General features: G+C 47.1%; 3 protein-coding genes across 3 annotated transcripts; all 3 read right to left on the reverse strand.

Moving 5' to 3' along the window:
* Window positions 1-23,404: 23,404 nt before the first annotated feature.
* SSBP1 (single stranded DNA binding protein 1) lies at window positions 23,405-30,678 on the reverse strand. Its single transcript, XM_075343892.1, has 7 exons — window positions 30,590-30,678; window positions 29,070-29,137; window positions 28,851-28,905; window positions 28,452-28,592; window positions 28,097-28,187; window positions 27,932-28,020; window positions 23,405-23,544 (listed from the first exon to the last, which is right to left on the reverse strand). Exons 2-7 carry the CDS (start codon window positions 29,091-29,093, stop codon window positions 23,504-23,506), a joined length of 441 nt encoding a protein of 146 aa, XP_075200007.1. The 5' UTR covers window positions 29,094-29,137; window positions 30,590-30,678; the 3' UTR covers window positions 23,405-23,503.
* A 3,691-nt stretch (window positions 30,679-34,369) lies between these two features.
* WEE2 (WEE2 oocyte meiosis inhibiting kinase) lies at window positions 34,370-40,826 on the reverse strand. The gene is made up of 11 exons (XM_075343893.1): window positions 40,497-40,826; window positions 40,167-40,360; window positions 39,773-39,830; window positions 38,797-38,969; window positions 38,493-38,614; window positions 37,906-38,052; window positions 37,541-37,636; window positions 37,365-37,450; window positions 36,302-36,472; window positions 35,644-35,786; window positions 34,370-34,739 (listed from the first exon to the last, which is right to left on the reverse strand). Exons 1-11 carry the CDS (start codon window positions 40,824-40,826, stop codon window positions 34,583-34,585), a joined length of 1,677 nt encoding a protein of 558 aa, XP_075200008.1. The 3' UTR covers window positions 34,370-34,582.
* Window positions 40,827-49,223: 8,397 nt separating this feature from the next.
* On the reverse strand, window positions 49,224-51,985 carry LOC142302781 (E3 ubiquitin/ISG15 ligase TRIM25-like). The gene has a single exon (XM_075343890.1). The coding sequence runs from the start codon at window positions 51,971-51,973 to the stop codon at window positions 50,390-50,392; it is 1,584 nt and encodes a 527-aa protein (XP_075200005.1). The 5' UTR covers window positions 51,974-51,985; the 3' UTR covers window positions 49,224-50,389.
* Window positions 51,986-72,089: the final 20,104 nt, after the last annotated feature.

Genomic DNA, 72,089 nt, shown 5'->3' on the forward strand with positions numbered 1-72,089 from the left:
GGCAGCGCTGTGCCTCACGGCACGGAGGTACTCACTCAGCCAGTAACCAGGACACAGTTCTCGGTAAACAAACGGCTGGTTGGACGGATCCCTCGGACGGTTCACGGTGCTGCGGTTCCCTGCAGTTGGCGGTGACGGTCTCTTCCCTGCACCTATGTTAAGTCTTTTGGTAGCGATGGGTCCCCACCGGTTACCCACTCCTCGGCTTCAAGCTGGGCCGAAGGAGCTCTACTCTTGCCCGCAGGCGCTGGCCCTGGGAAACTGGTGCCCTGGCGGTGGCGGTGTCTCCCCTTCACGGTCGGACTGTTGCCTTCAATCGGGACTTGGTTGTTAGGAGACAGAGGTCCCCGTCACTGACGGATTTGGCAAATTATGGCGACTCCTAGCCTTGCCGGGATCCGAAAGGCCCCTGCCCTGGTGCTGACTGTTCTTCGTATACTGCTCCAGACCGCCGGGTCACCACCCGTCCGCGGTCCTTCCAGCAACCTCCGAGCAGTCCCCCTGCAGACTATCACCGCCGTCTGCTGACCTTGCTGTCTCAGTCCGGGGCACACACCCGGACCAAATTCAGGCTTTCTTAACTGTTCCTTCTCTGTCACCACTCTTACTGTCCTCCTTTACCACTTCACTTCCTTCTACTTCACTTCCCTAACTTCACTGCCTGGTTCTCCCGCCTCCAGGGCTGTGAACCCCTCGGTGGGCGGAGCCAACCGCCTGGCCCACCCCCTGGTGTGGACATCAGCCCCTGGAGGAAGGCAACAAAAATTTTGGGTTAGCTGGTGTACCTGCAGGGAATGTGGGGGTGCATGTGGTGTTGTGACCTGTGACCCCTGGCTTGCCCATGGCGTCACATTCCCCCTTAGCAAAACGCAGACCGTCCTCGGGCTGCCCGTCCAACACCGGTTTTATTTTCCTTTTTGTTTTCTGTAAAATAGAAAAAACGGTAACATAACAACTTATGACATCATACCACATCGGGAGGTTCAGTGCTTAAACGTTACGGTTTTAAACGGTTAACGATTACGGTCTCCGCTCTCTCCCACCCAAGAAACCTGGCCCTGATGCTGCCCCTAAAACCCAGGCAGCACCCCTTGACCCACAGTCCAGCACAAGTTACCCGAGCGGGATCTGTCCTTCCCCTCCAGAGGGTAGCCACCGGTTCCTGTGGTGGCTGGGCCCCAGCCTGCTCTGCTGCGGGCCCTCCCTCCAACCTGCCTCTCCGGAGGCGGCAATTGCGGAAACGGTACCGGTAACATAACCTATTTACAAGCCACTAGCGTCTGTGGTTGCCCTGCAAGTTCACGGGCTTGTCCATGAGTAGTTCCTCATGCAAACTTTTTCAAACGGTCCCCTCGGGGACAACGGTGCCGGCATGGCCGGTTGCAAATCACGGTAAATCAGGTGACTGTTCGGTTCCATTTACTTCTCATCACTTTTAAACTTTCAAACTTTTCAAACAAACACACACAGTCTGGTGGTCCCAACGGGGACGGTGCAACGGTGCTCCGCTGCCATTACTCATACTCTTCTGCTGAGGCGGACCCATCCTCTGCCACCAGCATATCAAACATGCACTGACATGCCTGCTGTGACAGGGGCACCCGGTACCCATTTCCACCGGTACGCGGGGTATGGAAAACCACGGGGTCTCCCACATAGCGGGAACACTCACTTGCCTCCTCAAACTCAGCAGCGGACCCGGGGCTGGGGCCAGGGCCATCACTTCTTGTTCCTGTGTCCGCAGCCTCCTGGCCTCCAGCATCCAGCACATCAGATCCCTCTGTAGCAGCACGGGGCAGCAGGTCAGGCGAGTTTACACTGAGGCGCCTCAGAAGTAACGGCAGGGATGATGCATAGGTCGAGACTAGGCCGGGCCCCTCAGCCGCAGCGGCCGGTCCTGGTAGGACATAGGGACGTGGGTCACCAGTCGGTTCTGCTACATCTGTTCCCCCTCCGTACACCGGGGCAGTTGCAATCAGCATCTCCACCTCGTTGGTCCACTGCTCCATCATCCGGAAGATCTGATCCTGCTGACGTTGGTGGAATTGAATCACTCGAGCTTTCAGCCATGCCACGGTCCCGGGCTCGGGGTCTGGCACAATCACCGCCGGGGCTTCCGGCACATTTTCATCAAGGGGCCTTGGCTCCAGTGGCCCCTGGGGAAACAGTTCAGGGCCACCCCGGTCGTCTGCAGCCAGTCGGTCCGCTGGGGCAGACGGGCAGGGTACCGCTACCGGTTGGGCAGGTAGCGGGCCTAGTGGCGGGGCGGCCGCAACTAACGCGGGTAGCGGGGGAGGCAGCAGGGTGAGCGGGTATAGGCCGGGCCCCTCAGCCGCGATGGCCGATCCTTCCGGAATACAGGGACGTGGGTCTCTTACCCGTTCCTCCAGATCTTCCTCCACCTCGCACCTCCACATAGCAGCCATCACGTCCGCCATGTCGGCCTCCCACTCCTCCAGGAGGAGTTGCATCCGGGCCTGCAGACGATGACTCAGCGGGGTAGTCCGGTTCTCTATCCACGCCGCTGTGCCGGGCGCGGCGGTCTCGCTGTTGTTGGCTGGAGCGGACATCTTAGTGGTCGTGCTTCCAGGAACTGGCAACAAGATGGCCACAGGGTCCTGGCGTCCCTGCTTTTATAGCTGTGTTCACATGTAGCCAGCCGCCATCGCGTCCCCCTTAGCTTCTTTCCGGCCCCTCCTCTATCGGGGCGGAGTTTTGGCCTTCGCGCCTCTGCTACTCGAGAAGACGCTCGAGCGGGAACTTTTCGCGCCAAAGATGGCGGCTTCTGAAATTTTCCGGCCGGATACCTCCGGCGGTCACAAGGCGCACCTCTACCCGACGGCAGAGCGGTAAGATCCTGTTCGTGACGCCAAGTTGTCGCGGGCGGAGGAGGGGACGCCGCGCTCTCCCACTGCTCGGGTCCGGCTGCCGCTGCGGCTGCTGCGGCCTGCTGCTGCCGCTGCTCGGTGACTCGAGCAATGGGCCGGATCCCGGGGACTCGAGCGGCGCTCCTCGCCCGTGAGTGAAAAGGGGATGGGTGTTTTGGGATAGTTTATTGTCCGTGACGCCACCCACGGTTGTGGTGATTGTGTGGACACCACCGCTGCTCTGTCTGGGGAGCCCGGGAGGGATGGTATGGAGCAGCCAGTTGTTGATTTGCCCCTCCGTGGGTAGGGGGTTTGGTGCTCCCGGGGCCCAGTGATGGGGTTGGGATGGTGGACAGGCGGGTATGGGGCCTGTGGAGGTGCAGGGGCGCAGGGGCAGCGCTGTGCCTCACGGCACGGAGGTACTCACTCAGCCAGTAACCAGGACACAGTTCTCGGTAAACAAACGGCTGGTTGGACGGGTCCCTCGGACGGTTCACGGTGCTGCGGTTCCCTGCAGTTGGCGGTGACGGTCTCTTCCCTGCACCTATGTTAAGTCTTTTGGTAGCGATGGGTCCCCACCGGTTACCCACTCCTCGGCTTCAAGCTGGGCCGAAGGAGCTCTACTCTTGCCCGCAGGCGCTGGCCCTGGGAAACTGGTGCCCTGGCGGTGGCGGTGTCTCCCCTTCACGGTCGGACTGTTGCCTTCAATCGGGACTTGGTTGTTAGGAGACATAGGTCCCCGTCACTGACGGATTTGGCAAATTATGGCGACTCCTAGCCTTGCTGGGATCCGAAAGGCCCCTGCCCTGGTGCTGACTGTTCTTCGTATACTGCTCCAGACCGCCGGGTCACCACCCGTCCGCGGTCCTTCCAGCAACCTCCGAGCAGTCCCCCTGCAGACTATCACCGCCGTCTGCTGACCTTGCTGTCTCAGTCCGGGGCACACACCCGAACCAACTTCAGGCTTTCTTAACTGTTCCTTTTCTGTCACCACTCTTACTGTCCTCCTTTACCACTTCACTTCCTTCTACTTCACTTCCCTAACTTCACTGCCTGGTTCTCCCGCCTCCAGGGCTGTGAACCCCTCGGTGGGCGGAGCCAACCGCCTGGCCCACCCCCTGGTGTGGACATCAGCCCCTGCAGGAAGGCAACAAGGATTTTGGGTTAGCTGGTGTACCTGCAGGGAATGTGGGGGTGCATGTGGTGTTGTGACTAGTGTTGAGCGAGTATGCTTGTTACTACTCGGTACTCGCACGAGTATCACTGTACTCGGGCTACTCGGCGGGGACCGAGTAATCTCGCAATACTCGTGCTGTACTCGTGGTCTTCATGTTGGCGCTCTTTTTAGGGCCAGCCCTTATGCAGGGATTGGCTGGCAGACCACTGCAATGCCACAGCCCTGTTGTGGAATTGCAGTGATTGGCCGGCCCTCACAGCATGACCTGCCTTTAGCCCGACACTTCCCCGCTCGGCTACGGCCCCTCCTGCACTCCACTCCGCGTGTATATATATATGCACGCTTACACACACACGCACGTTTTTTTTTTAATTTACAGTTTTATGGTTTCTACATGCTGCCGGTGGTCATTTCAGAATAATACTCGGGTCCCCCATAGGATAACATTGGGCTCGTTGCTCGGGCCGAGTACACGAGTATCTTGGGATGCTCGGCCCGAGCCTCGAGCACCCGAGCTTTTTAGTACTCGCTCATCACTAGTTGTGACCTGTGACCCCTGGCTTGCCCAGGGCGTCACAGATGACTATGGGAGGTGCATTATATTATATGGAGGACTATGGGGAGTGTATTATAATATATGGAGGACTATAGGGAGTGTATTATAATATGTGGAGGACTATGGGGAGTGTATTATAATATGTGGAGGACTATGGGGAGTGTATTATAATATATGAAGGACTATGGGGGTGCATTATAAGACATGGAGGACTATGGGGAGTATATTATAATATATGGAGGACTATGGGGGCTGCATTATATTATATGAAGGACTATGGGGGATGCATTATAAGACATGGAGGACTATGGGGAGTGTATTATAATATATGGAGGACTATGGGGAATGTATTATATGATATGAAGGACTATGGAGGATGCATTATAATATATGGATAACTATGGGGGGACATTATAATATATGAAGGACTATGGGGGTGCATTATAATATATGGAGGACTATGAGATCCATTATAATATTATTATTATTAATATTTATTTATAGCGCACCATTGACTCCATGGTACTGTACATGAGAGGGGGTTACATACAGAAAACATTTACATGTTACAATAGACAGACTGGAACAGAGGGAAGAGGACCCTGCCGTTTCGGGCTTACATTCTATAGGATATTGGGGAGGAGACAGTAAGTGAGGTGTTGGTCGGGCGGCAGTTCTGGCACAGTGGTGAGGCAGTAGCTCGGGTGGTGGTGAGGCCGCAGCTCGGGTGGTGGTGAGGCAGCAGCTCGGGTGGTGGTGAGGCAGCAGTTCGGGTGGTGGTGAGGCAGCAGCTCGGGTGGTGATGAGGCAGCAGCTCGGGTGGTGGTGAGGCAGCAGTTCGGGTGGTGGTGAGGCAGCAGTTCGGGTGGTGGTGAGGCAGCAGTTCGGGTGGTGGTGAGGCAGCAGCTCGGGTGGTGATGAGGCAGCAGCTCGGGTGGTGGTGAGGCAGCAGTTCGGGTGGTGGTGAGGCAGCAGCTCGGGTGGTGGTGAGGCAGCAGCTCGGGTGGTGGTGAGGCAGCAGTTCGGGTGGTGGTGAGGCAGCAGTTCGGGGGGTGGTGAGGCAGCAGCTCGGGTGGTGGTGAGGCAGCAGCTCGGGTGGTGGTGAGGCAGCAGCTCAGATATTGGGTTATAGGAGTATGGGAAACTTGGGGTGCTGAGGGAAAGAGTCAAATGTCAGTGTAATTATCCTGTACGCCGAGGGGGACGGGGAAGGGGGGCTAGGTCCGAATTGTGCACCGGGGCCCATCGAACTCCATTGAGCGTCATAATTGGGTGACTACAAGACATCTCTGGATCATCTCACCCTCCGTAATCAGTTTATGACCAGCTCTGTACACAACAACCAATGGCTGCTCCAGTTTTCACCTTGTCTGACAGAAGTCAGATCTTATCTCTGGAGCTGATACAATAGTCCTGAGGTTGTGTATTACGTAGCACCCACGTGCTAGACTGAAGGGCGGCTCCCTGACCTCTGAATATTTATTTTTGGGGGTGAGGAGCCATCTTTGTGTGGTGATTTTACTTTTACCATGTCAGATAAGTGGTGCTACAGTGTTTGGTGACCGCTTATCTCCTATTTACAGATTAGATATTCTGATATCCCTATTGCTGATTCTCATTTTTGTTTTTGTTTTTCTCCCCCTCATTGTATGTTAATTGAAGAAACCTCTTCCTATATCACCATTTGTTGTCCTCTCAGAATCCAGTCGCCGACTATCATTTTATTATCATGTTTCATAAATATCAAAATGACACTTTAAGGCTGCAGCCAATCAGCTTACACTTTCTGTTGTCCCTTTCACCAAAATGGCCGCCACAACAAAGAAGAAAACACCAATATCTCTGTATGTAAGAGAGGCAGAGCGATCAAACTCCGGCCTCTTCTATAACTCCCGGTTTACCCTGCGATGGCTAATTTTTGAGTGTTTGTGTGGAAAATCCCCTTTAAGAAAAATTTCAATGATGCTGTTCCTTAAAGATATTTTGTATTATCTTGATTTGTTCATTATTTGCAACCACAAATGGGTAAATGTAGTAAAGCCGTCGTTATGACAGGGCCTCCTTGTCAGCGGCCCGGCTGGTATTATTTCATGGATGTGGTGGGAGCACAGCCCCCTGTGTAGGCCGAGCGCCGGGTATAAATAGACCCCTGTGCTGCGAAGCCTTCGTACATAATTGTGAATACCTCTGACAACTAAGGCCCTCTGTACAGCCGCCCTCCCCGCCACTCTTCCTGTTAACACCCCACCTCAGACCGTCTTCAGGTGAAGGAGACCTCAGTGACCCCGTTCCTTGAGCACACAAGGCACGGAAACACTGACCTCCTATTCTGCTCCGGGGCCTAGCACAATGGCTCCTGTGTTGTCCCCTACCTGCCGTCTGCCATTCCCCCCTCTTAGTACGAGCAATGTGAAATTCTCTCATTTTCATTATTTTATGAAACTTTTCTTAAAGGGACTACATGCCTTAAAGGAATTCTCAACTCTGTTCTTCCCCTTTAAGAACAATGGCTGATTCACTTTGTGACTGACTGGTTGCTAAGGACACAGCCATAACTACGGCAGCCTTTTTTATTGGAGGGGGGGGATGTCAGACAGAGAGGTTTTGAATCCTTCACACCAATATACCCTATAAAACAGAGAAAAAATATTATGGCGGAGACGTAACAGAGCCAGAACCAAGGAAAAGTGGAGCAGTTACCCATAGCAACCAATCATATCACAGTGTGTGTCAGATATGGGTGCACCCAGAATACCGGCAACCACGTGGGAGAAGGTCCACACCGGCCTCTAGGTGATAAGTGTGCGATCAAGGGGGTCTGACCAATAAGATCCCCACAGATCTCACATACAGTAGTGCGCATGCGTGACACCTTTGTTTACTCCTATGTGAAGAGCAATGCGCATGCGCAACACCTTTAAATTTCCTCCTATGGGAGCGGTTTATTCGCACACATGACACCTCTACATTTACTTCTATGGGAGCAATAGTGCGCATGAGCGACACCTCTACATTTACTTCTATGGGAGCAATAGTGCGCATGAGCGACACCTCCACATTTACTTCTATGGGAGCAATAGTGCGCATGAGCGACACCTCCACATTTACTTCTATGGGAGCAATAGTGCGCATGAGCGATACCTCTACATTTACTTCTATGGGAGCAATAGTGCGCATGAGCGACACCTCTACATTTACTTCTATGAGAGCAATAGTGCGCATGAGTGACACCTCTACATTTACTTCTATGGGAGCAATAGTGCACATGAGCGACACCTCCACATTTACTTCTATGGGAGCAATAGTGCGCATGAGCGACACCTCCACATTTACTTCTATGGGAGCAATAGTGCGCATGAGCGATACCTCTACATTTACTTCTATGGGAGCAATAGTGCGCATGAGTGACACCTCTACATTTACTTCTATGGGAGCAATAGTGCGCATGAGTGACACCTCTACATTTACTTCTATGGGAGCAATAGTGCGCATGAGTGACACCTCTACATTTACTTCTATGGGAGCAATAGTGCGCATGAGTGACCCCTCTACATTTACTTCTATGGGAGCAATAGTGCGCATGAGTGACACCTCTACATTTACTTCTATGGGAGCAATAGTGCGCATGAGTGACACCTCTACATTTACTTCTATGGGAGCAATAGTGTGCATGAGTGACACCTCTACATTTACTTCTATGGGAGCAATAGTGCGCATGAGCGACACCTCTACATTTACTTCTATGGGAGCAATAGTGCGCATGAGCGACACCTCTACATTTACTTCTATGGGAGCAATAGTGCGCATGAGCGACACCTCTACATTTACTTCTATGAGAGCGGTAATGCTCATGTGTGACGTCTTTCCATTTAATTGCATGGGTACGGTAATCCGCACGCGTGACAACTCTCCCTTTCCTTCTATGGGAGCGGTGATACCTCTACGTTTACTTCTATGGATGTGGTAATGCACATGGGTGACATCTATCCACTTACTTTGATGGGAGCAATGATGCTCGTGCATGACACTTCTTTACTTCTATGAGAGCAGTAATGCACATGTGTAACATCTCTTCATACACTTCTATGGGAACAGTAATGCGCATGCTTTGGACATTATTTTTCTAGGAGTTTCAATGCGCATGGCTGACATCTCTTTAATTCTGTGGGAACAGTAATGCGCATGTGTGACATTTCTCCATTTACTTCCATGGGAGAGGTAATGCGTGACATTTCTCCATTTACTTCTATGGGAGAGGTAATGCGTGACATTTCTCCATTTACCTCTATGGGAGAGGTAATGTGTGACATTTCTCCATTTACCTCTATGGGAGAGGTAATGCGTGACATTTCTCCATTTACCTCTATGGGAGAGGTAATGCGTGACATTTCTCCATTTACCTCTATGGGAGAGGTAATGCGTGACATCTCTCCATTTACTTCGATGGGAGAGGTAATGCGTGACATTTCTCCATTTACCTCTATGGGAGAGGTAATGCGTGACATCTCTCCATTTACTTCTATGGGAGAGGTAATGCGTGCCATTTCTCCATTTACCTCTATGGGAGAGGTAATGCGTGACATCTCTCCATTTACTTCGATGGGAGAGGTAATGCGCATGTGTGACATTTCTCCATTTACTTCTATGGGAGAGGTAATGCGTGACATTTCTCCATTTACTTCTATGGGAGAGGTAATGCGTGACATTTCTCCATTTACCTCTATGGGAGAGGTAATGTGTGACATTTCTCCATTTACCTCTATGGGAGAGGTAATGCGTGACATTTCTCCATTTACCTCTATGGGAGAGGTAATGCGTGACATTTCTCCATTTACCTCTATGGGAGAGGTAATGCGTGACATCTCTCCATTTACTTCGATGGGAGAGGTAATGCGTGACATTTCTCCATTTACCTCTATGGGAGAGGTAATGCGTGACATCTCTCCATTTACTTCTATGGGAGAGGTAATGCGTGCCATTTCTCCATTTACCTCTATGGGAGAGGTAATGCGTGACATCTCTCCATTTACTTCGATGGGAGAGGTAATGCGCATGCGTGACATCTCTGCCATCCCTGCTGTAGACAGTAAATGGAATGACGGTCCCGTAAGTGCACGTCCGCTCCATTCACACAGGGGACACTCATTTTCAGGAACGCTCAATGATGCCTTTAAGAAGATCATGGTTCCCTGGAGAAGATGCAACTGTAGCAAACTCTCAGCTGTGAGCAGCACTAGGCCTATACCGGTTACTACAAGTCATAATTACTTCCTTCATCCACAGTTTCCGTTAGTAGTAAGGGGGCCATATGTCTCGTCAAATCTGACAGGTGCCCCGCCCCTATCAAACCCTATCAAAGTGTATTAAACACACCCCCTCCCCTCTCCTGACAGGCCCTATATTTTATAGGCTTTTGATTAGGCTTTTGATTAGGGATTTGATAGTGCAACTACACAGGTCCTATATTTTATAGGCTTTTGATTAGGCTTTTGATTAGGGATTTGATAGTGCAATCCTGATAGTGTAAATGCTTAGGATCCCACTATTTTATTTTGATTAGGCTTTTGATTAGGGATTTGATAGTGCAATCCTGATAGTGTAAATGCTTAGGATCCCACTATTTTATTTTGATTAGGCTTTTGATTAGGGATTTGATAGTGCAATCCTGATAGTGTAAATGCTTAGGATCCCACTATTTTATTCACTGATTATGAGAAATCTGATTTAGTGTAATTGTTTGGAATCATACCATTTTATTCAGTGTGGTTTTGTTGCAGAATTCATTCTGCTAGTGTAATTTGATTGGGCATATTATGTATATGGCCAAATTTATTTTATAGGCGTATGATACAGAATTCATTCTGATAGTGTAATATGGTTGGGCATATTATGTATATGGACAATTATACTATTACGCGTCTTATGCTGTAAAGCACTTCTTATAGCACCCATGTAGAAAGTTTGTGTTTTATACTTCAGGGTTGTTTTTACCATGGCTGCCCTGTATGTTATAATGAAAATGACACAAATAAGGTCACAAACACATCCTATGGCCAGTTATATTATGCCTTTCTAGCTAAAAAGCGTTACTTGCAGTACTGGGGCTACACAGTGAGATTGATTTGGGAGCATGAGTGGAATGAAATGATTGAAAAAGATTCCAACCTTCAATCATTTCTTCTTGAAATGGATTTCCCCAAACCTTTAGAGCCCCGTGATGCACTTTATGGGGGTCGTACTAACGCCATTAAACTCTATCACAGTCTGGAAGATGGGGAAACATTACATTACTATGATTTCACAAGCCTGTACCCCTTTGTAAACAAAACTAAAACCTACCCTGTAGGCCATCCGCACATTATCTATGAGAATTTTGGTTTCATTAAAAAATACTTTGGTATTGCCAAAGTCAAGGTCTACCCCCCAAGAGATTTATTTTTTCCTGTTCTGCCAGTAAAACTCAACAAAAAATTAATGTTCCCTCTTTGCTACACATGCGCTGAAAATTCACAGACAGAGGTTTGCGGTCATACTGACGAAGAAAGGTCTCTGACAGGTACATGGTGCACTATAGAGATTGAGCTGGCTGTAGAAAAAGGCTACAGGATAGCGCACATCTATGAAATCTGGCATTTTCCTGAAACCAGTGATGATCTGTTTGCCCCATACATTAAATTACATCTTAGGGATAAGCAGGAAGCTTCCGGCTATCCCAGCTGGTGCACTGATGACGCCAAGAAACAGCAATACATTGACTGTTTTCTAGAGAGAGAAGGTGTGCAATTGCACCATGAAAACATAGGCGTGAATCCGGCTAAGAGGCAAATATCTAAGCTGTTTTTAAATTCTTTATGGGGTAAGTTTGCACAGCGATCTAATTTACCTTGTACCAGCATTGTTAGTGACCCCGATGAGCTTTTTCAGCATGTGTTTCTACCGTACTATGACGTTTCAATGCTTCATTTTATTGATGATGAAACAGCGACCATTAATTGGAAATATGCAAAAGGACACCACACCGTCAACAAAAACACAAACATTTTTATTGCCTGTTTTACAACGGCGTATGCCAGACTAGAGCTTTATTCTCTGCTGGACCGGTTGCAGGAAAGGTGTCTTTATCACGACACAGATTCAGTTATTTTTGTGCAGAGAGATGGTGAGTGGAACCCGACTTTAGGTGATTACCTGGGGGAATTGACCAGTGAGATACCCGAGGACACTTACATCACCGAATTTGTATCTGCGGGCCCAAAAACCTACGGATACAAACTCAATAATGGCAAAACTGTTTTAAAAGTGAAGGGTATAACACTCAATGTTGCTAACACACAATCTATTAATTTCAACAGTCTAAAAGATTTAGTACTGGACTATCCGCGTAATTGTGCCGCAGAAACCCAGAGACGTATTATCATTGAACAATCGGGTATTGTGAGAAATAAAAAGTACTGGGATATCAAAACAAGGCCATTACGCAAAACACAAAAGTGTGTTTACACAAAGCGCCGGCTGTTAGACGATTTTACCACCCTTCCATTCGGCTATTAGTTGCGGATCATGATGGACCCGAGACTGCAGCACCCATTCTCCTGTATTCTAGCAGGGCCATCTAATTCTGGAAAAAGTTATTTCGTAAAACAGTTATTACATAATATTGAAACCCATTTTTCGCACAAACCCGATAATATTGTTTGGTTTTATTCATGCTGGCAAAAACTGTATGATGAAGTTTCTCTCTCTTTTCCCAACATCAGATTTGTGGAGGGTCTGCCGCATACATTCGTAGATGATGACTTATTCCCGCCTGACAAGGTAAATTTGACTATTGTTGATGACCTAATGGAGAGTGCTAGTGATAACTGCGAGATAGAAAAAGCATTTACCAAGTATGTACACCACAGAAACCTCAGCATTTTCTACCTGGTACAAAACATATTTTGTCAGGGTAAGAAAAGTCGCACGATAAATTTGAACACAAAGTACATGGTACTTTTTAATAATCCTCGAGATAAATTACAAATTGTTACGTTAGCACGCCAAATGTACCCCGGAAAAACGCGCTTCTTCTTAGAAGCTTTTGAGGATGCCACACGGGAGCCTTATGGGTATTTGCTGGTAGACTTGAGAGCCAATACCCCTGAGGATCTTCGTTTAAGGACGGGGTTGTTTCCACCAGCTATGCCAGCTGTATATATCCAAAAGAAAATTACTTCTAAAAACTGAATTTTACACTAAATCAGACATTCTATGCTGTGCACGCAGTGTTGTAAAGATGTCTGAGAGAATCCGGCGTAACTGGGCTCTCTTAAAAACGCTGGTGAAGGCAACTCCTGCTGTCAGAAAAACTATTTTATGCAATGCGAGCCGTGATTTAATTACAGCCATTGCAGAGATTGCATTAAACATCTTGAAAGGGCGAATTCCTCTGAAAAAGCGGCAAAAAAATATACTAAAGAAGTGGCGTAAAGCTATAAGAACCCTGAGTGATAAATCACAGCCCATAAAGAAAAAGAAACGTCTACTAAAGCAGACCGGCGGGTTTATAGGTCCTCTTTTAGGCTTTGCAATCCCGATAATAACAAGTCTACTCACGGGCAAATAATGCAACATACAGAGAAAATGTATCTAGTCCCCAAACAAGAACTAATCAAACTAAACCCTCCAGTTAGCGGCAACATACGACAGAATGTTATTCGCCGCCTTGATGATGAAATTAGCGAAATTTTACAGCGTCGTGACATACCAGACGATGTGAAAATTAAAAAATATAGCGATGTACTACAGAGATACTTGGTTCATGCTAAACACGATGCGATGGAATTATCAGCTTTAAAGATCATTAACACTCCCGAGTCTGATCATCAGCAATTGTCAAATTCAGACCCTAATGAAAACAAAACAGCCATTGAAATTGTAAGTCATGTAAACCAGCGATATAAAAAGAATGCAGAATTTTTACTAAACAGACTGCTGCAGAACAAAAATATTACATCGTGGAATGATAAAAACGAGTTTATTTTCAGAGGTTCTGTAATACCGGGATCGAACATGTTGGATTTAGTACGTAATACAACACAGAGCCATGCCTTGACTAACAGAAATTTACCCCAGGGATGGAATACGTTTATGCAGGCAATGGCCGAGTTAAATATACCGTCTACCATAGTGGGTAATCCCACTACTAGAGCGCTTTTAGACAGCTTAAAAATGCCCATCAATGAAGCTAGTGGCATATCTAAACCACAGACTCTATCGACACCACGCCGTCCAATTCAATCTTTACATTCTCCATTAGGTTTGACACAAGCAAGTTTGCTGCCTAAAAAAAGGACTTTCCCGATACTGCAATCAATGTGGCTCACAATGTAACAGCTGGACTGATGAATTGTGATGCTCTAAATAATTATGTAAGAGACGTAACATATGTGTATTATTAAATAGTGTATTATGCCAGTGATTATAATTTTATATTGTACTGTTTTACAAGTGTAATGTATATGACGTTTTGCATTCCTACTGAATTGATGTGCAACTGAATGTAATTAAATTCTGAGCAATAAACTTTTTAAATTTTGATAGTGTGTCTGTCTTTCATTTATACAAACAGTATAAAACACAAACTTTCTACATGGGTGCTATAAGAAGTGCTTTACAGCATAAGACGCGTAATAGTAGAATTGTCCATATACATAATATGCCCAACCATATTACACTATCAGAATGAATTCTGTATCAAACGCCTATAAAATAAATTTGGCCATATACATAATATGCCCAATCAAATTACACTAGCAGAATGAATTCTGCAACAAAACCACACTGAATAAAATGGTATGATTCCAAACAATTACACTAAATCAGATTTCTCATAATCAGTGAATAAAATAGTGGGATTAAGCATTTACACTATCAGGATTGCACTATCAAAGCCCTAATCAAAAGCCTAATCAAAATAAAATAGTGGGATCCTAAGCATTTACACTATCAGGATTGCACTATCAAATCCCTAATCAAAAGCCTAATCAAAAGCCTATAAAATATAGGACCTGTGTAGTTGCACTATCAAATCCCTAATCAAAAGCCTAATCAAAAGCCTATAAAATATAGGGCCTGTCAGGAGAGGGGAGGGGGTGTGTTTAATACACTTTGATAGGGTTTGATAGGGGCGGGGCACCTGTCAGATTTGACGAGACATATGGCCCCCTTACTACTTCCGTTTGCTTCCCTTGTGTCTGCGTTTTGATTCACTGACAACAAGCAGAGATATTGTTTTTACACCAAATCATGTAAAGCTTTCTCCTCTCCAGCAGCTGACTGACACCAGCACTTTCATTAGCAATTAAGTGAATATTTCCCCGATGCGTCGGCTGCTCATTAAGGAGGTAATTATGGAGGGTGGAGCGGGTGAGACGTGTGTGGTGGCATCACCCATCATAATTTTAGAATTTTTTTTTTCCGCTCTGCATATATTGTGCGAATATTATCATATTCTAGATTAGGACTAATCCGGGCATTGACCAAGACTCAGTGACGTCACTCGCGGCCTCCGTCGACACTCCCGGGAAGCTTTGTCTCGCCTGACGCACGCCGCACCATCCTAGGCAAACAGATTGTTAGGGATCTGCACCAAAGACGTAAATAATCGACTGATCACATAAGACCCGATCTACCAGGCCAGAGCAAATTAAAGCTCCTGTAGAAGGGATACTGCCCCTTTAATTAGTTTTGGCTTCACCTTCCGCAAATTCAAAATCAAGAATAACTGGAAATATATGATCTTTTTCACTTCTTTTGTCCACATTTTTATAATTTTGCTTAATGGAAGTCATTAGTAAGTTGCCATTGACAGATGTCATCCTAATTTTGCTTAGTGGAAACCATCAGCAAGTTGACGTTGACCGATTTCATCCCAATTTTGCTTAATGGAAACCATCAGCAAGTTGCCGTTGACAGCTCACATCCTAATTTTGCTTCGTGGAAACCATCAGCAAGTTGTCATTGGCAGGTCTCATCCTAATTCTGCTTAATGGAAACCATCAGCAAGTTGCCATTGACAGCTCACATCCTAATTTTGCTTCGTGGAAACCATCAGCAAGTTGACCGATCTCATCCCAATTTTGCTTAATGGAAACCATCAGCAAGTTGCCGTTGACAGCTCACATCCTAATTTTGCTTCGTGGAAACCATCAGCAAGTTGTCATTGGCAGGTCTCATCCTAATTTTGCTTAGTGGAAACCATCAGCAAGTTGACGTTGACCGATCTCATCCTAATTCTGCTTAATGGAAACCATCAGCAAGTTGCCATTAACAGCTCACATCCTAATTTTGCTTCGTGGAAACCATCAGCAAGTTGCCATTGGCAGGTCTCATCCTAATTTTGCTTAGTGGAAACCATCAGCAAGTTGCCGTTGACAGATCTCATCCTAATTCTGCTTAATGGAAACCATCAGCAAGTTGCCATTGACAGCTCACATCCTAATTTTGCTTCGTGGAAACCATCAGCAAGTTGCCATTGGCAGATCTCATCCTAATTTTGCTTAGTGGAAACCATCAGCAAGCTGACATTAATAGATTTTCATATTTATTATCTGTATATATCTAATCAATTTCTAAACTATATTCCTGGTTTAATTTGTTTGTTTTTTATTTTGGTGAGTGGAAACCATCAGCAAGATGCCATTAATAGATATATATATTTTTTATTTTTTTTTTTTTTTTTTAAACCTCAAAACATTATTAATGGCCTCTTGCTTATGGTTTCCACTGAGCAAAATTCTGAAAAAAAAAACCCCCAAAAAATAAAAAAATTAAATTTAAAACAGGGATATATTTTAGAAATGCATTAAATAACTATATAAAAACGGGTGTTTTTTTTATAATTTTAAACTAAACATTATCAGTTGCATCTTGCTGATGGTTTCCACTGAGCAAAATGCTGAAAAAAGCCCCCAATAACTAAACATATATATATATATATATATATATACATACATACATACATACACATATACAGTGCCTACAAGTAGTATTCAACCCCCTGCAGTTTTAGCAGGTTTGATAAGATGCAGATAAGTTAGAGTCTGCAAACTTCAAACAAGAGCAGGATTTATTAACAGATGCATAAATCTTACAAACCAACAAGTTATGTTGCTCAGTTAAATTTTAATAAATATTCAACATAAAAGTGTGGGTCAATTATTATTCAACCCCTAGGTTTAATATTTTGTGGAATAACCCTTGTTTGCAATTGCAGCTAATAATCGTCTTTTATAAGACCTGATCAGGCCGGCACAGGTCTCTGGAGTTATCTTGGCCCACTCCTCCATGCAGATCTTCTCCAAGTTATCTAGGTTCTTTGGGTGTCTCATGTGGACTTTAATCTTGAGCTCCTTCCACAAGTTTTCAATTGGGTTAAGGTCAGGAGACTGACTAGGCCACTGCAACACCTTGATTTTTTCCCTCTTGAACCAGGCCTTGGTTTTCTTGGCTGTGTGCTTTGGGTCGTTGTCTTGTTGGAAGATGAAATGACGACCCATCTTAAGATCCTTGATGGAGGAGCGGAGGTTCTTGGCCAAAATCTCCAGGTAGGTCGTGCTACCCATCTTCCCATGGATGCGGACCAGATGGCCAGGCCCCTTGGCTGAGAAACAGCCCCACAGCATGATGCTGCCACCACCATGCCTGACTGCAGGGATGGTATTCTTGGGGTCGTATGCAGTGCCATCCAGTCTCCAAACGTCACGTGTGTGGTTGGCACCAAAGATCTCGATCTTGGTCTCATCAGACCAGAGAACCTTGAACCAGTCTGTCTCAGAGTCCTCCAAGTGATCATGAGCAAACTGTAGACGAGCCTTGACATGACGCTTTGAAAGTAAAGGTACCTTACGGGCTCGTCTGGAACGGAGACCATTGCAGTGGAGTACGTTACTTATGGTATTGACTGAAACCAATGTCCCCACTGCCATGAGATCTTCCCGGAGCTCCTTCCTTGTTGTCCTTGGGTTAGCCTTGACTCTTCGGACAAGCCTGGCCTCGGCACGGGTGGAAACTTTCAAAGGCTGTCCAGGCTGTAGAAGGCTAACAGTAGTTCCATAAGCCTTCCACTTCCGGATGATGCTCCCAACAGTGGAGACAGGTAGGCCCAACTCCTTGGAAAGGGTTTTGTACCCCTTGCCAGCCTTGTGACCCTCCACGATCTTGTCTCTGATGGCCTTGGAATGCTCCTTTGTCTTTCCCATGTTGACCAAGTATGAGTGCTGTTCACAAGTTTGGGGAGGGTCTTAATTAGTCAGAAAAGGCTGGAAAAAGAGATAATTAATCCAAACATATGAAGCTCATTGTTCTTTGTGCCTGAAATACTTCTTAAGGCTAGGTTTGCACACTGCGTCTTTTTGACGCTGCGTTTTTGTGCGTTTTTGGCCGCTAAAAACGCACAAAAACGCACCTGCATCGAAAAACGCATAAAAAACGCATGCGTTTTTGCCGCGATTTGGTGCGTTTTGCTGCGTTTTTGATCTCTGCGTTTTGCTGCCTTTTTCAAATGCACTGCATGGGCGGAAAACGCAGAAAAACGCAGGAAAGAACTGACATGTCCATTTTTTTTTTTTAACTCAAAAACGCAGGTAAAAAAAACGTGTGCGGACAGCAAAAATGAAAACTCAGACTTTGCTGGGGAAGCAAAGTCCTGCAGTTTTGAGGCCAAAAACGCACCCGAAAAACGCGCAAAAGCGCCGCGAAAAACGCACTGTGCGCACATAGCCTAATACTTTAGGGGAACCAAACAGAATTCTGGTGGTTTGAGGGGTTGAATAATAAATGACCCTCTGAATAAACTTTTCACAATTTAAAAAAAAAAAAATTAAAAAAAGAAATAACATTCTTTTTTGCTGCATTTCACACTTCCAGGCTGATCTACAGTCCAAATGTCACAATGCCAAGTTAATTCCGAATGTGTAAACCTGCTAAATCTGCAGGGGGTTGAATACTACTTGTAGGCACTGTATATGTATGTATACATATATACACACACACACATATATATATATATATATATATAAATAAAATATATATACATATTTAATGTTTAGTTCTTGGGGGGGGGGGTTCAGAATTTTGCTCAGTGGAAACCATCAGCAAGAGGCCATTGATGTTTTGAGGTTTCAAAAAAAAAAAAAAAAATTATATATATATTTATTATATATTAGTGATTTAATGCATTTCTACAATATATCCCAGTTTTAAATTAATTTTTAGTTTTTGTTTTTTTTTTCATAATTTTGCAAAGTGGAAACCATCAGCAAGATGACATTGATAGCTTTTTATACAGATTATTTGTATATAGTTATTTGATTTCTAAATTACATCCATGGTTTAATGTACATTTTTTTTTCATTATTTTGCCCAGTGGAAACCATCAGCAAGATGACATTGAAAATTATATATATATATATATATTTTTTTTTTTTTTATTTATTTTTATATAATTCGGCATCTGGTAATCGAAAAAGTCCAGTCTTACTATTATAGAATTGTAATATTGTGGAATTTAATAAGAAAATAAAGTAAAAATAAAAAAGAAAGGAAAGAAAAAACAATAATTAGAAAATTGTACTCAAAATAAGGGGAAAAAAACCAAAGTTTTCTTGCTGTTATGAGTGCGTTTTATTTCCATCTGATAATCTGGAGAATCTGATAATCCGGCTCTCCTACAATCTCAGCGTTTATAGGTTGTTTGCACTGCGTCACTAAAAGCCAATAAAAGACAAAAAACAAAAAAAAACACAAATAAAGCCTCTTATCCTGCTTGCTGATGGTTTCCAGATAACTTTTTTTTTTTTACTGCACATGGTGATAAAAAAAAAAAAAAATGAGCTTCACTGACCTGGATAAGGGGGGTGTACAAATCAAAAATAAATAGTTGGTGGTCTCGGACCACTCTTAAAGGCGAATTACAGCATTATCTTTATATGATCGGTTTCAGTCCACAGCTGGAATGTTTCTATTCATTGACAGCAAACAGCGAGGAATTGAAAAACATGGCAGATTTTATTTTTTTTTTTATAGAAATAGCGCCACCCTCTGTCCACAGGTTGTGTCCGGTACTGCAGCTCCATTAAAGTGAGTGGAGCAGAGTTGCAATGCCACATACAATCTTGTGTGAGGCTGGAGAGATGAAAAGTGGAGGGTAGAGGGGGGAAATTGGGGGGGGGGGGGGTAGTGAGTGTGGAGTTCCCCTTCAAGTTCAGCCCCGGATTAATGTAATTTTGTGGCTCAGGCCGCATTTACACAAGGGCGTTTTAATAAAGTCTTAATGGTCCCGGGGCTGGAGGGGCGGAAGATGTTTGTCTTGTGTGATCGTCATTAAGGAGGATTAAAATGTCAGCGCTCAATGTTTACAGAGGAGAAAGTGCCCGGCCGGAGGGGGACTACAACCCCCAGCATCTCCTGACAGCCACGGCCGGAGGGGGACTACAACCCCCAGCATCTCCTGACAGCCACAGCCGGAGGGGGACTACAACCCCCAGCATCTCCTGACAGCCACAGCCGGAGGGGGACTACAACCCCCAGCATCTCCTGACAGCCACGGCCGGAGGGGGACTACAACCCCCAGCATCTCCTGACAGCCACAGCCGGAGGGGGACTACAACCCCCAGCATCTCCTGACAGCCACAGCCGGAGGGGGACTACAACCCCCAGCATCTCCTGACAGCCACGGCCGGAGGGGGACTACAACCCCCAGCATCTCCTGACAGCCACAGCCGGAGGGGGACTACAACCCCCAGCATCTCCTGACAGCCACAGCCGGAGGGGGACTACAACCCCCAGCATCTCCTGACAGCCACAGCCGGAGGGGGACTACAACCCCCAGCATCTCCTGACAGCCACAGCCGGAGGGGGACTACAGCCCCCAGCATCTCCTGACTGGGGGGGGTGAAGCTTTCTAACTGATCGGAGACCACAAAAGTATGTGCCCCCCTGGGCATGCTGGGAGTTATAGTGCTCCAACAGGAGGAGAGCCACTGGTTAAAAGTATGTGCCCCCCTCAAATAAAGGGGGTTAGGAAACTACAACTCCCAGGATGCACTAATGGGAGAAGACACTTATTAGAGGGGAGCACTTACTTTTTAACATAGCGCATCGGCCAATGACGTGTACAGTTGGGGCACTATAACTCCCAGCAATCTCTAATGAGAGAGGGGGCACATACTTTGCGGAGTGTAGGGCAGTGGGGAAATAAAACATCTTCCTCCTTATTAGGGGGTCACATACTTATGAGCCAAATGTTCAGAAACTACAACTCCCAGCATGCCCTGCGCTAAGCACAACCTCTAATTGGAGGGGGCACAGACCTTTACACCTGTAGAGCAGTGAGTCTCGTATTTCTGGGACACTACAACTCCCAGCATGCCCTGATTTCTTACCCTATGATTAGAGAGGGGGGGGGGGGTGTCACATACTTTTGAATGTTTGTAAGCAAACCTAAATGAAGGGGGTCACATACTTTTGCATTCTATAGTGCAAACCAGAAGTCTAGGAAACTACAACTCCCAGCATGCCTTGATGACTTACCCTATGATTAGAGGGGGGGTGTCACGTACTTTTGAATGGTTGTAAGCAAACCTTCTAAATAAAGGGGGGGGGGGCACAAACTTTTGCATTTTATAGTGCAAACCAGAAGTCTAGGAAACTACAACTCCCAGCATGCACTAATATACAGAGGCTGCACTACACATTCAAAAGTATGTCACCCCCCCTTCTAATTTTAGGGTAAGCCATCAGGGCATGCTGGGAGTTTTAGTGCCCTGACAGTAGGAGATCATTAGCTGAAGTATGTGACCCCCTCAATAAGGGGGTTCACTCTGATCTGTGCATGCTGGGAGTTGTAGTCACACAGCTGGAGAGTAACAGGCCTGCACTATAAAATGCAAAAGTATGTGAACCCCCCTCCCCCCACTTTATTTAGTAGGTTTGCTTACATCAGGGAATTCTGGGAGTTGTAGTTTCCGGGGGATCTTGGGTGTGAATCCTATCTATTCTTGGGAAAGCTGGATGATTACTCATAAGGCCTCCACTTCTGCTCTTAAAGGGGCAGGCACAGAACTTTCCTAGGATCCTGAATGGCTATAAGTCTGGTGCAGCAATCTCCATCATTTCTGTCTCTGGTAATGGCGGACACACGGGCCGTCACCCAGCTTTCCCAGAAAAGGATAGAACTAAGATTTAAAGGGGACACGCTCCTTTTTCCTGCAGGACAGCAGGCGTGGAGGGTGAGCGCAGCTTTAAGGTCCTCACTCAGCGCTCGCTCTGCGCCAAAGCAAATGTTTAGAGAACAGATCCGGACGTCTCGCTCTGGTGAAACCTCACTATAAAAAGAATTGGGCCGGCAAAGGCAATATCCAGGCCGCACCCCTCCCAAAAATCAGTCCTGTTACTGAGCGGTGCCATGATGAGAGATCACCCAGCTTTCTACAGACCCTGAGTGGCTCATCAATGTGCAGTTATGTTACACCCCCCCCTCTCTTCCCTCGCTCCTATTTCTGTGTCATTCCAGAACCAGGAGGCTCAGGATGAAAAGTGCAATAATCTGGGGACGGAATGGAAACATTCTGCTCATGAATCAGGAGGCTCAGGATGTGCAACGTGAGTGTTTGGTGCCCGAGCACAGAGCTGGGAGGATAAAGGAGACGTGAGGCTCCCTCCATTCATCTGTATGGGAATTTCCGAGAACTGCAGAACTCCCATAGAAATGAATGGAAAGAGGAGCGCATGTGCCGACTCCTCTCCGCCCCAGCGGAGCGCGATGGCGCCTCATTCTGCAAATAGGATGTAGAATCAGTCATCGCGGTCCCTCCTGTATTTAGGCAGGGAGACAGGACAGGAGAGGAGAAGGCAGAAGGGGCGGCAGAAGGGGCGCCAGAGGAGGAGGCAGAAGAGGCGGCAGAGGAGGCGGCAGAAGAGGCGGCAGAAGAGGCGGCAGAAGAGGCGGCAGAAGAGGCGGCAGAAGAGGCGGCAGAAGAGGCGGCAGAAGAGGCGGCAGAGGAGGAGGCAGAAGAGGCGGCAGAGGAGGAGGCAGAAGAGGATGCGGCAGAAGAGGCGCCAGAGGAGGAGGCAGAAGAGGCGTCAGAAGAGGCATCAGAGGAGGCGCCAGAGGAGGAGCCAGAGGAGGAGGCAGAAGAGGCGCCAGAGGAGGAGGCAGAAGAGGCGGCAGAGGCGGAGGCAGAAGAGGCGCCAGAGGCGGAGGCAGAAGAGGCGCCAGAGGCGGAAGCAGAAGAGGTGCCAGAGGAGGAAGCAGAAGAAGCGCCAGAGGAGGAAGCAGAAGAGGCGCCAGAGGCGGAAGCAGAAGAGGCGCCAGCAGAAGAGGCGCCAGAGGCGGCGCCAGAAGAGGCGCCAGAAGAGGCGCCAGAGGCGGCACCAGAAGAGGCGCCAGAGGAGGCACCAGAAGAGGCGCCAGAGGAGGCACCAGAAGAGGCGCCAGAGGCGGCGCCAGAAGAGGCGCCAGAGGAGGCGCCAGAGGCGGAAGCAGAAGAGGCGCCAGAGGCGGCGCCAGAAGAGGCGCCAGAAGAGGCGCCAGAGGCGGAAGCAGAAGAGGCGCCAGAAGAGGCGCCAGAGGCGGAAGCAGAAGAGGCGCCAGAGGCGGAAGCAGAAGAGGCGCCAGAGGAGGCGCCAGAAGAGGCGGAAGCAGAAGAAGCGCCAGAGGAGGCAGAAGAGGCGCCAGAGGAGGCAGAAGAGGCGCCAGAGGAGGCAGAAGAGGCGCCAGAGGAGGCAGAAGAGGTGACAGAAGAGGACAAACACCTTGACTCATTTTTCTTAGAAAATCTTTTATTTCCTTAAGGAATTTACAAAGAAAACCTCACATCCTAATAACTATATACACGGCGCCCCCCGGAGGACGAGGAGAGATCAAAGCCGGTCACGCATGTCACTCAGGAAAATGATGTTATCTGTAAGAAAAGAAGCAAAAAGGTGAAGTCATTACCGAGGTAAAGTATAAAAGCCGAGATTCAGCTTTCCCAGACGCCTGAACGGCAAACTCCCCAGACAAGGACCAATACACCTTAGCTGAGTGATAACAAACATGGCCGCCACTATGGAGGACACAAAGTTTCCACTCCGCTTTCCAGACTCCTGAATGGAAAACCAGTCATCTACAGCTCGCGTTGCCATTTGTGTGCATAGTAAATGCTCTTCTGGAATCTGGGAAAGCTGGGTGATCGCTCATTGAGTCGTAATATAGGTGGTCACTCAGCTTTCCTAGTCTCCTGAACGTCAAAACCACCTAGACAACAAGAAAAACAAACACCTTATGGCTGCTATTGTGGACGCAAAAATGTTGCTACTCAGCTTTCCCAAAGTCCTGAATGGCAAATGAGCCTAACCAAGGGACAGCCCCTGTGTTGTGACCAGTCTACAAATTATTTGCCGTTCTGTAGTCTGGGAATGCTGAGTAATAAACAAAATGGACACTGCAAACGTCCTATATGGGAAGGCTACTCAGCTTTCTCAGGCTCCTGAACGTCAAATCAGCCTAAACAAGCAACAACATCCCAGATTTACACATCGTCACAGTTGCAGACTATGGGAAAGTTGAGTGATGACTAATCTGAGGTAATACCTCATACACATGGCTTGTCACTCAGCTTTTCCAGAACCCAGACAGGCAAATCAACCATCTCTTTGCATAAGATTTGCTCTTTTGGAGCCTGGGAAAGTTGGATACGATCACCTCTGTCACATAAATGAGCACCCAGCTTTCCCGAATCCCTGAACGTCAAGTCAGTCTATACGAGGAGTAATAAATCCAGAGCATAAGTTTTCTGCAATCTGCACAAGTAGGATATAACTAATATGACTGCATCGCGGCCCCCTCGGGTGAGGTTATTCAGCTTTCCCAAGCTCCTGAATGGCATAATCCGTTTATAAAAGCTGTGATAATGCCCGCTCCATAGACTGTACTGTTCTGGAGTCTGGAAAAGCTGGATGCGCACCTAAAGGAAGACACAAGGGAAATGACCCAGCTTTCCTAGACGTATCCCGAGTCTGCTGGGAGTTGTGGTGTCACAGCAGCGGGTCGGGCCTCTCTCCACCAGCCACACATGGATCCCGTCTATCCGGCCCGGCTGGTTCTGAGCTCCCGGCGGGTAATTATCCTGTCAGCATTTGTCATGACCGGACCTGGAATTTTTTCATAAAAGCAGATAATATTTTTGCTGCTGCATTAAGCTGACATGTGCAGAGCACAGAACGCCCTGAGGACGGCGGCGCGGGGCGGACGGGGCCCGATCTACAGCCTGCACCGCACGTCCCCCGCCCCGAATACATTACTAATGATCAAAGCAAGAACAGGACAGATTATATATAGATATGATCTACATAAACCGCAGAGGCAGATTACAGGTCCTGTATTATACTCCAGAGCTGCACTCACTATTCTGCTGGTGCAGTCACTGTGTACATACATTACTGATCCTGAGGTACCTCCTGTATTATACTCCAGAGCTGCACTCACTATTCTGCTGGTGCAGTCACTGTGTACATACATTACTGATCCTGTGTTACCTCCTGTATTATACTCCAGAGCTGCACTCACTATTCTGCTAGTGCAGTCACTGTGTACATACATTACATTACTGATCCTGAGTTACATCCTGTATTATACTCCAGAGCTGCACTCACTATTCTGCTGGTGCAGTCACTGTGTACATACATTACATTACTGATCCTGAGTTACCTCCTGTATTATACTCCAGAGCTGCACTCACTATTCTGCAGGTGCAGTCACTGTGTACATACATTACATTACTGATCCTGAGTTACCTCCTGTATTATACTCCAGAGCTGCACTCACTATTCTGCTGGTGCAGTCACTGTGTACATACATTACTGATCCTGAGTTACCTCCTGTATTATACTCCAGAGCTGCACTCACTATTCTGCTGGTGCAGTCACTGTGTACATACATTACATTACTGATCCTGAGTTACCTCCTGCATTATACCCCAGAGCTGCATTCGCTATTCTGCTGGTGCAGTCACTGTGTACATACATTACATTACTGATCCTGAGTTACCTCCTGCATTATACCCCAGAGCTGCACTCGCTATTCTGCTGGTGCAGTTTTTACCCGTCTCTTCCAGGCAGTGAGATGTGCCGTGGAGACTTCAAATAATAAAACCTACATAAGCCTGACACCAGCCTGCGGCAACACCTCGTCCGAGTAGTCACAAAGGGTCACACAGGGCAAAGGGTGAACCCTCAGCCTGAAGGTCTAGGAATGAAAACCAAAGTGTTAACATGGGGGAAGCCTTTATGTGGCGGCCTCAGGGCAGCAGTGATGGAGGTCACAGCACGGGAGCTTTGCTGAACCATCAACAGGTTTAAACTCACAAAGGTCAAGAAAAACCCCCAAAAAAGATGACAATCCATTTCTAGTTTAGAAATTCTATGCCGACATGTTTGCACAAACCACCACTAGGGGGAGCTCCCTGTATACAGAGATACATGATAAGATCCTGTCTGCAGCCACCACTAGGGGGAGCTCCCTGTATACAGAGATACATGATAAGATCCTGTCTGCAGCCACCACTAGGGGGAGCTCCCTGTATACAGAGATACATGATAAGATCCTGTCTGCAGCCACCACTAGGGGGAGCTCCCTGTATACAGAGATACATGATAAGATCCTGTCTGCAGCCACCACTAGGGGGAGCTCCCTGTATACAGAGATACATGATAAGATCCTGTCTGCAGCCACCACTAGGGGGAGCTCCCTGTATACAGAGATACATGATAAGATCCTGTCGGCAGCCACCACTAGGGGGAGCTCCCTGTATACAGAGATACATGATAAGATCCTGCCTGCAGTCATCACTAGGGGGAGCTACCTGTATACAGAGATACATAAGATCCTGTCTGCAGCCACCACTAGGGGGAGCTCCCTGTATACAGAGATACATGATAAGATCCTGCCTACAGTCACCACTAGGGGGAGCTCCCTGTATACAGAGATACATGATAAGATCCTGTCTGCAGCCACCACTAGGGGGAGCTCCCTGTATACAGAGATACATGATAAGATCCTGTCTGCAGACACCACTAGGGGGAGCTCCCTGTATACAGAGATACATGATAAGATCCTGTCTGCAGCCACCACTAGGTCGAGCTCTCTGTATACAGAGATACATGATAAGATCCTGTCTGCAGCCACCACTAGGGGGAGCTCCCTGTATACAGAGATACATGATAAGATCCTGTCTGCAGCCACCACTAGGGGGAGCTCCCTGTATACAGAGATACATGATAAGATTCTGTCTGCAGCCACCACTAGGGGGAGCTCCCTGTATACAGAGATACATGATAAGATCCTGTCTGCAGCCACCACTAGGGGGAGCTCCCTGTATACAGAGATACATGATAATATCCTGTCTGCAGCCACCACTAGGGGGAGCTCCCTGTATACAGAGATACATGATAAGATCCTGTCTGCAGACACCACTAGGGGGAGCGTCCTGTATACAGAGATACATGATAAGATCCTGTCTGCAGCCACCACTAGGGGGAGCTCCCTGTATACAGAGATACATGAGAAGATTCTGTCTGCAGACACCACTAGAGGGAGCTCCCTGTATACAGAGATACATGAGAAGATTCTGTCTGCAGACACCACTAGGGGGAGCTCCCTGTATACAGAGATACATGATAAGATCCTGTCTGCAGCCACCACTAGGGGGAGCTCCCTGTATACAGAGATACATGATAAGATCCTGTCTGCAGACACCACTAGGGGGAGCGTCCTGTATACAGAGATACATGATAAGATCCTGTCTGCAGCCACCACTAGGGGGAGCTCCCTGTATACAGAGATACATGATAAGATCCTGTCTGCAGCCACCACTAGGGGGAGCTCCCTGTATACAGAGATACATGATAAGATCCTGTCTGCAGACACCACTAGGGGGAGCGTCCTGTATACAGAGATACATGATAAGATCCTGTCTGCAGCCACCACTAGGGGGAGCTCCCTGTATACAGAGATACATGATAAGATCCTGTCTGCAGCCACCACTAGGGGGAGCTCCCTGTATACAGAGATACATGATAAGATCCTGTCTGCAGCCACCACTAGGGGGAGCTCCCTGTATACAGAGATACATGATAAGATCCTGTCTGCAGCCACCACTAGGGGGAGCTCCCTGTATACAGAGATACATGATAAGATCCTGTCTGCAGCCACCACTAGGGGGAGCTCCCTGTATACAGAGAAACATGATAAGATCCTGTCTGCAGCCACCACTAGGGGGAGCTAGGCTGGTGCACGGGATCATCACTCACCTGCAATGATGGTGGTCGCTTGCCTGCGGACATTGTTCTTGTCGACATACTCGCCATAATCGATTTTCCCTTCTACGTAGACCCGAGCCCTGTTGGTGGAATTGTCATATAAGCAGTTTCCCATTATAACAGGCATGCTGGGAGTTGTAGTGTTTTCCCACTCACCCTTTCTTGATGTGCTGATGCGCTACGTCTCGGAGTCCGGGGCGGAAAACTGAGATCCGGTGCCAGGTCGTCTTCTGGTTGATGTCTCCCGCTGACATAAAAAGGAGGATAAAAATCGAGAGATTACATTCTGCTCCGCCTGAGAATACAGCAGGAGCAGACTGCGGTGCAGCAAGGTGAGGCCAAACATAAAAGGAGGTCATCAGAAACTCCATAAATCCATAGAAATGAATGGGGAAAAGCTGCAGTACCGGCCACAACCACACAAACTGATGTGGCACTGTTTCAAAAACACTTTGTGGTGGTCCTAGATGGTTTAGGGGGGGGGGTATAACAAATGGCTTTCCCCTCTTACTTGTCTGGAACACCTCGCTCTCGCCCGACCTCCAGAGCTCATTCGTGGCCACAGAGAAGATGGTCACTGGGTTCTTGCCCTCGGCTTGTCTCATTACCGGGTCTTGGCCGACTCGTCCCAGTAACTGCACCCGGTTCAGAGCTGAAACACAAAAAAAAAAAGGGAATCAAACATTGTGACACCATCGTTACCCTGTAAGGTTGGGAGTCCGATCAGCCGATCGGCCGCCGCGTACAGAACAGCGCCGGGCAATGAGTAGTGGCCGCTCTCGGTACTGCAGCTCAAATCCAAAGCTGTCTCATTAGTACAACAGCACCATCTACAGGATATAAGGCGGAATTACAAGAAATTCTCACCCCATTCTACCCTAAAGCCAAAGATGAAGGAAACGTTACTCACATCGTTCCAAAATCCCCGACTCCGAACTCTGAAACCGGACGGACTGCTGAAAAAGCTTAAAAAAAATAAAAAAAAGTAGGATTTAGTTTCCATCCTCCAGATGACAAGGAACAGACGCAGCAACCAATCACATTGCAGCTTTCGTTTTTCAAACCTCTATCCGAAATCAAAAGCATGATTCTGATTGGCTACCAGTGACAACTCCCTTTTTATACCCACCTGCGCGGCGGCTCGGCGAAACATCTCTAGTATTTTGTTTTTTCAGCTTCTCCAGAAATATTTATCACCTGTAGAATAAAAAAAAAATATATATTTATATAATCTACAAAGCTTTTACTAATTTTGTGAATATGGAAACCATCAGCAAGCTGGCGCTGATGGATCTGGTAAGGCACCTATTGTGTATTACTGCCCCCCTGAAGAAGCCAATTTTGGTGAAAAGTACGTCGGAGCCTGGTACCACCCTCTGCATTATTTTTTGCTCAGGATAAGCCAGATAGTCAACAAAGGCATGGTGAGCGTGCTGGGGACGGCTCGGTACTCAGGGCGGGCGCTCAGAATTATCAATAAGGGAAACATTTAATTAAGACAAATATGGGCATTCGGATTTAACTGAGACATTATGTACTGGTCTTATTAAAAAAGGGTCGTCATCGACAGCTTGCTGATGGTTTCCACTTTGATAAAAGATTCTTTTTCTATGCTCATAGCAACTTTTGTATGGAGAAAGACGGGAGAGGATGATGCTCCTATGTGAAAGGTAATAATGTGGATGACTTCTGGTCAAACGGGATGACACTTCTAACAGGCTCGGGAACATCGCTCGATGGCTCACCGACGCTCAGGAGCATCGCCCGATTGCACGGGAACAGCCCCCAAAAGGCACGAGAACAGCGCCCGAAGGTGCCCAACAGGCACGGGAACAGCGCCCAACAGGCACGGGAACAGCGCCCAACAGGCACGGGAACAGCGCCCAACAGGCACGGGAACAGCGCCCAACAGGCACGGGAACAGCGCCCAACAGGCACGGGAACAGCGCCCAACAGGCACGGGAACAGCGCCCAACAGGCACGGGAACAGCGCCCAACAGGCACGGGAACAGCACCCAGAGGCGCACTGAGGCTTGGGAACAGTGCCCAAAGGCACAAGAACAGCGCCCGGAGGCACACAAAAGCATGGGCACAGCAGTCGATGCCCCTATAGGACAAGGGCACAGGAGTAGATACTGCATGGGGCCATGGGCACAGCGCCTGACGCTCTTGGGGGCATGGGCACGGTACCTGATGCTCCTTTGGACATGGACACAGTGCCCGCATCTTTTAGAGGCCATGGGCACAGCGCCTGACACTCCTGGGGGCAGTGGCAAGGTGGATGACCCCTCTGGGAGTCATGGACCCGGTACCTGATGCTCCTTCGGGCTTGGACACAGCGCCCACAGCTTTTTGGGGACACGGCACAGAACCCAGTGATGCCAGTTACAATTTTGGACCAAAAAACAAGGCGTGTTCCGATTCTCCATGACTTTTGTGTCACTTCACTCCATTTGTTGATTGGTGATGACATTCACCATCATTACAGCCAATGTAACTAGATATCAAGGCTGCCTGCACCAATGTAGCACTACAAGTCCCAGCATCCATGCCGTCCTGTACCTGTCACTCCCAGCAGCCGCCCGTATTTATCAGCCATGGAGACCTGCGCTATAAACCCATCACCCGCCCTCAGTTCTCATCACTCACCTCTCCAGGGTCAGTGTCCCCTACACATGTGAGCAGCAGCCGGGGGAAGACAGATCCTGTGACACACGTCCTCACTTCCGGCGCCGACACTTCACTTCCGCCCCACTTCCGGCAGCTTGGTAAGCGCCTCTTCCGGTTGTCAGATTATAGCGCATTTCTTGTCAAAACGTAAACAATTTTTGAGAAAGATTTTTTTTCAAGGTGAAGCAGTGAGAAGCGGACACATCAGGCGATTCTGTAAGTGTTAGATTAGAGGTGCTCCTCAACGCCTCCATTTATAGTCTCGCGTTGCTGCAATTTCTGAAGCAGTCACCAGGTGGCGCTCATACCAAATGGTTTTATATGACTGCACCGGGATGGAAAATTCCTGGAGTCGCCGGCAGGAGGCGCTTCATGGTTTTCAATTTTAGGCTGTTGCCCCCATAATAATGCACTGGGGGAGATGATATGAAATGAGGCCCCTTGTAATGACTGAAGACATTAATAAAGCCAGGGCTGACTGGTGGCGGTGAGGATAGGACGTCCTTAGAGAAGGCTCCATGTCCAGGTGGAGGGATTATGGGTGCTTTATTGGACATAGCATTTTTCTCCCCCTTCTTAGAATATATAGACCCCAAAAATACAGTCCTATAGAAGTATGGAATGTATGCGGTTTTCATACAGCCACCACTAGAGGGAGCTCTGCTTTATGGAATGTATGCGGTTTTCATACAGCCACCACTAGAGGGAGCTCTGCTTTATGGAATGTATGCTGTTTTCATAAAGCCACCACTAGAGGGAGCTCTGCTTTATGGAATGTATGCTGTTTTCATACAGCCACCACTAGAGGGAGCTCTGCTTTATGGAATGTATGCTGTTTTCATACAGCCACCACTAGAGGGATCTCTGCTTTATGGAATGTATGCTGTTTTCATACAGCCACCACTAGAGGGATCTCTGCTTTATGGAATGTATGCGGTTTTCATACAGCCACCACTAGAGGGAGCTCTGCTTTATGGAATGTATGGCATTATCTAGCCACCACTAGAGGGAGCACTGCTTGGTGAAATATATGCAGTTTTCATACAGCCACCACTAGAGGGAGCTCTGCTTTATGGAATGTATGGCATTATCTAGCCACCACTAGAGGGAGCACTGCTTTATGGCATATATGCAGTTTTCATACAGCCACCAATAGACGAAGCTCTGCTTTATGGAATGTATGGCATTATCTAGCCACCACTAGAGGGAGCACTGCTTGATGGAATATATGCAGTTTTCATACAGCCACCACTAGAGGCAGCTCTGCTTTATGGCATATATGCAGTTTTCATAAAGCCACCACTAGAGGAAGCTCTGCTTTATGGAATGTATGGCATTATCTAGCCACCACTAGAGGGAGCACTGCTTTATGGCATATATGCAGTTTTCATAAAGCCACCACTAGAGGGAGCACTGCTTGATGGAATATATGCAGTTTTCGTACAGCCACCACTAGAGGAAGCTCTCCTTTATGGAATGTATGGCATTATCTAGCCACCACTAGAGGGAGCTCTGCTTTGTGGGATGTATGTAGTTGTCTGACAGCCACCACTAGGGGGAGCTAACTGCATACATGCCATAAAGCAGAGCTCCCCCTAGTGGTGGCTGTAGGCAGCTCATTTTTTTTGCCATTTACCATTATTGCAATATAAGGTGGCCATAAAATAACCTAAGGTGTTTGGAGCCATGTGCAGACTGACCCAGTGAACAGAATTGGCTGAAATTTGGTATGCATGCTATTCAAGGCATGGGGATATGGAAGGCATCTTAAGTTTTTTTTATACCAAAAATCCCCACCAGGTGAAAAAATGGCGCTGTACAGTGGCAAGATGCCAGTCTCTTTGCCGGATGGTGCGCCGTTAGTGCGGTTGTTTTAGGAGGATACCAGGAATGCTACAGCTGCACTGAGAACCTTTCATCATTTGACAGACCTTCACACGTAGCGGTCCAATGGCTGTCAATTCGCTGAGACAGCTGACACGTTTCGAGGCAACAGGGTTAGTAAGCGTTCAGCCATAGCGCAGGTGACGACCGGTAAGCAGAGAGGTTGTGGAGGACATTGCCACTGCTGTCGTGGAAGAGGGCACAAACAACCCTGCCAGGAACAGCAGTGCACGCAGTGTTTCCACGCAATTGGGGGTCCCATTTGGCAGTGTGGAAAGTGCTCCGAAGGGTCTTGTGGGCACCCATACAAAATTAGCCATCATCAACTTCTTCCTCGGGACAATGATACCCGATGACATCTGCATTCATGTTTCTGGTGAGAGTGGAAGTGGATGGCAATTGGCCATGGAATGTTCTGTGGTGCAACGAATAGAACGGTGAACACACAAAACTGTCGAATATGGGGTACCAAAAATCCGCATGCGGTCGAGGGGGTTCCACTGCATTTGCCATAGGTAACAGTTTGGTGTGGCTTCACCTCATCATTCATCCTGGGATCGTTCTTTTACGAAGAAATGAGGCCAACTGGGGTTGCTACCTGTTCCGTGACGGCAGCGAGATACCAGACAATGCTGGAAACAGTGGTCGTTCCGCAACTCCAACAGCGGCAGTGTCTTCAGACATGCACCTTCATGCATGGTGGATGGAGACCTACTCATCACAAATCGTGTGAAGAACATTCTGAGGGCACATTTTCCTGATGACAGGATTTTGAGCCACTCCTCCTCAAACGCATGGCCATCGCGTTTGCCCGATCGCAATCATGATTTCTGGTTGTGAGGACACTTGAAAGCTGATTTATTGGGGAAATGTCGTCAACACCCTGGCTGACCTCAAAGACCACATCATTCTGGAAGCGCGCAGCATCCCTCCAGACATGTTCTGCATAGGATGAACCTCATCACCATGCGTGATGGTGGCCATATTGAACAGTTATGCTCATCTGCAGAACAATTGTGACATCTCCAATTATCGGCACACTGCTTTTGGGCCACTCGCTCACTGTACAGTGCCACTTTTTCACCTGGTGGGGAGTTTTTGTATAAATTTTTTAAAGATAACTTCCGTTTCCCCATGCCTTGAATAGCATACAAACCAATTTTCAGCCAATTCCATCCACTGGATCCAGTACACGGCAGCAAACACCTTAGGTTATTTTATGGCCACCTTGTATTACAATCAATAAAAGGTAAATTGCAAAAAAATGAGCTCCCTACAGCCACCACTAGTGGGAGCTCTGCTTTATGGCATGTAGGCAGCTAGCTCCCTCTAGTGGTGGCTGAATGACAACTGCATACATCCCACAAAGCTGAGCTCCCTCTAGTGGTGGCTAGATAATGCCATATATTCCATAAAGGAGCGCTCCCTCTAGTGGTGGCTGTATGAAGACTGCATATATTTCACCAAGTTATTTTATGGCCACCTTGTATTTTATGGATTTGGACCATGGATCAGTGACTTCTATAGGGAGGGACTCTTGACTCTTTCCTGTGGCCATTTGTGGGACTGCAGCTTAGTACCATACTCTAATGGCTCGCAGTACCTTTCCATAGCTGAGGTCATATCTGCTGGCACATCCCTTTAAGTGTAGGGACTAAAACCTATGCAGCCATGCAGATTCAGATGCCAATCTGGATCCCAGTACTTGACCGGCCCCTCCCAAATTACACAGCTTACAGTCATGGAAAAATGTCGCAAAAAAAAAAAATTAAAAAAATTTCAGAGCCCAAAACTATATGCAGTTTTAGATGAATTTGCGATTTAAGAGAAAAAAAAACATCCAAATAAGTTAAAAAAATTTATTTAAAATCCAGACATTTAAAATTTAAAACCATGCACATCTATAAGAGGGGACAGTGCGGGGGATGGAGGACACCATATTGAGAGATGGCGATAAGGACAGGTCAGAAGAGACAGGTAGGATGAGGTCTGGTCCAAGCCATGGACCGAATGGAGCAGACTTTCCACTTTTGTTAATTTTTTTTTTTTTTTAAATTATGTTGTGGTTCCATGCTGGTATTTGCAGTTCTACATTTTATAGCCGCCACAAGTGAAGCTTAATGATCGGGTGTTTTTTCCTCCCACTAGTCTCTTCCTGCTTTTGGACATAAAGTCAGACTTGGAGGGGAGGTCTGTGCACTCGTCTTTTCCAGAATTCTGAGCCTGTTTTGCAGCTTGAAGTTCTCTGGAGAAAAATAAAAATGTAGCAGATGTTTAGAAGCAGCAGCATGGAGGACATTATACAGCAGTACTGAGCAGTATAGCTGTGAATGCAGGAAGCAGCAGCATGGAGGACATTATACAGCAGTACTGAGCAGTGTAGCTGTGAATGCAGATAGCAGCAGCATAGAGGACATTATACAGCAGCACTGAGCAGTATAGATGTGAATGCAGATAGCAGCAGCATGGAGGACATTATACAGCAGCACTGAGCAGTATAGCTGTGAATCCAGATAGCAGCAGCATGGAGGATGTTATACAGCCGCACTGAGCAGTGTAGATGTGAATGCAGGAAGCAACAGCATGGAGGACATTGTCTAGTCACACCGAGCAATGTAGTGGTGAATCCAGCTCTGGTGGTGAGATGACATGCCTACTAGAAAGCAGAGGTGTGTGGATTTAGAATCACCACACTTTTGGATGTATATGACTCCTATCCTGCAATTTTATTTTTTTTCCACCAGTTTTTCCCTTTTGCAATTTTCAGTTTTCTCTGGGCTAGTGGATATAAACAGTTATGATGTCTCCCATACACAGCATACTAGTCATTCCTGCTCTATGTAGCGCATGTTTGCAGCTGCATGAAGTATATATACACATAGTAGTATTGAGTAGTGTAACTGAATCCATTTCTCATTACTACACTACTGTGGTGAGAAACACCTACTAGAAAGCAGATGTCTATCAATAAGCAACGTCAATCTGATCCCTTAGTTAGCTGGCAATTTTGAGAAAACCTATGGAGAACCATTTAGCAAAAAGAACTCATCTAACGCAAACTTTTCCCAATGTATATTACACCCAAATAAAGCTCCTATATAGGAGATTACTGCCAACCCACTATTGTATGCAGTTTGGGAGTGGTCTACCTTTCCAGCATGGCAGTCTTAAATTTCTCTACGTTGAGTTGTTTCTGAAGCTGGGCCGCCTTTCCTAGGGATCGTCTCAGGACCGGGTGCTTCACCAGGGCAGCCGCCGAGGGTCTGGCTGTAGGATCCGGATGAATCAACAGCTGGTTGTGGGTAGAGAAGGTAAAAAGTAAAAGCAGATACATGGTTAACATTTGACCTGGGGAAACCCAAAAAATAACACATTGAATCTGGCTCATCCTGGCATATAGTAATTAAGTGCTAAATGTGCAACATGCCACCCCTCCACCTAGCTACCATGAGCCCAGAATAATTCCAGTGTTCTTGAGTCCTTGGACCCCTTAGAGACCCAGAAATGTCACTTGGGTGTTCAAGATTTTTGTATTAACATGTCACCCAGATTCCTCCAGTAACATTGCCACATGCCTTTATAGCAGTTTGCCATCCCCCACCCCCATATGCAAGGTGAAAAGATCACATTTGGACCACCTGCAGCCATCACTAGGGGGAGCTCCCTTTATATAGATTCATAACCAACTTGGCCAGTGAGCTTTCCCGAGTGGTCACCCAAAGCAAAAACCAGATCCCCAACCTTAAAACCTGCACTAGCAGAGAATGTCCACGCCAATATCACCAAACATTTAACCAAGCGCCGTACCTTAAGCAAGTCAAGAAAAGCAGAAGAGAGCGACTGTGGGATGTCTGGCAGGTTGCCCTTTCTGATATGGTGCCAGCCATCATCGTTGCTTGGAAGAGGGCTCGCACCAGCCGCCTCGGTGATAGTGAGGCCAAGAGCAAAGAGGTCGGCCTTTGGGAGCCGGCTGTAATCCTAGAACAAAGCAAATACAGAAGGTCTGTAGAAAGTCTTCATAGTCATGAAGGAAGCCAAAGGGGAATCCAGGCTGAAGACTTGTCTTAAAGGGGAAATCCAAGCAGTATGCCACCAATGAGTTCTGACGACCATCGACAAAAAACACTTCAAGCTACAGTGATCTAAACCCCCGTTTAGAGATTTCTAAGACATCTCACATACCCTCATGGTATGGGCCAAGAAAGGGAGTCAGATTTCAGCCTGGTGGTCAAGGGCAGGAATGGGTGGTGGGGGGGTTGTGGTGGTGTAATTATTATGCCTAGTGATAGAAGTCAAGGAGGGGGGGTGCCAATCAATATCTCTTGTGGTCTAGCTCTCGAAAGGGTGGTGGTGGGGAGTATGTCAGTGTCCCTGGTACTTAAAGGCTGGAGAGCAGGAGTCAGTTTCTGCATCCCTGGTGGGGAGGTCATCACTAAGCCTTTTTTAATTTTTTTTTTAAGTCAAGTAAAGGGGTCAACATTAATATACCTAGTAGTCAATGCTTGAAAAGGAGAGGGAAGGGCTAAAATGTCAATATCCCTGGTGGTCTACAGAAAGGACATGCTAACCAAACCTGATGTTAAGCATCCCATTACCCACTGCACGAATCTGAGCAGAATGGGTGCAGGGCACAGAAGGCTTTATTTAGGCAGAATTAACCACTGAAAGTTTGTCATAAAGGGAGAGTTCATGAACTAAAGCAGTTCTCACCACCTTGTGGGCAACCATGGCATCTTTTTGGCAAATTACAGGGCAGACTGGCCATTTACCAGCTGGGTCACAACCCAACAGCTTTTTATCCCAACATTAAGGGAATACCCCACAGAATGAACATTGATCCCAATTTTAACCTTGTAGATTTATCACTTGCCTCCTGCAGGACCTCATTGGCCAGGAATCTGCTGTCTCCTTCCTCGACTTGTGGGTTTGTAATAGAAGTGACATGACCAAGGTCCCCTGAAACCAAGACGAGAAGGTAAGACTACGGGTCAAGAGACTGTTCCTAGACCCAAGAGGACACCCTTCACCACCAGCCATGATACACACCGATCTTATACAGAACACTGGTGGAGGAAATCTCATCCTCTCCATCGCTGTCCTCCTGACACACCTCAGTCAGCTTCCGACAGATGAAGATATTACCTGGAACAAAGACAGTAGTTGATTTTTTACAGCTATGACTTGCCTTTAACAATCCCTCGAAGACCAGATACAAGTATATAAACCTGTTCAAATGTAATTAAAACTGCACTATCCCTGTCCACAGGTTGTGTATGGTACTGCAGTTCAGCTCCATTGAAGTGAATAGGCATATGCTGCAGCACCTCACACGTCCAGGTGTGGCACGGTTTTAAAAAAAAAAAAAAATCCTGGATAATTTATACATTTTTGTGCACGAAACTGGAACTAACTTGGCTTGATGTCCATGTGCACCAGGCCGGAGCTGTGTATGTACTTCAGCCCCATGGACACCTGCAAAAGGATCTCCTTCAGCTCCTGCTCCGTCACCAGCTGTCCGCTCTTCATATTCTCCATGATCAGGTCTTGTAGGCTCCCACCTGATGCCGCAAGATAGGAAAGATGAGAAGATAAAAAAGGGTTAATAGGCATCCATCTGCATTCAAGGACTTAACAGTTCGTTCTACTGCAATAACCACAGCTTTCCCCTATGTAGTAAAAATTATTTCCTATGAAGCCCATCCACAGGTTGGGCTTCATAGGAGGAGGACCAAGAGGTGGGAGCTTTTTACAAGCCCCTAGCTGCGATGACAACCCGTCGGCACCCCACACGATTGTGGAAGCAATGTAAGTGGTGCACGCATGTAAAGACAACAGTGGCAGTTACATTGTTAAACAGCAGTGATCAGAGCCATCTCCTGTCACTTCTGATACTGAGATATTGGCAGCTGCTGTGCATAGTGCCCACTCCATATACCCAACAATGGACTTGCTATTACACCCTACATTAGTGAAGGGGGATGAGGAGTCCCGGCCTTACCATTGCAGTATTCATTCTGTATAATCATGTGGTCATCTTCTGCCCAGGCAGAGTAATATCGCACGACATGTGGGTGATGGCCCAGTACCGCATGGGCACAGACTTCTCTTAATGCCAGCTGCCTATGTACAAAAATAGAAACTGTTAGAAAGGCCGGGTTAAAACTGATAGTAATGGCACCATATGGTGTCCCCATGTGCAAGAATACCATATGGAATTTATAAAAGGGTGTAAAATGAAACCCAACGGGCACCTGGAGACACAGAATAACCTGACAAATGTAAGAGAAGAACAGGTTACTCACTCATTTGTGGATCCCGCTACAGGTTTCTTCGATCGTTTTATGGCGTAGACGCAGCCATCCAGCCTCTTCACACACTTGTAAACCGCACCGAACTCTCCGGCTCCGATTCTCTCAATCTCAAGGAATTCTGTCTTGTATCGGGACACCATGTTTGATTCTCGCAGCACAAACCTCTGGGGAGGAAAACGTTTGGGAAACAGTCAGCTAGGCACCTTCGTCCGGAAGGCTCCCGAAAAGGGAGAGAGCGCTCCTTTACTTTTAGGAGGGCCACGCTGATGACACACTTAACCTCCCACAATCCAGCAATTCTGAAAGGTATTTATGCCCTGGGAGGCAATTGAGAATGGGCATAGAAGAAAACTGGCTTGAAAAAGGGGCCTAGATATGGCCAAAACTTTCTACTCTACCAGTCTTCCAGATTAAGCCATAAATTTGGCCAATATTTGTATCTGTCTAGGTTCCAGAAAAAAAAAAAAAAATCTTGCTCTGGAGGGACAGTCCTGCGCTTTGTGGACAGCCCATTGATTTCAATGGGAGTTAATTCTAAATTTCTCCAGTGGTGGCGCTGTAGGAAAACTGAACACTTACTGTAAGGACTCCCCACAGTTCACTTGGATTCCATCGTAGGAACACTTTGTAATCCCTTTACACAGAAATATGTAAAGGATCTGCCTTACGAAGGCAAATCTTTCCACAACGTCAAGAGGCCGAATTCAGAGGTCCGTGAAACCCCTCCAAAACCAAACTCTGCAGCCTCATATATGCCTACGAGTGTTAAGTTTGGGATGAGAGACCAGCAGACTGTTCATACATGGACTATGCTTCACAGATATCTGAATTCAGTCCATACTGGTGACCTTGAGATATTGGGAAATTTCCAGTGATCGAGAGGTGGGATACTAGAAGGACCCCATAGATAAGGACAATGCTAATCAGCTAGAGATCTATTTTTTAGAATTATTTTAAAGTCACAAACCTTAGAAGGAAGTCCGGCTGAAGTTTCCCGCTCTCGATATTTTAATGGTGGATCAGTGCTAAAGAGATGGAAAAAAATATATATATAATACTAGACATCATGTCCAGTTTAAATCAATATTGCCTATGAAATGTTGGAATATTTAGTATTCATCACTAGGAACTAAGCTCAATATCAGGATCACATTTGCAACTGACCATGGAGAACCAAAAAGACCATCATATTACAGTAACGAGGACAGTATGGAGTAAGATGCCCAATACTAGAATAATTGATAGCTGTTCTGTCAAAGGAGGGGTGCATTAATTTGATTAAAGACAAGACTCTTGTACCCTCTCAGATAAAAAACTATGTACTTATAGTCCTAAGTACCACATAAAGGGATTGTGGTCACCTGCACAATTCTGCTTTCCTCTTCCCATTTGAATTCAGTTGCATTTGTTGATACGTTTCAGGGGTGAAAGGGTTAATGTTGACCAGCGCAGGGTCTTCTAGCTCGGCACCAGGGCAGACTGCAAGCCGTAAAAGATGTTGCCCTCTATAGGGCACCCGTGCGCCCGGAGATGGGAGGTTCCTGTACAGCAAACTCTGTGGGTAGAAGGTAGATATAACAGTTACTGCTCAGATCCACTCTTTAGCAGTTGTACAACTACAACTGCCAGCATGTCCAGAGCCTTTGGCTTTTATGGTACGCTAGGATGTGTTGCAGATGGGTTCTTTATACCATTGGGGTGTGGGGCGTATCGCAAAGTTTCAGCTTCTTCCATGTGCTGCAGTGGAGTGGGGTCCCGGGATATTCCCCCTCAGAATACATCTTGGCTGGAGGAGAACAGTCACTATCAGGACTGGCTTCTAGGGATGGAGATAACCCCCTCTCGTTCCTCTGGGGAGTGACTGGAAATGGGCTCTTATGGGTTCTCCACATCAGATTTTCATGAGCTTCTTGTGAACGTGGAAGGTCTTTGACTTGCTTGTGGCTCCCTCCCTCATCTTCATCACCACTGGAGAAGTCCAGCTTCTGCACAATTCCAGACTCGTGTGACATTGTCCGCATCATCAGACCTGTGGGTGACAGATGTGAGGTGAATCATTTCCATCACCTATACAATAATGACATACAGTACATACTAAACCAACACTTCTGAAATGTCTCCAGCTCTCAGCTACGTTGGCCAATGTGCCCGATTTCACGAAAACCAGAGATTCTGGGAGGCAGGAACCAAGGTGTTGAGGGGGAAAAAAAAAAATAAAAAAAAAATGGCAACAAGACTTATCCTCTCCAAGATGGCAGACGTTTACAAGTATGCACATCTACTGCTCTCCATATATGTGTCAGATGTTTCGCCAGCACCCTCTCTGGAGTCAAACCCTGACTGTTACAACTTGGAACAGAAAGGACCATCGAAAGTTGATAAAGCTTATTGCTTCTGCACTACCTCACCAGGTCAGGAGGGGATAATCTGAACGCTTGGTGCCTTTCACAGATGTGGTGGCCATTGATCAGTCTATCAAACTATGACCAGGGAAAGAATCAAAGGTTATACATTCCAATGATTATAGCAGGGATCTATCCTCTAAAGAGCCTACAAAAGGGGAGCAAGAATGGAGTCATATTCCAAAAGGAATATTGGGGGCAAACAAGTACTGTCTCAGGAGGGTAGGGGTGTGGTGGGAACAGGAGCACCAGAAGAAGCCTCGCTTCCTCTACATATGCCTCTCCTCGGGGTCACGAGTGCAGAAGTCTGAATAAATACACATTACCTAGTACTGAGTTCAGGGTGGAGACCTTAACAAAAAACTATCAGTAGGTTTACCACCTACATGTGCAGTATTTTGTACATTTGCAGACCTGACCCTTGAATTATGCCAACTAGCACCATTCACTTAAAATTCGCCTCCGCTTACCAGCTACTCCCATCCTCCACCGGGCTAAAAAAAAAATAAAAAAATATTACTTTTATAAAGACAGAAGTCGACCTGGACCCTTGTTATATAAGGTGCTGCTGGGATCCTTCCAACACCTGGTAATCAGTGACTACTCCTCTCAGTACCTGGACAGAACTCCCTGTTAACTTCTTCCTTGCTGGAATCCTGCCGTAATGTGAAGAACAGAAAGAGTTTGTTCACTCCTAGGGGAAAATTGAGATTGAACTGGCACAAAATACTGATGCCCAACGATAGATACCATCAAAAGCAGCAGCAAAATTATAAGTCCGTACTAGAAAAATCAGTTGCAATATGTGAATATTTTGCAGCCTTTTGACTTAGGCTACTTGCACACATCAGTTTTTTGCAATCAGGCACAATACGGAAAAAAACGGGCAAAACGGATCCGGTATCCCCATAGATTTGCATTGTTACCGTATTGTGCCTGATGGCTTTGCGTTGCATCCGTTTTTTTCCGGATGCGGCAAAATTAATTAAAGCGGCGGCCAGAGGCAACGTGTCTTGCAACGTTTTTTTGTCCAGCAAAAAAATCACATTGCGCCAGATCCGGCGCGATACGGCGTGTTTTACAATGAAAGCCTATGGACGCCGGATCCGGCGCAATGCGGTAAAAAATGGATGCGGCTGCCGGATCCGTTTTTGTAAACTGCGCATTCACCAAATTAATTTAAAAAACTGATCCATCAAAAAAACGGACAAAACGGATGCAAAAACGGATGCAAAACGGATCCAACAGATCCGTTTTTTTACGCATCCGGCATAACGGATCCGTTAAAAAACAGATCCGGTGGATACGGTTTTACATTTTTTGCCGGATCCTTTGGATCAGGAGAAAAAAGGATTGTGCCTGAATGCAGAAAACTGATGTGTGAAAGTAGCCTTAATGGTGTTCAGTTTGGAGTGGATTCCGCTAGGAATATGACTTTCCTTTATTCCATGGCGAGATGTTCAAAACTCGGATGGAAAAAAATGTTCCAAAAACTTGTCCCATGAACAGGAGACTGGATTTTCCAATTAAATCAATAGGAAGAGTATTCAAAGCTTATCTGAAGACATTTTAAGTGAGTTTGGAGCTTCAAAATCCTCATAAAAAAAACCCTATGTGTGAACATACCCTAAGGCCACGTGCAAACGTTGAGTATTTGGTGAGTCAAAACCAGGAGTGGAAAATTATAACACAAACACTGGCACCACTCCTGCATTTTTATTTATTTATTTTTTTTACCAATTCCTGGTTTTGTCTTACAAATATTGAGGTAAAAACCACCAAAAACTCAATTGAACTGAGAGTTGGGCCACGTTCACACGTTGAGCATTTGCTGATTTTTTACTTCAGTATTTGTAAGCCAAAACCAGGAGTGGAAAAGTCAGAAGAAAAGTATACAATAGGGTACGGTTCCACTTGCGCAGGACTCATGCGAGTCTCGCTTCAGTATCACCCGACACGGTCGCACACTCTCTGACAGAAGCGGGTTGGCTGCATGTATTTCTATGCAGCTGAGGCATACCCGTGCCGGGTGATACCGATGCGACACTCGCACGAGTCATACATAAGTGGAACCGTACCCATAAAGCCGGAGTAACACTTGCAAGAGACTTGTACAAGCCTTGCATTACATCACCAGGCACGGACGCACACTCTCCTGACAGGAGCGTATCAGCTGCATAGAAATACATGCAGCTGACATGCTCCTGTCAGCAGAGCATGTGGCCATGACAGATGATGTGATGTGAGACTTGCACGAGTCTCTCGCAAGTGTGACTCCGGCGTAAGGCTATGTGCGCACTAGAAATGTGAAGTTTCTCAAGAAAATTTCTTGAGAAACTTCTGGGAGTGAAAGATTTCCGGACCTCCGGAAAAAATCCGCACCAAATCCGCATGCGGATTTGACGCGGATTTGCCGCGGATTAGCCGCGGAATAGCCGCGATTTTCCCGCGGGTGGTTCCCTGCGGATTTTTGCAGGCTGTACTGCCGAAATCCGCAGGGTACCTGCGGAAATAATGGACATGTTCATTTTCTCAAGAAAGTTTCTCGAGAAATTCTTCTCGCGGAAATTTCTTGAGAAAAATCCGCACCAGTGCGCACAGCTATTTTTTTTTACCATAGAATTTGCTGGGAAATGTCTGCACAAAGATTGCAGACATTTCTCAAGAAATTTCCGCGGCAAATCCGCGGGTAAATCCGCGGGTAAAAAGCTCTAGTGCGCATATAGCCTAATAGATACACGAGCACCACTCCTGGTTTTGTATTACAAATACTGAGGTAGAAAAACTCACCAAATACTCAACATGTGCACTTCATTTAAGACACAATTGACCTGAAAGTTGGGCCACGTTCACACGTTGAGTATGTGTTGAGTTTTTTACGTCAGTATTTGTAAGACAAAACCAGGAGTGGGTAAAAAAAAATGCAGAAGTGGTGGCGTGTATCTATTACAGTATACTTTTCTTCTGACTTTTCATACTCAATGTGTACACGTGGCCCAACTCTCAGGTCAATTTTGTCCTAGGCCACGTGCACACGTTGAGTATTTGCTGAGTTTTTTACCTCAGTATTTGTATCTAAAACCAGGTGTGGAAAAGTATAATAGAACCACGGGCACTACTTCTGCATTTTTCACCCACTCCTGGTTTTGGCACAAATACTGAGGTAAAAAACTCACCAAATACTGCTCATGGCCTAGGACAAAATTGACCTGAAAGTTGGGCCACATGCATACATTGAGTATTTGGTGATTTTTTTTACCTCAGTATTTGTAAACCAAAACCAGAAGTGGAAAATTTATAGGAAAAGTTTAATAGAAACACGGGCATCACTTCGGCATTTTTTTTTTTTTTTTTACCCATTCCTGGTTTCGGCTTACATATACTGAGGTAAAGAAAAATTCACTCAATTTGTGCACTTGGCCTTAGGGTATGTGCACACAGAGTATTTACACTGGTTTTGAAACAGAAACTTTCTCAAAAAGATTGAGACTCTGCTCAGTTTCTCCTTCGAAAACTCTGTAAAATGACTCTGTGGATAAGTAACCTTAGGTTTTGTTCACACTGGGGAATTTTTTTTAATTTTTTTATTTATTTTTTTTCCTGAGGTTTTGGAGCTGATCTTTTTCAAGGCCATGTGCACTCAACATATTTTCAACTGAGAGTTTTTCTACCGGAAGGCGCTTCAAGAAAATATGGTGTATGTTTTTCTTGAAGCGTCTTTTGTTTTTTAAACGTTTATAAACGGAAAGAACCAGAAAAATGGATTTATCATTGCGTTTCTAGAAACCTGAAGCCATTAAAAGATGTTCAGAAGCCAAAACCTGCATAGCAAGTCATTTTTAGGATTTGTGTACACAGAGTCTTTTTTCCAGGCGGATTCCAAGCGGAATCCGCCTGAAAAAGATATTATGCCCACATGCTTTAAGGGTATGTGCGCACGTTGCTTTTTACCTGCTTTTTACCTGCTTTTTTGCTGCTTTTTCTTCTGCGCTGTTTAATGCCAAAATGGATGTGTTCTTCTATTCAAGCAAAGTCTATGGGAATTTGGGTTTCTTGTTCACACTATGTTGTTCAAAATGCTGCCTTTTTGTGGCAGAACTTTGGTCAAAAACTCAGCTTTGCAGTGCAAAACCCAAATGGCAAAAACAATTGACATGTTGCTTCTTTGAAAAGCTGAGTTTTTGACCAAAGTTCTGCCACAAAAAGGCAGCATTTTGAACAACATAGTGTGAACAAGAAACCCAAATTCCCATAGACTTTGCTTGAATAGAAGAACACATCCATTTTGGCATTAAACAGCGCAGAAGAAAAAGCAGCAAAAAAGCAGGTAAAAAGCAACGTGCGCACATACCCTAACTCAACATTCCAATCATGGTTTTTGATCTCTTCATGGTTTTTGAAAAATTTCTGCTCCAAAAACTCAGTAAAAAAAAAAAACATCCTGAGAGCCCCATACACTATAGATAGCTGTCAGCTGAATAATGATTCTATCTCTCCTGACTCCTCCATATACAGTAGAGCTCTCTCAGCTGAGCGCTCCTGTGTTCTCTACAAGAGAGCCACTGCCAGACTCCTCTGGTGGTAGCTTATCTAAATAAAAAGATTTTAAGTCCAAAATTGGACATGTGAGATACTTATCTACCACAACATTATCTGTTTGTAGGTACACATACACCTTAAGGTACCGTTACACATAACGAGATTGCTAGAGAGATCGCAGCTGAGTCACGGTTTAGGCCGGTTTCACACATCCGGCTTTTCGCCGGTTTGCCGGATCCGGCGCTCTCCCGTACAGACAATACAGTACAGTGACAGCGCTGTAACTTCCGGGTCACATGCGCCGGGCACATGACAGCATGTGACCGGCGCTTGTTGCGCTGTCACTGTACTGTAGTCACTGTATGGGAGAGCGCCGGATCCGGCAAACCGGCGAAAAGCCGGATGTGTGAAACCGGCCTTATGTGACGCAGTAACGATCCCGTTAGCGATCTTATGTGTGACACCTACCAGCGATCAGGCCCCTGCTGTGAGATCTCTAGTCGTTGCCGAATGGTCCAGGCCATTTTCTTCAAAGGCGATGTTCTGCTGGGTAGGACACATCGCTGTGTTCGACACTGTATGACAGGGTCACAGTAAGGCTAGGCACGCACTTTGCGTTTTTACCTGCGTTTCTGCAGCGTTTTGAGAAGCACCTTTTTGCTGCCAAAACTCATGCGTTCTGCTTTTCCATTATAGTCAATGGAAAATGCTGATTTCCAGACCGCACTTTGCGTTTAGAAACGCTGCGTTTAATTTGCATATTTTGTGGCAAAAACCATGCGTTCAAAGAAGCAGCATGTCAGTTGTTTTTGCCATTTCTGCAGCGTTTTGCTAACATTGAAGTCAATGAGAAATGGCAAAAAACAAGATTCCTACAAATACCTGCGTTTTACCTGCTTTTCCAGTGCAGAAAACATGCGTTTTGGAATTCAAAATAATGATTTCATATGTCCCTTTACACACACACATAGTCCGACAATTAAAACAAAGAAATGTATTAAATTATTGCTATTTTTCCATTAAATATCATATTACCGCTATAAATTCATTAAATTAATCTATTTTCATGTTTTTTTCCTACAAATATATATTTGTTTCTTTTTTTTCCAATTTTTTTTATTGAGTTTGACTATTTAAACTTTATTAAGCAGTGTCTTGATGTTCAAAACGCATCTATCAAAACGCAGGTGGAAAAGCAGGTTAAAAGCTCTGAAAACGCATCCAAAACGCGGTAAAAATGCATGCGTTTTCAGCGCTAAATTTCTGAAAAAGGCAACTTTGGTCAAATCAATTAGGGGAAAAAGGTGCTTCTTGAACTGCAAGTAGGTGAACGCAAAGTGCGTGCCTAGCCTAACTGCTGAGATCGCTATACAGGTCGCTACTGCGACCTGTATTGTTCTGCATCGTTGGTAAGGTGTGACTGTGAGACATCTCACCTGCGACGTCGTTGTCTGTGAATGGGCCTTTAGATTGTCAGCAGAGATCAGCGGGTTTGTTCAACATTAGTCTAATATGAATGGTGGTATTAACAGATAATATAATAACAGATAATGTATGCTTTGAAGATAGCAAGTTTTTAACCCCTTCATGACCAAATTATTATTTTTTTGGCATTGTATAAGAGATGTTGATTGCTTTTTTAATGATATATTGTCATCTTCTCAACATCACTTGAATAACCGTTAGGCCTTGTTCACTCGTTGAGTACCAGGAGTTGAACCATAAGGCCTAAGCCACACGGCGAGAAAATCAGTGCAAGTGGAGTGCGATAAAACATCGCATTCCACTCGAACCAATTCTAGCCTGTGTGTCAGCTCAGATGAGCGATTATTTTCTCAGCCCTAATCGGACCGAGAAAACAATCACAGCATGCTGCGATTGTAATGCGAAACTCTTTTCTCTCGCACCCATTCAAGTGAATGGGGCGAGAGAAGAATCGCACTGCACGCGCGGTATGCCGGTATCGCGCGTGCAGAGCGAGAATCTCAATAGCCAGCTACGGAGGAGAGAGGGAGATAAATCCCTCCTTCCCCTCCTCCGTGCCGGCCCGCCCCTCGGCAGCGCTGGCCTGCCCCTCCTCAGAGCTGGCCCTTCCCCCGCAGCTGAGGTCCGCTCGCACAGTCGGACCTCAGTTGCATGAATACTAGCATGAAACTCGGCTCCTGCTGTGCTGCCAGCATGAGCCGAGTGTCATGCGAGCATCGCAGTAGTGCCCTGTGGGGCCCCGGCCTAATAGAAACACGGGCACCACTTCTGCATTTTTTACCTTTTCCTGGCTTTGGCTTACAAATACTGAGGTAAAAGTTAAAATAATCAATGTGTGCACATGCCCTTAGGAGGCCTCGATAAATATTAGGCATTTTTCACATGTCCATGTATTTAACACACGTGTATGACAGTCAGTGGGGCAGTTCAGTATGTTTGTCCGTGTCTATGTTCTCCGTGTGCTGTTCGTGTGTTATCTGTGTGACATTCGGATAGCACACCGACAGCATGAACTTGTATACTTACCTGTCTACGGCACTGATGTTGCTTCCGCGTCCATGCAGCAAATATACATGAGCATAATGAGCAGGACCCGGAAGCAACAGCAGCGCAGGAGACAAGTAAGTATAAAAATTATTTTTTTTAAGGGACAGGTGTTTTTTTCCGGTAGATGTCACACTGTTCACATCAGTGTGCAGTCCGTGTGACACTTGTGCTGCCGGGAGAAAACGACATGTCGCTGTGTGGAGCACATGGACACGCGTGTGCTCCACGCGATCACATGGTCCATGTAAAAATATGGATGTATGTGCAAACCCATAGATTTTAATGGGTTTACGTGTGTCCGTGTCTCCGATACTTGTGGAAACGGACACCACGTGTACCGGAAACACGGACATGTGAAAGAGGCCTTGGATAGTAGGATAATCTCTGTTTGAGTTGACTTTTAGCTAATGTAAATAAGGTACCTAAAGCCACATGCACACACTGAGTATTTGGTGAGGGTTTTTTACCATTCTATTTGGAAGCCAAAACCAGTAATAGGTAAAAAAAAATGTAAAAGTGGTAATGTGTTTCTATTATATTTTTCCTCTGATTGTTCCAATCCTGGATTTGGCTTACAAAAACCGGGTCAAAAAAACTCTAATTTCTCAATGTGTGCATGTGGCCTAGGGGTGTTTCAGAATGGAAATTTGTGTTGCCTAAAAAAATGTGGCTTAAAAGTTGTCGGGGGATTACAGGAGTCAGACCCCTGTGATCAGCCCACCAAAATAACTGTGATGCTCCTAATGGTCTTTGTGTAGCCTCAGGGACTTACTTAGACGTAACATGTCCCCCTCACCAGTCACTGCTCATTGCCTTGGAAGAGGCTTACAAAGAACACATTGCATACAGTTTGTAAATAATTCATTGTAAAAGTAGTAAAGGGACCAAAAAGACAGGGCTGAGAAATCTATAGTAATTTTATTAATAGAGAAATATTGACAATTTCCAAACAACAGGCTACTTAGAAAGTAAGGAATTATTGGTCAATTGAAGAAATTGATCTTGAACATGTAGGAGGAAAAGTACAATCAATGCGACATCAGAGGAGCAAGGGCAAAACATTTCTGTATAAAAAGAACTTGAGATTGAAGCAACTGGTAGGTTATATGTAAGGGGCTCTCTTCGCCTTCTCCCTGCACCTGCTGGAATGTTAATCAAGTTGTCAGAAGGCTAGTTGAAGGAAAGTCCAGGGTGGCAACTTTCCACTTCATTCCCTGAGTGACAAGGCTCTCCATATACAAGTAGTGTGGGGAGAAGATGTCAGGGCCCTGCCTCCCACAAGTCGTCCGAGACTCCTTGTCTCCTCAGCTGGCTTTTCAAAGTACATTTTGCCTGAAATGCAGCAGTGTTTCTGACTGGAGAATTTCTTATTTATCAATCAATGAAGTTGAAGACATCTGCTCTCGTTGAAGACTTTGTTCTCATATATGAGGAGACAACTCAAAAGCACCTTCCGCGATCAATAGGCAAGAGTGTCTACCCTTCTACTATTACATCTGTTTTTTATAGCAATACATTCAAAAGAAACAACTACAGAAAAAAAATCACATTTCACATTAACCTTGAAATATAAGTCTCTTAATTTCCAGCTCACCAGATAAGGAACTTGTAACAATAATCTATTTTACATAGTACATTGCTTGGCCTAGAATAAATCTTTTGTCTTCTGCCATATTGTCCTGACAGGAGAAAAATAGATAAACAAAGACTTGGGGAATACTCTTCCCCTCTTCACACATAGATCAGTAGATACAAAATAATGAGTACAGAAAATTAAAATTACTTATAATATCCAGGTATTAAAACGAGACTAAAATTCCTATAACATTACTTATAATGAATACAGACTATTGAAAATTAATATGAGATTAAAATTCTTCTAACCGTTTAAGAGTAAAACATGTCTGGAATAATGAAGCCTGTGTCAGATTAATTCTGCCCGTTCTTTTCCTGTCAGGTTTTCTTTAACATCGTATTCAACCTCATATATGACAACTAAGAAAATGTAGATTACTTGGCATATTTTTAAAAACAATTATTTAAAAACCTTGTGGCCAAAGGTCCCAGCAGTTACATTCCCAATCTTCAGACAATCATCATGTTGGTGACACTCATTTTCTCTTTATTATTGTTAAGCAACCATTACTTAGATGTAATACAGCATGAAGAGGCCCGGAGAAGGCGGCAGTGAAGGTGTGTAAGTGTCTGATGGGGTCACACAGCTCATAAAAGGACAACTGCCCGGCCTCATAATCCAGACAGATCCTGACTCTATCACTGGAGATCTTCTCAGATAACTCGATCTTTTTACTGTCATGTCTCCCTAAATACTGATTATTATATCTCCACAAACACCAGGACTTGTTATTATATCCAATCAGTGAGTTCCACCCCTTCCTTTCTATACTGGGATAACACATCCCCACCCTCCAGTTCCCTGATCTACTGCCCTCCACATCCCAGTAATGGCGTCCTGAGGTAAACACCCTCGTGCTCATCACCTGATGATACTGGAATCTCTCTGCTGTTTCTGGACGATTCTGCTTCTCTTTTGTCCAGGTCGCAGTTTTCAGGTCGTCTGATATAAGGAGATTATTAGCAGCGGTGTTTACATCCAGTAATATGTCTGCCGGATGCGCCACATAGATCCCGCTCCTTATACTTGTTATTACCTCACACAATGTGTGTAATGTGTGTGAGATCACAGCCACATCCAGGTCACCTCCATCATGGAGCTGTTTATCATGTCCCCCTGTGTCCTCATCACCTCCCTCCTCCTCAGGATCACACAAGTCCCCGGTGTCTGGTTCCTGTAAGACGGTCAGTGGATCAGTCATGTTACACAGCTCCTCAATGTGCCTCATCTTCCTGGACAGCTCGTCTTTCTTTATTTCCAGCTGATGGATCAGCGCAGACAGTGACAGGAACTTTTCCTTTTCCTGCCTGGAGATCTCACTCAGGACCTTCTTCTCCAGGTCGTCCACCCGTCTCCTGATGTCCGTACACAGGGCAGTGACTCTCTCGGCTTCTCCAGATGCTTTTTCTTGAGCTTTTCTCCAACGCTCCTCCAATCTCTGGACTCTGTCCTCAGTCTTGTCTCTCTTTGTGGTCAGTTTTGGTAGAACATTTCTCAGTTTTTTCTTTTTCTTCTCTGAGGCCTCATCCAGCATCTCCACCTGGTGTCCCCGATGTTCTCCGGCCAAACAGCAGGATGCACAGATACAGATGTCATCCTTTATACAATAGTATTTTAAAATTTCCTTATGGACAGAACATTTCTTGTTCTTCAGAGTAGTGCTGGGATCAGATAAGACGTGTTCTGGTGCTTTGCTGTGAGACCTGAGATGTTTATCACACAGAGAAGCCTCACACAGTAGACAGGATCTAACAGAAGGTACCGGAGAGTCCACACAGTAAGTGCAGAAAATCCCAGTGATCTCCTCTTGACATGACTCAGTATGACGGAAATTCTTCACAATATTACACAGAGAAAAGTTCCTCATCAGCGTCGGCCGTTCTTGAAACTCTTCTCTGCAGTCAGGACAGGAATAAACTCCAGACTCGTCCTGTGTATCCAGCACACGATCAATACAGACCCGGCAGAAGTTGTGTCCACATCTCAGCATTACAGGATCTGTATAAGTGCTCAGACAGATGGAGCAGTCCAGTTCGTCTCTCAGATCAGCAGAAGCCATGGCTGATAGAGGAAGAGAATAGACAAACTACAGCGCTCGCACAAGCTCGCACACCTAGAAACCAAATGAAGGTTTGCACTATTTATTTAATAGACGTAGTTAGTTACTTGATTAGATTATGATGATAGAACAGGTTTAAAAACCCGGAAATTATTTTATGCTACGTTTCATTCACTATTGCAGTAGAATTAATGTGTGAAATATCTCTGGGATATGTTCAGATCCTTAAGGTCCTTTTTCACAAGCCAAAGATCATTCATAAAAATGCTGGTGGAATAAAGAAACAACCCACAGCACACCAAAGTGTAGGATGGTCTGAAGCACAGGGACTACAGTGACGAGAAGATAATCTGGGTTATCACCTAATGGAGTTGACCAAATGTAGACACAACTTTAGTGGTAAGGACAAGTTGAGCAGCAAAAGCATAGTGCCGAGTGTAACGGCTGCACGATTTTACAGGTGTAGCAGCTGTTTCCCTGAAACTCAAATGATTTTTTTTAAAATAGTTGTTCCCTACTATATATATTATATGATTTGTGAGCGAAATATACTCCTTCTATTCCATCGAACTCCAAATGAGTAAGATTTGTCTTACAAGTGCTTAGGAAATCAATAACAGCACACAAGCTAGCTTTGTGGTATACTGAAGACTTCTGGTTTATTACATCATGTGACCAATTTTTATAGTATCTAAGAACAAAGAAAAATATTCTTCTCAACTATGCATCAATAATGGATAAATGGATTTTGTTCTCTCACAATTTAAAGTTGGCCCATGGTGGAAGAGAAGGCGGAAAAAAAAAGAGGTCAGAGAGTGACCTGTGATAGTGGTGAGCGTAAAGTGAGTATCAATTTTTGTTTTCAACCATTTTTCCAGTTCTCTAGTCATAGTTTAAGGGGATGATCATGTGGCGCCCCTGAGGCTTCAGTTGCCACAGAGTATTGCACCCAAATTTGGGTGTAATGCTAAACCCGGTTCCTGAGGAGGTCAGTCCCGGTTTCACCACTTACACACTCAAATTCACACCAGGTTGCCCTGTTCCCACTGGGGACTGGGCTAGGGTCGGGGTAATAAAGGGGTCGCCGACAGAGTGACATTTCCAAGATGCCCTCACACAGGGGCCCCAGTCCCACTAGCTTAGGACCTGGGAGGGGAGGTGCAGCCAGCAGGGGGAGTTTGGAGTCACACAACAGTTAACAAAACTAGTGAGCCAGGCACACTCAGGCAGGCAGTCTAGAGGAGTTCTCCAGCAGGAGACCAGCAGTGCAGATGTGCCTCACAGGTGCGCCAGTGGGAAGGAGGAGAAGTTCACACGATTGCCGTTGGGAGAGTTAATCTGCTCCCATCGGAATCGACGCCATACAGGGCGACAGGACCCTATGGAAGATCATACTACACATTGGTTTTCCAGAATCTGCCTGGACGGGGAAAGTTTCAAGATTCCCTGACCACACAGCGCCTGACAGGACAGTGCCAGAGAAGATCCGAGGTCTCGCATCAAGCCGGATGCCACATCAGAACCGCGAAACCTGCAGATAGGGACAAGAGTACATCTCATGAAACCCAGGGTCCCCTCGTAGCTTCAAGCCAGGGGATCCACAGACAGGCGTTACAAGGAGAAACCCACCGAACACCAAACTGGTCTGATCTCTAAAGGGATTCGGATTCGGCGAAGCTCATCATAGCAAGTGACCTGGGTGTGCGGCATCATACAAAAGTGAGTAAAACAACCTGGAACCGCAGCTATAGACTCTGACTATTTATTACCTGTACTGCCGCTCACTGCCACCATTACTACTCCCCTCATCATCCTCCCCGTGGCCCGCTCTACCTGTGGAGAGCGATAGTGTCCCTGGCTGCTAAATACCATCTGCCCCGGAGGACAGCGACAGCAGCGGCGGCCCATTCAATAGCTGTATACCACAGGTGGCATTACGACAAACACCTCACTACTACCCCCATCATCTCTTCCCCAGCCATCTTTTGTACGTCTCGGGGGAACTAAGCCAGGCTAGGCCGCCCGTGACAATGACAGTCGACGACCCAGCGACGAGTAGGTTAAATGCATCTGCCCCGTTGGGTGCTACACTCACACAAGCATATATTCTCTCACGCAAGAGAATTGGATGGATTATGCTCAAATTCTGCTCGGCGTTTGAGCCGACTGTCCTTTTTCTGTGATCCGATTATCTCACATGCAAGAATTGGAGCACAGGTGAGGAGATCAAAATCTTAATTTTTTTATCTACTTCATTGTCTGTTTTGGCGTATATTGGACTGCACTCAATGATGATATTCAAGTGTAGTGTGTTTTGCACACACCCATTGATGAATCGGCATCAGAAAAAAAACCTGCTTCGCACTGCCCCTAGTATAACAATGGTCCGAGTGCTATCCGATAAAACATCAAGTAACACTTCGCCGTGTTATACGTCAGAGTGAGTGCAGCCTAAATAATAAAATAAAGATGCAAGCTCCTCTGTAAAGACAATGGTGAGACCCCCAGTGAAGCCACTTCAAGAAAAAGACTGCTGGCGTTTTCCTGAACCGACTGCGCCTAGGAAAGATTGGTGCCTCTGCCGGCATCTTAAAGACTCTGTGTACATATACTGTATCCTACAAGTATGTTCATAAGCAGTGCTTTTGGAGGAGGACAAAACTGACAAGTTTTTCATGTAAGTGACATATCACTTCTTTTTTTCCACCAAGCATTTTCAAAGCTTCATCAAGAAAAAACCCTCACAGTACTACAAAATATTACATTTGAGCAGCAATTGGGATGCTATCACCTATCCATGGAAAGTGGATAACTTCCAAACTTAGTGTAGCGCCAGCGTCACTGCACTGCCCTGCCTCTCTCCAGCAGGGACGCCAACTCACTCACTGCCACTGCCAGACTGTGTCGTTGCCCGCCGTCCATGTGCTCCTCTATTGCCTCCTCCTTCTGGGGCCTGTTCACACCGCACAGGTCCCTTGGAAACACGCTTAAGGTGCGCATGTGCGCCTGCCCTGCTTTTAAAGGGCCAGCCTGCCATTTCTGAGAAATGCCTCTTAACCTATGCATTCACTTCCCTGGGGGTAAGCTGCCACAGTTCCGGACACTGCACTGGGAGTGGCACCTGGTGAATAGTCCGTTGGTCACTTAGTTAAGCTCCATCCACGTCAAGGTAAACCCTGGCTCCTCATGTGTTCCAGAGAGTCCACTTCTACTACTGCTCTCCCCAACACAAGTGAGCATTAGAGTTTGCGCAGGCCATGGACTCTGCTGACTCTGACACCCTTTCGCTTCCAGCACTGTATCGAAAGATGTCACAGATGCAAGACCAGCAAGATAAGATACCGTCCCTTCTGTGAATGGTGAAGATCCATTTGAACGACCTGGGTATGGCTGTTTTATTGACATCTGTTCAACCTGCAGCGCCGTCTGAACCTGAACCTTGTCTGTCTGCTTTGCCATGATTCGACGGTGACCCCAGGCAATGCCGAAGGTCGATAAATCAGTGCATCCTGCACTTTGAACTTTTGGTCCACCAGTTTTCTTCGGACCGGGCCAAAGTGACATTCCTCATGTCACACCTGAGTGGGGGGGCTCTCGCTTGGGTCAGCTCTCTGTGGGAAAGAAGAGACCTAATCACCTCTGATGTCCTAGACTTCCTGGAGTCCTTCCGGAAAGTTTTCAATGAGCTGGGTCGTGTTGCCTCTGCTGCGTCCTCTCTTCTGCAGTTATGGCAGGGTGTCTTTGGTGGATGGAACACTCTGGACGGAACCAATGAACTTTGTTTCTGAGCAGGTGTAACTTCAGTGGGAGCTTCACATTCGGAGAAAATATCTTATCTGGTGCTTCTGAACTTCTCCTGTCCTCTTATCCTGGGTCTGCCTTGGCTGTGTACCCACGAGCCTACCCTACACTAGAGATCCGGAGAAGTGCTCCATTTTGAGCAGAATTGCCATAAGAGATGCCTGGTTCCTGAAGCCTCAGTGATGACTACCCTGGAAGCCAGTGCCATCTGCCGTTCAGGGTCCGGCAACAGGTCTCTCAAGCAACAGCCATCCTCTTACCCCTTCCACCAGCAATTCCTACAGCTTTCAAAAACATCTAGCTGCAGAAGATACTTAAGAGGGGGCTTAAAGGGGGGATACTGTAACGCTGGAGTCCCTGCACTGCTCTGTCTCTCTCCAGCAGGTACGCCAACTCACTCACTGCATCCTTTTCCACACTCCCACATCAATTAACGTGGTTGTCTTTTGCCTCATCTCCCAGGGGCCTGTGCACGGCACACAGGTCCCCTTGAACTGTGCTTAAAGCATGTGTGCAATATCTCCGGTCTCATAAAGGGTGAGCTCACCATTTTCCGGTAGTACTAGGTACTTAAGGCATCCTCCCTCTAGGGGAGGTGCCTGCACAATGCCTTTATTTAGTCTGCCCATCTGCTAGGTTGTTGTCAGGTGCTGTGCTCCTGTCCCGTTACTTATACCTGTGTCCGTATTTCCATACCTGTTCGACCCTGTCGAACCCACAATAACTGCCTGCTCCAGCTGCACCTGTGTTTGTCCCTGTGTTTTTTGCCCTGGGGCCAGCTACCACAGTCCCAGACACTGCCCTGGAAGTGGCACCTGGTGGCTACCTCAGTGGTCGCTTACCTAAGCCTCCTCCTTCTCAGAGTAAGCCTGGGCTCCCCCTGTGGTCCATTGTGTCCACTTCTACTACTGCTCATCCTAAAACCAGCGAGTGTTATACTTGGTAATACCAATTTACCCAGGTCCCTTATATATTGCTACACATGTAAAGCAATGGATGGACTAGATGTCATCATGTTAGATCAAGAAAATTTCAGAAATTACTCTCTTTTAACCAGCACCCCATATAGTGCTCAGGCATGTTGACATAATATGGCCAAATACATGGGGCTTGTGAGGCAAATCCCGGGATATGAAGATGAATTATGACTTCCAGTCATAATCGCTCATCACTCCCTGGCAGTGCCCCCCTCCCTTCTTGTTCTCAATGTCCAGCATCTGTGAAGGTGTTACACCTCCATGGCCATCTCCTGTGATATGGAGATGAGATGATGTGGGAACAATGGACACAGGATGACTCCCTGCCGTGACCCTGTGGTAGGAGCTGCTATCTCATTAGCAAGCTTGGAAGTATCCAGACAGAACGACTCCAGTAAAAAATGGTTCATATCTCGCAAGCCATATTTCCGATAAATATGGCAACCATAAAAATGGTGTCCCCGCATGCGGACGATGCTGGCACACCCTTTTTTATGGGAGCGGGAGCTTGGGAAATACCCCAGGCGTGATATCAGCCAATGGGGAACTAGTAGACGAGTCATGAGTCCTCTCATTCTGTAGCTAAATTCATAACTGTCACAATGAGAGCATTGGCGTCCGCCTACGACGCTCCCAGGCAAAGTTATGGCCCATATTCCATGTTGTGGATTGTCCATAACTCCAGCCAGGGGTGGAGCAGTGCTCCCTCTGAGGTCACGAAGGTAGGAGGGGACCTGGATTTGCCCAGGTTGATAACCCTACTTCGGCCATTTTCCAGGGTTCTTTCGCTGGGGGTCACGTGTAGGAAACATCTGTGGGAGTTCCTGGAAACCTGGTCTACAGCGCCCCCCTGTGGCCAGACGCACAAGGTAACTGCTGGAACTGTGTATGCCTGTTTGTAACCCATGCTTTGATTGTAACTGTACTCTGACATATGTATATTCTGTAGATTACCTATTGTATATATTGTAGTTTCTAGTGTGGCTTTAGGCTGATTAAATTATATAATTAATCTTGGGCTGTTCTGTTATCTCGATCTTGAATCCCACGTCTGTGTGTTCGGCTAATAGTTACCGTGAAGCGGTTGGTGGCAGCGAGTTGTGCCAAGGATTATTGTGGGGAGGCCAGTGAGATCCGGGGAGGTTTTATATATTCCGCCCGCGGAGGTCGGGGGAATATATACCCTACTCTCACTGGGGACCCTTCAATAATCGGCATAAGTAGTATAGCGGCCTCCTTGCTTATTGTCGGGCAATTCCATAATTGGCCTGACTATAAGAGGGGCGCTAGAGAGCGCGTCACGTGCTCTGTCTGTCGGTCGGGAGGTATAAAGGAGGGGTGACCCCCACTTGTTACCCCCCGATTGTGACGTACTGGTAGCCAGCGCGGGGGATTTCTGAGTGACCCCCCCGGTGGTTTGTGACATATTGGTGGCATAGCGGTGGGATCGAGATAATAGTGTGTGTGAGTGTGAGACCCATACTCCCAGACACTAAAGACTGCCTGCAGCAGCTGTGGCTGCTGGGGTCTTCAGACTAGCTCAACACTAGAGTGTCAGAGTGCAGATACTGTAAGGTGTGTGGAGGCATCAGGTGTCAGTTCTGTGTCAGTGACCAAAGTCTGCAAGAATGGCTGATGGCACCAGGAGCAAAGCCAAAGGAAGGGCCGATGCTCAGGCCAGAGACGATGAGGAGGTTGTCCACGAGCCCTCCAAGAGCCCGACGCCAGAGAACAGCTCTGCAGAGGACATTGCACAACCTGGCAATTATGGACAAGATGAGGAGCAGCTCACCCAAGGGTCCTCAACGAGCCAGATGCCAGCCCTCCGCTCTGAAATGGACAGTGAATCACCTGGCTCTGCAGCGTGCCGCAGATCACCACTTGCCAATCCCTCCGGCCTGAGAGGTGCAGAGGCCCTCCTTCAAGCTGCCTTGGCCAGGCTTATGGCTGGAGACCGGGATACCTACGAGATACTCATGGCCGAGCGTGGGCGACAGGCAGCGCGTGACGCTGAGGCTGCGGAGCGGCAAGCAGCGCGTGACGCTGAGGCTGCGGAACGGCAAGCAGCGCGTGAGGCTGCGGAGCGGCAGGCAGCGCGTGAAGAGCGAGAGCGACAGGCAGACCGTGACTACCAGCTGCAGCTAGCTCAGCTCCGGCCCTCATCAGCCACATGTGACCTTCAAAACACCAAACTTCCAAAGGTCCGTGTTGAGGACTTCCCAGTGCTGGAGAAGGATGGAGACTTGGACTCTTTCCTGACTGCTTTTGAACGGACTTGCTTGCAGCACCATCTGGACAAGGATCAGTGGGCCAAATACCTGACCCCCCGTCTAAGGGGTAAGGCCCTGGATATCCTTGGGGACTTGCCTGCTGAGGCAGATCAGGGCTACGACACCATCAAGCGGGCCCTGATCCAACAGTACAACCTCACTCCAGAGTCCTACCGCAAGAAGTTCCGGACCCTGCAGAAGGGACCAAAGGACTCCTGGGCTGACCACCGGCGGGCACTTGCCCGAGCTGCCGACCACTGGACCCAAGGCCTGCAGCTTTCCACCGGACCAGAGATCCTGGACTTGGTCATCACGGAGCAACTCTTATGGAACTGCCCTGAGGATCTCCGCCAGTTCATCCGAGACCAGAAGCCAAAGGGGTCCACGGCTACAGCTGCCCTGGCCGATGACTACACCAACAATCGGGCTCCTGAGGCCAGGAGAGCAGCCACCAGCAGCACCTGGAGAGGGGGTAAGATGAACTCTGCGACTGCCCCACCTGCCCCTAGACTGCAGGGGGTGTCCCCCTCAACTCCCCTCTCCAGGCCCGTGGCAGAGCCAAGACGGTGCCACCAGTGCAACCTACCTGGACACTTCAAGGCCATGTGCCCTCAGCGTCCCAAGGCCCCGGCTCCGTCCCCGTCCCAAGGGCCGCCCAAGGTGTATTGTGTGGGTGGGGGTGGTGGTAGGTCCCTGGACAGCTTCCAACCTGTCACCGTCGGCCGGTCTGTGACCATAGGACTGCGAGACAGCGCCTCGGAGGTGACTCTGGTGCGGCCTGAGATGGTGTCCCCCCAAGACTTGATACCTGGAAAAACCCTCGCTGTCTCCGGGATTGGAGGCATTGACCCGGCGCTGCCTGTTGCTGACATTTATGTGGACTGGGGCGCAGGGCGAGGGGTGAGGGAGGTGGGGGTAACTGATCGGATCCCTGCAAACGTGCTACTTGGGACAGATTTGGGGCAGATAACCTCCCAGTTTGGGCCCCCACCAAGGGCTGAACCTTCAGCCAGTACGGACATGACTCCTGACAATGTTAATGTGTTATCTATGAATGATGTGAGAGAGGGGGGAGTGAACTCTGATATTTCTGCTTGCACAGACACCATAGACACACACACAGCTGCAGCTGTGACAGGGGAGGGGGTCAGAGAAAGGTGTGACAATGCCTCTACAAGTAATCAGCCTGTGAGCTGGGATCTGTTGCCCTCTGCAGGGATAAGCAGAGAGCAGGGTGCTGCAGGGGGAGGACCAGTGTGTGGGGTGGGGGCTACCACAGCAAATGTGGGGTCCCCAGAGATTTCACAGCGGGGTTCTGTTGCTGCAGGAGGGGAACAGGCAGGTGAGATTGGGGCCGGTCCAGGAGCGGAAGTGCTCCCAGGTAAGATCTCGGTGCATGGTTCCCCCACAACCGGGGTGTCAGGAAGCCAGGTAGGTCTGCCTGAACCGGCGACTTGGTCAGGAACGGAGGAGGAGCAGGCACGACCCACGGTCGCAGCGGCTGTGGCCGCTGTCACCCGCAGTGGGAGTGCTGGAAGCCAAGGGGCCTCCCGGAGGTCCGATAGCTCTTCCCCTTCTGACCAAGTGGCAGCCGAGTCAGGCGGAGGCCAGGACACAGGTTCCGGGGTACTGACCGAAGATGTGACAGTCTCGTCGATTCTGGCCACATCTAGTCAGGGGTTTCAGGCAGCGTTAGAAGCTGACGACAGCCTGAAAGCTCTTAAGGAGCAGGCGGCACAGCCTCCCTCGGACTCGGACCCGGAGCGAGTGGTCTGGGACCAAAGACGGCTGTACCGGGCCACGGTCCAGCAGGGTTCACCGGAGGCGTGGCCCAGGGACCGACAGTTGGTGGTACCCTATCCGTTCCGGACGGAGTTGTTGCGGATCGCACATGAGATTCCGATGGCCGGACACCTAGGGATCGCTAAGACCAAGGCCAGGTTAAACCAGCATTTCTACTGGCCAAAAATGGGGGCCGATGTGGCTGCCTACTGCCGTTCGTGTGAAACCTGTCAGAGAGTGGGGAAGGCGGGGCCACACCCCAAAGCCCCACTAGTATCTCTGCCAATCATCGATGAGCCTTTCAGGAGGGTGGCTGTGGATCTGGTCGGCCCGCTGGCCATCCCCAGCAGCTCCGGGAAACGCTTCATACTGACGGTAGTGGACTATGCCACCCGGTACCCAGAAGCAGTGGCCTTGTCGTCCATTCGGGCTGACAAGGTGGCCACCGCATTGCTGGAGATTTTCTCCCGAGTGGGTTTTCCCCAGGAAATGCTCACTGACCGGGGGACCCAATTCATGTCCCAGCTGATGGAGGCCCTCTGTAAGCAAGTCCAGGTGCGACATCTGGTGGCCAGCCCGTACCATCCACAGACTAATGGCCTGTGCGAGCGGTTCAATGGCACCTTAAAGCAGATGCTTAAGATGTTGGTCGACTCCCATGGGCGTGACTGGGAGCAGTATCTCCCACACCTGTTATTTGCTTACCGGGAGGTTCCACAGGCCTCAACAGGATTCTCACCGTTTGAGCTCCTGTACGGGCGACGTGTGCGGGGCCCCCTGGCTCTGGTGAAAGAGGCTTGGGAAGGGGATTTGGCCACCCCTGGAGTGTCGGTTATCGAGTATGTCATGCGCTTCCGGGACAAAATGCAGGCCTTGACGCAACTGGTACACGACAATATGGCTCAAGCCCAGGCCGATCAGAAGCGTTGGTACGACCAGAACGCTTGTGAGAGGACCTACCAAGTGGGTCAAAAGGTGTGGGTACTGGTCCCCGTACCACAGGACAAGCTTCAGGCAGCCTGGGAAGGCCCATACCTCGTGTACCAGCAGCTCAACCCTGTGACGTACCTGGTCACCCTGGACCCTGCCCGTGGAAGGCGGAAGCCCTTCCATGTGAACATGATGAAGGCACATCATGAGCGGGAGGCATGTGCGCTCCCCGTGTGCAACCTGCCCGAGGAGGGAGAAGCGGAAACCCTCTTGGATATGCTAGCCCAGGTTAGGGCAGGCGGATCCATGGAGGATGTGGAGGTTGGCCACCAGCTCTTGGAGGACCAACGGTCCCAGCTGTGGGCCACCCTCCTCCCCTTCCGGGGGTTGTTTACCAACCAGCCCGGAAGGACTGACTTGGCTGTCCATCACGTGGACACTGGGGATCATCCCCCGATCCGGCGTTCAGCATATCGGGTCTCCCTGGAGGTGCAGCAACACATGCGCCAGGAGATTGACGAGATGCTGAAGCTGGGGGTGATCCAGGCCTCCAACAGCGCTTGGGCCTCGCCTGTAGTCCTCGTCCCTAAGAAGGACCGAACCACTCGGTTCTGCGTGGACTACAGGGGGCTCAATGCTGTCACGGTCGCCGATGCGTACCCAATGCCACGCATCGATGACCTGCTCGATCAGTTGGCCGGGGCTCAGTACCTGACCATCATGGACCTGAGCCGGGGATATTGGCAGATCCCCCTGACTCGCAAGGCCAGGGAACGCTCTGCCTTTATTACCCCATTTGGACTATACGAGTCCACGGTGATGCCATTCGGGATGAGGAATGCCCCTGCCACTTTCCAGCGGATGGTCAACACCCTGCTCAAGGGACTTGAAAGGTACGCGGCCGCGTACCTGGATGACATTGCCGTCTTCAGTCCCACCTGGGAGGACCACCTAGAGCATCTAGCACAGGTGCTCAGGCGGATCCACCGGGCAGGTTTGACCATCAAGCCGGGAAAGTGTCAGCTGGCCATGAGCGAGGTCCAGTACCTCGGTCACCGGGTAGGCGGGAGAACACTGAAGCCCGAGCCTGAGAAAGTGGAGGCCATCGCATCCTGGCCCACCCCCAGGACCAAGAAGCAGGTGATGTCCTTCTTAGGGACCGCCGGGTACTATAGGAGGTTTGTTCCACGCTATAGTAGCCTGGCAAAGCCCTTGACGGACCTCACCAAGAAGAAGCTGCCCTCTGCAGTCGATTGGACAATGGACTGCGAGACAGCCTTCCAGGCCCTAAAGGACGCCCTGTCCAGCCCGCCCGTGCTACAGGCAGCCGACTTCACACGGCCGTTTGTAGTACAGACCGACGCCAGTGACTTCGGCCTCGGTGCGGTGCTCAGCCAGGTGGACTCTGCGAGCCAAGAGCACCCAGTCTTGTACCTGAGCAGGAAGCTGTTACCAAGGGAAGTGGCCTATTCCACGATGGAGAAGGAGTGCCTGGCCATAGTGTGGGCCCTGCAGCGTCTGCAACCCTATCTATACGGGCGCCACTTCATCGTGGAGACGGACCACAATCCCCTCAGCTGGTTGCACACCGTCTCTGGGACGAATGGGCGATTGTTGCGATGGAGCCTTGCGCTCCAGCAATACAACTTCACCATTCGCCACAAAAAAGGCCGTGACCACGGTAACGCAGACGGGCTGTCCCGACAAGGAGAGGTCGCGGACGGGCGCACGGGGGAACACCGGAGTGTGCTGCCCCCTAGCGCCCTCAAAAGGGGGGAGGTGTGAGGCAAATCCCGGGATATGAAGATGAATTATGACTTCCAGTCATAATCGCTCATCACTCCCTGGCAGTGCCCCCCTCCCTTCTTGTTCTCAATGTCCAGCATCTGTGAAGGTGTTACACCTCCATGGCCATCTCCTGTGATATGGAGATGAGATGATGTGGGAACAATGGACACAGGATGACTCCCTGCCGTGACCCTGTGGTAGGAGCTGCTATCTCATTAGCAAGCTTGGAAGTATCCAGACAGAACGACTCCAGTAAAAAATGGTTCATATCTCGCAAGCCATATTTCCGATAAATATGGCAACCATAAAAATGGTGTCCCCGCATGCGGACGATGCTGGCACACCCTTTTTTATGGGAGCGGGAGCTTGGGAAATACCCCAGGCGTGATATCAGCCAATGGGGAACTAGTAGACGAGTCATGAGTCCTCTCATTCTGTAGCTAAATTCATAACTGTCACAATGAGAGCATTGGCGTCCGCCTACGACGCTCCCAGGCAAAGTTATGGCCCATATTCCATGTTGTGGATTGTCCATAACTCCAGCCAGGGGTGGAGCAGTGCTCCCTCTGAGGTCACGAAGGTAGGAGGGGACCTGGATTTGCCCAGGTTGATAACCCTACTTCGGCCATTTTCCAGGGTTCTTTCGCTGGGGGTCACGTGTAGGAAACATCTGTGGGAGTTCCTGGAAACCTGGTCTACAGCGCCCCCCTGTGGCCAGACGCACAAGGTAACTGCTGGAACTGTGTATGCCTGTTTGTAACCCATGCTTTGATTGTAACTGTACTCTGACATATGTATATTCTGTAGATTCCCTATTGTATATATTGTAGTTTCTAGTGTGGCTTTAGGCTGATTAAATTATATAATTAATCTTGGGCTGTTCTGTTATCTCGATCTTGAATCCCACGTCTGTGTGTTCGGCTAATAGTTACCGTGAAGCGGTTGGTGGCAGCGAGTTGTGCCAAGGATTATTGTGGGGAGGCCAGTGAGATCCGGGGAGGTTTTATATATTCCGCCCGCGGAGGTCGGGGGAATATATACCCTACTCTCACTGGGGACCCTTCAATAATCGGCATAAGTAGTATAGCGGCCTCCTTGCTTATTGTCGGGCAATTCCATAATTGGCCTGACTATAAGAGGGGCGCTAGAGAGCGCGTCACGTGCTCTGTCTGTCGGTCGGGAGGTATAAAGGAGGGGTGACCCCCACTTGTTACCCCCCGATTGTGACGTACTGGTAGCCAGCGCGGGGGATTTCTGAGTGACCCCCCCGGTGGTTTGTGACAGGGCTTTATCTTAATACATTGGATCCCAGTCAATAACACTCTTAAAGGACCAAAGGACCCACTCTAGCAGGTTTTTTTTTGCTTTTTTCACATCTGGAGTGGTCGTTTTACCCTGCCCCTTCTTTTATACTCACCCTCTGGAGTTTTCACCTTTTTTTCAGCATCGCTCCAGTCCCGCAGCGCCATCTTGTGACCACAACGTCTGACTCGCTGAATGTCAGAAGTTACGTCACAAGCTCTCAATACAAGTCTATTAGAGCCAGAATGAAGCTGAGGTAAAACGCGTCCTGAGGTAAAGCCCCTCATGTTCATCACCTGATCCTCCTCAAATCTCTCTGCTGTGTGTTGTATGTATCTTACAACGGTCCATTTGATCTTAAGAACTGTTATGTGTACTGTTAAAGGAATACATTTATAAATAAAAGAATTTTAAAAAAATCTCTCTGCTGTTTCTGGATGATTCTGCTTCTCTTGTGTCCCGGTTGCAGTTTTCTCGTCAGCTGATATATGGACATTATTAGCAGCTGTGTTTCCATCCAGTTATGTGTCTGCAGGATCCTCCATATAGCTCCCACTCCTTATACCGGTTATTACCTCACATAATGTGTGTAATTTATGTGAGATCACAGCCACATCCAGGTCATCTCCATCATGGAGCTGTTTATCATGTCCCCCTGTGTCCTCATCACCTTCCTCCTCTTCAGGATCACACAAGTCCCCGGTGTCTGGTTTCTGTAAGACTGTCAGTGGATCCGTCATGTTACACAGCTCCTCAATGTGCCTCATCTTCCTGGACAGCTCGTCCTTCTTTATCTCCAGCTGATGGATCAAAGGAGACAGTGACCATGACAGCTAAACTGAATGGATGGCTCATGGGGGCCAATTATACTGAATAGGGATCTAGTGGGGGACAATCATACTGAATAAGTGGCTGGTGAAGTCCATCATTCTGACTGGGGTGTGTTTTGGTATGAAACCTTCATCATGGTCTATTGCTACATTTTATGTGGCTACTATTTAGGACAGGGCCACACGGGGATTAATGCGATCCTCGCATGCCACTCGGCTCGCGCTGGCAGCAAAGAAGGAGCCGAGTGTCATGCGAGTGTTACTGCGACTGAGGTCCGATCATGCGATCGGACCTCAGCTGCACGGGACGGGCCGGCACTAAGGAGGGGCGGGCCAGCGCTGAGGAGGGAAGAGCCGGCATGGAGGAGGAGAGGAAGGGATTTATCTCCCTTTCTGCTCCGTAGCCGGCTACTGCCATTCTCGCCCTGCACTCGCAGTACACCGGTGTACTGCGAGTGCAGTGCGATCTTTCTCTCGCCCCGTAGACTTGAATGGATGCGAGAGAAAGAGTCTCACATGACAATCGCAGCATGCTGCGATTGTTTTCTTGGTCCGATTGGGGCCGAGAAAATAATCGCTCATGGGTGCTGACACATAGGTTAATATTGGTCCGAGTGGAATGCGATGTTTTATCGCATTCCACTTGGTCCGATTTTCAAGCCGTGTGTCTTAGGCCTAAAGGCCGCTTTACGCGCTATGATATCGCTAAAGCGATGTCGTTGGGGTCACGGAATTTTTGACGCACATCCGGCCGCTTTAGCGATGTCGTTGTGTGTGACACCTATGAGCGATTTTGAATCGTCGCAAAAACATTCAAAATCGCTCATCGGTGACATGCCCCCCTCCTCCCAATTATTGTAGCTGCTGCTTCTACGATGTTGTGCGTCATTCCTGCGGCAGCACACATCGCTCCGTGTGACCCCGCAGGAACGACGAACCTCACCTTACCTGCGTCCCGTCCGCAATGAGGAAGGAAGTAGGTGGGCGGGATGTTACGTCCCGCTCATCTCTGCCCCTCCACTTTGATTGGGCGGCCGCTTAGTGACGTCGCTGTGACGCCAAACGAACCACCCCCTTAGAAAGAAGGTGGTTCGCCGGTCACAGCGACGTCGCTAGGCAGGTAAGTAGTGTGACAGGTCCGCGCGATGTTGTGTGCCACGGGCAGCGATTTGCCCGTATCGCACAAACGATGGGGGCGGGTACCCACGCTAGCGATATCGGTACCGATATCGCGTGTAAAGCGTCCTTTACTGTATTTTTCGGATTGTGAAACGCACTTTTCCTCTCAAAAATTTGGGAGGAAAATAAGGGGTGTGTCACACTTTTGCGGAGGTTGTCATTTGGGATGCGTTCATGTTTTTAAACGATTTTATGATGTGTGTTTAGTGTCCCTTGGATTTAATAAAGATTGTTATATTTGTAACTAACATTTCCATATTCTGGTGTGGGCATCCATTGTGTGAGATTTTTTCTTCTTCTATTTTGATCATATTGTGCTCATACAGGATGCTGCACCTGGGTTTATTGATTTAGCACAGCTGTGCACCCCTTTTTTGTATATATACAACCCCTGGCAAAAATTCTGGACTCACCTGGCTCTGAGGATGTTCATTCAGTTGTTTACTTTTGTTTAAAAAAAGCAGATCACAGACGGCACAAAACTAAACTCATTTTAAATGGCAGCTTGCTGGCTTTAAGAAACACTAAAAAAAAAATAATGAAAACATAATGTGCAGTCAGTAACAGTTACTTTTCAAGACCAAACAGGGGAAAAAAATTATGGAATCACTCAATTATGAGGAAAACATTTAAAAAATCATGAAAAACAAACAAACAAAAGAACCCTCCAATACATCACTAGTATTTTGTGGCACCTCCTCTGGCTTTTATAACAGCTTGCAGTCTCTGAGGCATGGACTAAAGCGGGCTTTACACGCTACGACATCGCTAATGCGGAGTCGTTGGGGTCACGGAATTCGTGACGCACATCCGGCCGCATTAGCGATGCCGTTGCGTGTGACACCGATAAGCGATTTTGCATAGTTGCAAAAACGTGCAAAATCGCTAATCGGCGACACGGGGGTCCATTCTCAAATCTCGTTACTGCAGCAGTAACGAGGTTGTTCCTCGTTCCTGCGGCAGCACACATCGCTGCGTGTGACGCCGCAGGAACGAGGAAGCTCCCCTTACCTGCCTCCCGGCCGCTATGCGGAAGGAAGGAGGTGGGCGGGATGTTACGTCCCGCTCATCTCCGCCCCTCCGCTGCTATTGGGCGGCGGTTCAGTGACGTTTCAGTGTCGTCGCTGTGACACTGAACGAACCGCCCCCTTAGAAAGGAGGCGGTTCGCTGGTCACAGCGACGTCGCCGGACAGGTAAGTATGTCTGACGGGTCCGGGCGATGTTGTGCGGCACGGGCAGCGATATGCCTGTGTCGCGCAACATATGGGGGCGGGTACCCACACTAGCAAATATCGGGACCGATATCGCAGTGTGTAAAGTAGCCTTTAATGAGTGACAAACAGTACTCTTCATCAATCTGGCTCCAACTTTCTCTGATTGCTGTTGCCAGATCAGCTTTGCAGGTTGGAGCCTTGTCATGAACCATTTTCTTCAACTTGAGAAGGGCGGCACGGTGGCTCAGTAGCTAGCACTGCAGTCTTGCAGCACTGGGGTCCTGGGTTCAAATCCCACCAAGGGCACCATCTGCAAGGAGTTTGTATGTTCTCCCCGTGTTTGCGTGGGTTTCCTCCGGGTACTCCGGTTTCCTCCCACATTCCAAAGACATACAGATAGGGACTCTAGATTGTGAGCCCCAATGGGGACAGTGTTGCCAATGTATGTAAAGTGCTATGGAATTAATAGCGCTATATAAATGAATAAAAATTAAATTAAATTAATTATGTATGTCAGCTCACCCCTCTTCACTCCCGGACTCCACACTGATGCAAGGAACGCCCTGGCCCGGGCGGAAGGCAACATCAAAAAGAACAGGAATCCAGCATCATGGAGAAATGTAGAAGAGTAAAAAAACTTTCTTTATTGGAATTATTCTTAAAAGTAGATATTCAATCCAGTAAGCACAGAGGCACAAGTATGGTAGCGGATTATCCAACGCGTTTCGACCAGAAGGTCTTACTCATGGCATGTGTTTTACCCCAAAATGGTCCCATATAAAGGGTGCACATTAAACGTCATTGGCAAAGCTGAGTGCTTAATTAAAACTAAAAACAGACAGGTGCATAATCCCATGCAGGGAAGATATACATAGGACAGGAATAAAAACATTTATATAAGAAACCGCAGTTGAAAAAATGTATATAAATGTATATGTGTATACACAGATCATATAGTATTATGGAGGATTGAATTCATTCTAGAGAAATATAAATGTGAAAATGTGCAAATGTTTCAATGACTGTTGAACTTATGGAATAGAAAAATAATTATTTTGAGAGTAATGCAAGTATCAAGTCCTAACAAGTATTCAGACTATGCGGTACGCTAGTATTCCATCTGAAAAATTAAGGGGACTAACTATTAAGAAATTTACTCCCATAATTTGCTTTTCTAGCTAATTTGATAATTTAATACTCGATGTCTATATAGATCATAAAATCACTGCATCCAAATGAATGCTGTTAAAGTGCCAAAAAACCGCTGAAATATTGAAAGCATGGACAAAGATCTATTATAGAAAAATGTAGATATATATAATTGATTCAAGAACTATTAAAGTTATAAATGGAAATTTATTATTTTAGGAATATTGTAGGATCAAGTCCTGTCGGGTGTTCAGACCGTGCGGTATCCTGGTACCTAGTCTGAAAATCCAAAAGGACTCTCTGTTGAGGAGTTTTCTCCTATGATTTCCTCCTCTAGTTGGCTTGAAGACTTTTTCAATGCCCATAAAAGTTAGGGAGTCCGTACATCTGTCATGTGCGCTGACAAAATGGCGTGAAACAGCTGAAATATTAGAAGCATTGGCATTTAAGGTGTCAGAGAGATGTCGCCTGATTCTTATTTTTAGTGGGCTCCCAGTGCAACCTATGTATTGAATTTTGCAAAGAGTGCATTCGATTAAATAAACTACAAAAGATGTGTTGCAGTTGATATAATTATTGATGTCATAGGTAAGACCTGTATGTGTGGACATGAATGTTTTACTAATTTTAGCATATCTGCAGGCTGTGCATTGGTTGTGGCCGCAGCGAAAAAACCCTTTGCAAGAAAGCCAGTTTTTGTGTGCCGTAGAACCTGTAACCACACTAGGGGAAAGAATATTTGCTAGGCTAGCCGCACGTTTAGCAACAAAGTTGATGTCATGTTGCTCCAAAATATTGAAAAGAGTTTTGTCTTGGTGAAGTAGTGGTATATGTTTTTTAATGATTTTAATTATATCATTATATTGGGGAGAATAGATGGTACTAAATGTGATTTTATCAGAACCACCAATAACTTTCTTTTTTTTGGTTTTCAACAAGTCAGCTCTATCAATATTTTGGACTATATTGCAAGCTCTTTTTAAACACCAATTAGAATAGCCCCGATTTTTTAGTTTATTCACAGTTTTATTACATTCCTGCGGAAAGAGATCAGAAACCGAACAATTCCTTTTGGTTCTGATTAATTCCCCCACAGGAATATTTTTTATTGTATGTGCCGGATGGCAAGATTTAGCCAGCAGCACTGAGTTGCAGTCAGTATCCTTGCAATAAGGCATAGCGTCAATACGGTTCTGATTCCCCACCAATGTGACATCAAGATAGTGAATTCTTTGAGAATCGATATTATACGTGAATTTCAAATTGAAAGGGTTACTATTGATGTAATCGATGAATTCTGGGATTTTCTGAATGTCACCCTTCCAAATTAACAGTAGGTCATCTATATATCTAGTATAGAAGATAATATGGTCTGAAAAATAATTGTGCAAAGAGTCAAAGATGTACATTTCCTCAAAAACCGCCACAACAATGTTGGCTAAAGAAGGGGAAAATTTCCCCCCCATACTAACGCCACACTTCTGTAGGTAGAATTCTTTATTAAAAGAAAAATAGTTGTGTGTTAGAAGAAAGTTGACTGCTGTTACAATGTAATCCTGAATTTCGGAAGGGTATGAGCTATGCTTAGAAAGAAAAAATTCCAGACATTCCAGTGCCACATGGTGGGGAATAGAAGGGTAGAGACTCACTATGTCACAAGTGATCCAGTTGTAGTCAGACTGCCAGGTATGTGAATTGAGATTGAACAAAAGGGCTTTGGTGTCTCTCAAAAAACCAGGTAATTCTTTTACAAGTGGCTGCAAAAAATGATCAACCCAGGAACCTAATTTCTCCCCCAATGATCCAATACCCGAAATGATGGGCCTGAAAGGGGGGGGAAAAACCCCCTTGTGGATCTTGGGGAGGGCATGGTAAATGGGGATCACTGGAAAGTCCACTTTTAAGAATTCAAAAACCTTTTGTGAAAAAATCCCACATGTAAATCCATCCTCCAATAATCTGTCAATCTTATTTTTAAACAAAATAGTGGGATCTCCCTTGAGATGGATGTAAGTGTTGGTGTCTTGTAATATCTCATTGTTCAATTTAATGTACAGGGATAAATCTAACACGACGATCCCCCCTTGATTTTCTTCAACTTCCACCAAAGATTTTCAATTGGATTGAGATCCGGACTATTTGCAGGCCATGTTATTGACCTTATGTGTCTTCTTTCAAAGAATGTTTTCACAGTTTTTGCTCTATGGCAGGATGCATTATCATCTTGATAAATGATTTCATCATCCCCAAATCCTTTCAATTGATGGGATAAGAAAAGTGTCCAAAATTTTAATGTAAACTTGGGCATTTATTGAAGATGCAATGACAGCCATCTCCCCAGTGCCTTTACCTGACATGCAGCCCCATATCATCTATGACTGTGGAAATTTACACGTTCTCTTCAGGCAGTTATCTTTTTATTGTTTAGCTTTTCTGTATGTAAATCCCATTTTCTTTAGGCGGTTTCTTAGAGTTCGGTCACAGATATTGACTCCAGTTTCTTCCTATTCATTCCTCATTTTTATTGTTGTGCATTTCCTGTTTGGAGACATATTGCTTTAAGCTTCCTGTCTTGACACTTTGATGTCTTCCTTGGTCTACCAGTATGTTTGCCTTTAACAACCTTCCCATGTTGTTTGTATTTGGTCCAGATTTTAGACACAGCTGACTGTGAACAACCAAAATCTTTTGCAACATTGCATTATGATTTACCCTCTTTTAAGAGTTTGATAATCCCTTCCTTTGTTTCAATTGACATCTCTTGTGTTGGAGCCATGATTCATGTCAGTCCACTTGGTGCAACAGCTATCCAAGGTGTGATCACTCCTTTTTAGATGCAGTCTAAGGGTATGTGCGCACCAGGCGTTTTTTTCAGGCTGCGTTTTTGTGTGCG

Source organism: Anomaloglossus baeobatrachus, chromosome 4 (genome assembly GCF_048569485.1).
Source record: "Anomaloglossus baeobatrachus isolate aAnoBae1 chromosome 4, aAnoBae1.hap1, whole genome shotgun sequence".
In the NCBI taxonomy this organism is placed as follows: Eukaryota; Metazoa; Chordata; class Amphibia; order Anura; family Aromobatidae; genus Anomaloglossus; species Anomaloglossus baeobatrachus.

Coding starts and splice junctions, on each gene's coding strand:
- SSBP1 (XM_075343892.1), bottom strand. CDS start 29,093: ATGTTTCGCCGAGCCGCCGCGCAG. Junction 28,906..29,069: donor TTCGCCGAGCCGCCGCGCAG/GTGGGTATAAAA, acceptor ATTTTTTTTAAG/CTTTTTCAGCAGTCCGTCCG. Junction 23,545..27,931: donor AGCGACCACCATCATTGCAG/GTGAGTGATGAT, acceptor CTTTTCTTACAG/ATAACATCATTTTCCTGAGT.
- WEE2 (XM_075343893.1), bottom strand. CDS start 40,826: ATGCGGACAATGTCACACGAGTCTGGAATTGTGCAGAAGCTGGACTTC. Junction 38,615..38,796: donor GTAGCGGGATCCACAAATGA/GTGAGTAACCTG, acceptor TTTTGTACATAG/GCAGCTGGCATTAAGAGAAG. Junction 34,740..35,643: donor AAGACTGCCATGCTGGAAAG/GTAGACCACTCC, acceptor ATTTTTCTCCAG/AGAACTTCAAGCTGCAAAAC.
- LOC142302781 (XM_075343890.1), bottom strand. CDS start 51,973: ATGGCTTCTGCTGATCTGAGAGACGAACTGGACTGCTCCATCTGTCTG.